Source organism: Trichosurus vulpecula, chromosome 1 (genome assembly GCF_011100635.1).
Source record: "Trichosurus vulpecula isolate mTriVul1 chromosome 1, mTriVul1.pri, whole genome shotgun sequence".
Taxonomy (NCBI): Eukaryota; Metazoa; Chordata; class Mammalia; order Diprotodontia; family Phalangeridae; genus Trichosurus; species Trichosurus vulpecula.
The window spans coordinates 244,848,540-244,920,628 of NC_050573.1; positions in this window are offsets into that span (position 1 = coordinate 244,848,540).

Consider the following 72,089-nt stretch of genomic DNA (forward strand, 5'->3'; position numbering starts at 1 on the left):
GGCATGCTCCAAGCAAAGTCCTCATTACACTTTAATCAGTGGAGCATATCTTCCAGTGTTACTTCCTCAACTTCTACTCACATTAGTGGCTCAGGTCCCCAGAGGGTAGCTGCCATTTCTCTACTTAGAGATTCTAGGGTAACCATGAAGGGTGGAGGATTTCTGTTATTCTCTTTCATGATACCCTACTGGTGTGTTCCTCATGATCAATTAACCAACTGAACTCCACTAGCTTTTTGAAAAGCTACTTACTAAGAAGCTATAGCAAAGATAGTAGTAAAAAAAAGTCCCAAGCCAAGGGCATACTTTCTCTTGCACACATGAGATCTCTGAGGAGGGAGGGATCAGATTTAACCACATGTGGCCAAACGGCAAAACACAGCTCCTGGTTATTGGAAGTCCCTTTTTTCTCTTTCGTGGAGTCCTAATGTAGCTTTCTACTGGTCTTAGATGTCTGATGTCCTTGTAAAGTCCTGAAGCTACTTTTTTCCAATGTGTCTAGTTTGTTCCGTGTGTCTCTATCATCAGACATTGCTGCTCCAAAAATGCTGCTGCTGGGACCATTGGTTCTTCTGACCTTTTGAAGTTTACAAGGCTTTAACTTGGTCAATTTCATCTCTGAGTATGCAATTGTCTTTTCTTAGGAGACTTTCTCTTTGCTCTCATACATCTCTTTCTTCTCCCAGCTGCTTGAGCTCTCTTCTATTCATCCTGTTTTTCTAGTAACATGGTCACTGGGGATGGAGGAGAAGAGAGAAGTATTCTCTCCTCACTCAAAGGAAAACCCTGAATTTCCATTCAGGGAATGGAATCCTCATCTTCTGAATTTGGAATCCTCTTGCATTTCACTGGGCTATTGGGAATTAAGTGAATTGCTGAAATTCCTCTGCTATTTAAGCACCTCAGTGGTGTGGTTAGCTTTTTGATTTAGTCATTTGATTATTCCTTGCTTTACCCAATCAAAGAGATCTATACTTCAAAAAGAAATCACAGGGTATAAAATATCTTAATCACACATGAAAAACTTCATCTTTATACTTGGCACTTAACTATTAATTGCGGTAAGAGAACTCTGCAATTAACTGGGATAAGACATGTACACAGATATTTATAAATTAGCATGTAATGGGTGCATTAAAATATTCAAAGAGAGGCATAGAAGAATTTGGAGATTCAGGGAGGAAGGGAAGGGATTATTTCTAAGAGCATTTCTAGAGCATAATGAAAAACTTTGAGAAATTGATACCTGATTTCAGTGGGGGGAGATGGAAAGAAAGGAGTTTTTCTGAACATGAGGGATGGGATGGGTAAATACATAGAGGCAAGAAGAATGAGACTGGTGTTCAGAGCGCATAGACTGACCTATACTAAAGTAAGGCTAAATCATCTAGCCCTGTGGATTCCTTTGTTTCCTTCTTCCCTTTCCTTTACTCTGCTTCTCTGCATTGATTCAGGTCATTGCTAAAAATTGAGATGGGAGGTTGTTTTCAAAGAAAAATGTTATTGATGAAATATTTAAACACAGAACCTCTAGAGTCAGATGGAGTTGAATTTTCAGGTTGATGACTGGCTGTCACATTTTGGCCCTAAACTCATATAAGGATAGGAAGAGATGGTGGTGAACCTCATTTTTAAATGAACTGCTTTAGTAAGTCATTAAGGAAAATGCCACCAAGTCAGGTCTTTGTGACTTTATAATTTGTTAGTGGTATCTAGTTTCCCAGGCTGGATTCTTTCCTCCCTTCCACCTCTTATCACCTTTCAATTATTTACCAAATTGTCTTTATTAAACCTCCTCTTTCTTGCGTATGTCTTCTTTTTTATTTCCACTACTGCTGTATTCATGTTCTTGATTACCTGTACAAATTTACCTGATCATTTTTCTGGCCATTTCTCAGAGGACTTCCCTCATGCCACTTCTGGTGTACAATCCATCTTTGGAATGTGTCACAGCCCACTCACTGCCACCATAACTCTTTATTGCCATTTAGCCAACTGGCAGCTTCAGTTCTTTGGAGACTATGATATTTAATGATGAAGTAAAACTACACAGTAAAGAGACACTAACAAATTAGCTGGAGATTATATCCAGGATAGAAAACTTCTCTATACTACTAAACTACTATGTAGCCTAGTTGGAAGAGAGATTCCTTATAGATGTTCCTCATATACATCATTCTGCCAGGTAGGTGGTACAGTGAATAAAGTGCTGGGCTTAGAGTCATGGCCTTCCATACACTCATGATGATAAGCAACACTATGTTGTTTGCACCAAGTCCATGAATATTGTAGAATTTCCTTAATGAGATCCAAAATCACCCAAAAAAGTTTGGTTTAACTATCCACATTGAAAAAACCAAATAGATGAAGAATACCTAATGTCTACTCTGATATGCCATTGGATAGATAATCCACAGAGCTCATCCATTTGGTTCATCTACACTGGATAGATTTTACAAATGGACAAAGAGCTAGGCCCAAAATTAAAGAGAAAGAAGAATGCAAAAGAGATTGAATTTGGGAAATTGCAGTTATTTTAATGATCCTAAGCTCACTGGAAAAAAAGCCTTACCTTTTGAACACCAATATTCTTCCAATGAGTCAAACATTACATGACCTAAAGAAAGGAAAACGGAAGAGAATCCCAGGGCACTAACTTTTGACACCACTGAATCACCAATGTGATCCCACTTGTCCATTTTATTGATTCAACTCTTATGTTCCCTACCATCTTATAAATTCTTCTCTGGAAAGGAATTTTGGGACTCACATGACTCCTCTTTCTATTCAATAACTCTCAAGATCATTTACCAGCTGGCCAATAGAGCATTAGGTTGGCTGAATCTCAACAGAAGAGACACATTTCCACCCCTTTCAGTCTGTATGAACAGTCCTAACAAGAGAGGAAGCATTTAATAAAGACTTGCAAGCACACAGACTTTTGAGGAAATTTCTTGCCCAATAAAGACATGTAAATCTATTAAAAATGATTTTAATCAATTGAGAATATAATTGTTAACAATCACCCTAATGACACAGAGAAGCATGCATTCATGGATGTAGGATAGATTAGAAATTAGTACTTCTCCTTAGAACCAATTTTTTTTTGGTTCACTTGATATGTTTGACAGTTGGGGTGTAGGGGAAAGGAAGAGTGAAAGTAAGAGACAGACAAAAGAGACAGACTCAAGCCTAATCAGGAGCTAGGTTTGTGTCATTAATTGGACGTGGCTCTGCCTTCTTTAAGGTGTAGCTTTATTACCAATAGAAGGCTGTTTGTTCAGTTCGTTCACATAGTCCAAATTTGCTTCCTCCTTTCCCAAGTCCTATTCTGACTATATCAAAGGGGAACGGGGCATATTATTATGTTCACCTTCCAAATAGCTAAATGTTAACAAGGTTCCAGTTCGTAATTACAGTATTAGGTTATTAGCAGCTTTTTAACAGCAAAGCTCATTCTTTCATTTGCAAAATGGGAATGAACACAATGATCTTCCTGACAGGTATGTAGAAAAGAGAAACTAGCAAAATGAAATGGAGATCATTTCCAAGATAGAAAGCTTTTCTTGTACTGCTAAATAATTATGTAGTTAGCTGAATAACACACAATTTTCCCTAGGTGCTGGATTATGAATAAATGTGAAATGAAATAAAAAAAAGATAATTGAAAACATGAAAAATAGAGTGTTTAGAAGAAATGCAATATAAGTGGACTTATCAAACACAATCTCTCTGGCTTTATTTTCAACCCCCCCCTCTCTCTCTGACTTTATTTTCCTCTCTCTCTCTCTCTCTCTCTCTCTCTCTCTCTCTCTCTCTCTCTCTCTCTCTCTCTCCCTCTCTCTCCCTCTCTATCTCTGTCTGTCTGTCTCTCTCTGTCTTCCTCTCTCTCTCCTCCTCTCTTCTCACCTTTCTCCTCTCTTGCCTCTTTTCTCTTCCATATATAAACACACACAAATACACACATTTATTTATATCTCACTGATACTTTCTTTCTGCAAGATCCTTTTCAGTTATCTCTTGGTAGAATAAATTAATATCGTCCCCTGAAACTCCAGAACATTTCTACTTCTGCATGTGACCATTGTGGGCCTAGTTCTCCCATTTATTTATTAGTGTTCTGCACTTAAATATTCTACTTCTATTTCTAGATGCACCACAAAGAGTCTTTGGAAAGGAATTTTGACAAAGCCCATGTAGAAATAATATTTGTGCCAGGAAAACGGATTGGATGGGAATGTGAAGCGGAGGAAAGAGAGGTGGGAAGAATGAACCAAGTTGAATACAGTTTGACTATTCCACAACTTGTGAATGCAATAGAAAGATATGGAGAGAGCCTGGGCTATGAAATGGCCTGCCTAAGGCTGTACACTGTTAAACTTTGGGTGTTACTCATTTTTCACGGTGGTTCGGTTGTATTCAAGGAGCTGAAAAATACCAAATATTACCATAAATGAAAAAAAAAAAACCAAGACAAACCCAAACCTGAAACATCCATGAGAGCATTTTTATCTCATCTTCCTTACTACTTTCTAGCTGGAATATTATATTTCATAAAGAATGACTAATGGGGCAAAGAAGAAAAAAAAGAGGTATGTAGTTAATGGGTATTTGCATTCATTTGTTCTGTTGTACTCCTCTTTCCCCTCACCACCCCCCAATCTTCCCTGGGAATATACGACTGGAAAGAGGCCGGTGCCCTCTGGAGCCTGCTATTGTGAATTTCTTTATATGGGGGATTTGGACTGGCTTTTTTCATTCTGCTTTCTATTAAGATGAGCTGCCAGTCTGTGTTATGTCAAGACAACCACCTTGTGGAAACCCAGAAAGAGCCGTAAAAGAGGAATGGGGCAATTTGCTTGAAGTGGCTTGTCAGGGCTCTCCAAGGTCAGTGGGGAGGTGCAGAACTCCACCGAGCTCCGGAGCTCTCGGTGGGTTTGTGAGAGTGTTTCTGTGCCTGCTCCCGCTTGTCTTCTCACACGCTTGGAAATCAAAAAAAGCCTTCATGTTTCCCGAAACCTACACATTGCCTTTCATCATGGGCTCCACAGTCCCACCACTCCCGGGGAACAAAGGACATGAAGATCAGTCCCGAAGGAGAAGAGTCCAGTTCCAGAAATGCGCCTTTGTCCTGGAACAGCTGCGTGGAATTCCAGGCTATCCAAGGGTGTAAAGATCACAGGATCTCTTTCTTTCATTGTCTGCTTGTTTGCCTGGGCACCACACTGTGCTTCTGCCATCACTAGAGCTGCCCGCCTGTGTCGAACCTTTTAGGCTACAGATTTCTTGTTGTAGCAGAGGCTCTAGTGTGCGGTTAACCCTTCCATCTTTCTGGGATGTCAAAGACGGTCTTTGTCTCTTTGGAAGCCTCAGTGAATATTCTCTATTCACACAGATGTGCATCTGTGATGATCTGGGTGATCCGAGGCGTAGGGCATGATGATGAGGAGGATACCAGTCTGGGAGAGTCTCCCACTTAGGCACCAAAGTTTTTAACATGGCGGAACACAAAAATGAAGGCACATACAGAGAATAAAAGCAGGTTTGATAACTGCATGAGTGCTGGCAGAGAAATTATTTTTAAATCCCCATTTCAAAGTAGGCATATGAAAATGGGGGGAAGAGGAAATGCTGACTCGAAAAGAGGGCTGGGAAGATTTGCCAGCAGACAAATTAGAGGCAGCTAGCTGGTGCAATGGATAGAGTGCTGGGCCTGGAGTCAGGAAGACCTGAGTTTAAATCTGACACTTACCAGCTGTGTGACCCTGGGCAAGTTATTTAACCTCGGTTTGCCTCAGTTTCCTTAGCTGTAAGAATGGAGATAATAACAGCCTCTACATCATAAGGTTGTTAGCACTTCGCACAGTGCCTGACATATAATAGTTACTATATTAATACTTATTTCCTTCCCATGAAGGAGAAGATATATTTTATCATCTGGTCTTTGGGGCATTTGTTAGTTTTTCAGTTACAGAGGTCATTTCCTTTTAGTGGTAGTTTCATCATCAGCATCGTCATTGTTACCATCATCATCTCTCCTTTTTCTTCCTCTACAGCAACGACAACTACTCCTCCTCCTCACTATTATTTATTTAGCAGTTTAAGGTTTTAAAACACTGTACAAATATTATCTCATTTAATCCTTACAACTCTGGGTAGGGAGGTGCTATTGTTATCCTCCCTTTACAGATGAGGAAACTGAGGCAAACAGGGTTAAGTGACTTACCCAGGTCACACAGCTAGTAAGTGCCTCAGGCAGGATTTGAATTCAGGTCTTTCTGACTCCATGTCTAGTGTTCTATCCCTTGGGAGTGGTTGAAGAGGGGACTGAAGGCCAGTTGCATCTTCTCAGCCCACCTGATGAAATTCCTCCTTGTAAATAAGGGGCTAAGCAACAGAAACAATGAGGTGTTAAGGTATTGCTAGTTGCTTCACATTGTAAAGGGTATGAAACCTTGAGTGGCTTATACTCTGGGTGATCTATTTGCATATTTCAAAGAGTTTAGGGATAGCTAGCTGGTGCAGTGGATAAAGTGCCAGGCCTGAACTTAGGGAGACTCATCTTCCTGGGTTAAATCTGGCCTCAGACACTTATTAGCTGTGTGATCCTGGGTAAGTCACTTAACCCTGTTTGCCTCGGTTTCTTCATCTGTAAAATGAGCTGCAAAACGAAATGGCAAACCAGTCCAGTATCTCTGCCAAGAAAACAACAAATGGGATCATGGACAGTCAGACACGACTAAATAACAACAAATGTTTTATTAGTATTATTCATGCTGTGTCATTTCAGTTGTAATAAGGAATGTAGTCCACGGAGTTGCACAAAGATCTGTTGCATGTTTCTAGTTGACCATATGTTTTGGCTTTGGGATGATTAAAATAATCACTTTATTTGTCCCTTACCATTGTTTATAATGGTGATAGGGGAGGGGATGAATCACTTTGAAAATTAGAGACAGTTCTTGACTTTTCTTCCTTTGACTCTCTTGCATGGCAAGTAGCTTGTCCCATCTAGACTTCCCGTAGGGGGATACAAGAAGGCTGGTACAATTTTCCCAACTCAGAAAGAAATATCAAATTTGTGAGCAAATGAAAACTCAAGTACACGTGTGAGCTTAAGTAAGCCTGATTTAGGGTTTGTGTCCCTGGATGCCTTTTCCTCTTTATATTTTGTTCCCTGCGCATAAGTGACTAAAAATAAATCCCTAAGTGAACTTGTCCATCTTGTGGGGAATTTTGTGAGCTCAAGAGATCTGGAGAATCTGAGTTCCTCATGCAGAATTGATGACCACTGACAGGGGGAGGAGCTTAATCCTTGACCTGGCTTGCTAGAAGACATAGAGCTGGAGGGAACTGTTTGGAAAATGCAGAACTGAGGTAAGATGTAAAATGCCTACTCAGCAATTTCACAAATTACACCATATCTTGATGTTTTAGTACCAACTTCCTAGGAGAATAAAATAGTAGTTATAAATGACCATTTCTTGTTTTTCTGTGAATGTGTACTTGTGTTGTTTGTATTAAAGATTTCTTTTTTAAGAGGAAATAAATAGCTGTCCAATACCTGATTCATATTGCACATTTATTAACTTGCTACCTTTTGGAGAGACCCTGGACAAGATCCAAACATTGACTTTAATTAATTTTTCCCTTGGACCCTGAGATGGGTATATAACCAGCCAAAGAGTGTGATAAAATGGACTTAATCCTTTACATTTGAAGATAGCCCCCTCTACTCCCCTCTGTTTACCCAAACACTGAACTTGGTAACCAAGTATATCAATTTAGAATAGAGAGGACTCTTCTAATGTAGGCAGACAGGGTGATGCACCCTGGACCCTTGGCTCCAGAAGTGGTTTTAATTGTTAGAGTCTTTTATTTGTTAATTGTTAGAGCCAATAAGAGCCTTTTTTGGGGGGAGCTAAAATGTATCAGCTAGCACATTTATTAATGATAATTAATGGGGGCTAGAAAGGTAGCTAGTAGAGTCTAGTGAGCTATAGTTTTAGAAGTATGGACACAGAATACTTTAAACCTAGGGAAGTCATCCCTTAAGAAACTGAACTTGTTAGTGTTAAATTGGCAGTCCAGTGGAGGTACTACATATATATTATATACTGCTTCTGCTAATTTCTTTCCATATCATTTAATACAAATTTCATATTTCTCAGAATTCCTAATATTTGTCACTTTTTTGTTACATGATAATATTTCATACATGTGTTCAGTTTTTTGGCTATTCCCAAATTGACAGGCACCCAGTTTATTTCCAGTTGTTTGTATTACCAAGAGTGCCTCTATTACTATTTTAGTAACATGTTGGATCTTTATTCTTGTCTTTGAATTCCTTGGGACATATACCTAATAATGGTATCACGGGGTCAGAAGATATGGACAGTTTGGTAATGTTTCTTGTATAATTCCAAATGGAAATTTTTGGCCTCATCTAAAGAGCTGAAAGTATTAAACAATATCAAGGCTAAAGCAGTGAATTTAATTCATTGTGGAGTTGTAACTCAGCTTGTACAGACATAGAGCTTGAAGAGACTTCTGAGGCCATCTGGTCCAACTCCTTAATTTAGAAATGAGGAAATCAAGATTAGCGTCTTGCCCAAGGTCATGTATCTAATAAGTGCCAGAGGCAGCATTTGAAACCAGGTCCTTTGACTTCAGATCCAGTGCTTTCCTTAGGGTTCCACACATCCTGCATCATTCAATGAGGATGGTTAACATGGTTAGAAGTGTTTGATCATACAAAATCTGGACCCTGCTACTTACGGTGTGACCTTGGGCAAGTCACTTAACCCTACTTCCTCATCTGCAAAACGAGCTGGAGAAGGAAATGGCAAGCCACTCTAGTGTCTTTGCCAGGAAAGCCCCAAATGGGGTCATGAAGAGTTAGATATGACCAAGCAACAACAATATCTGTTCTGGTTCTAAATCTTGGGTATGTATATACATGGCAACAATATATAATAAGTAGGACCATAGGATCATAGATTTTCTAGTTGCAAGGAACATTAGAGATAATCTGGTCTAACGCCCTCATTTTACACATAAGGAAATAGGCCTAGAGAGGGTGTGTGACTTGCTGGTCTCATTCGGAGAGTAACATCCTTTAATCATATGGATTCCAGTATGTTGTAAAAATTTTTTTCTATGGGTAATCATATCCATCCTGAATTTGAATCCTACCTCAAACACCTAAAACCCTGGGCATGTAATTTTACCTCTCTCAGCTTCAGTTTCCTTATTTGTAAAATAGGAACAATAGTGTGTATTAGATATATATGTATATACATATAAATGTATGTATATATATATATGTGTGTGTGTGTGTGTGTGTGTGTGTGTGTGTATGAAACTCAAGTACACGTGTGAGCTTAAGTAAACCTGAGTTAGGCTTTGTGTCCCTGGCTGCCTTTTCCTCTTTATATTTTCTATGTCTTTGCAGAACTCAAAGCACAGACTAATGCTGGCTATATGTAACCACAAGAAAAATATGTCGATACCTGTGTAATTATTCTGAAAAATCACATGAAAGACTGGCATATAATCTATATGTCTAATTATAGAACACAAGTCTGAAGGGACCTAAAAGATTTATATAGCCTAGCCTCTTTATTTTACAGACGGGGAAACTGAGTAACTCGACCCAGAGGCAGAGCCAAGACTCATTCCCTCATCTGTAAAATGAGGAGGTTGGGCTGGGTGATTTCCATGGTCCCTGCCTATTCTAAAGCTATTCCCTTGTGCTCTATTCCCTGTTCAGCGCTTCTCCTGTTAGATCACACTGCAAATGATGTTGTTTCCTGTGCAGCAGACTTAGTTGAAAGAGCAGCATCTGTGCTCCCACTGTGTGTGGTCAATATTCATATAATCAGTGCTTGCCACCAGGAAGGCTCTAGGCATTGTACACAGGACATGCTTCAGTTTCTGCTTGGTTTAACTTACTGTCTGAATGGGAGTTATCTGTTTAAGAGCTCAAGGCAGGGACAGGCTTGTAGTCTCCAGATAAGATTGTAACAAAGATGCAGATCATTAGACACATTCTAAACAATGCGAATCTATACTTGATTCCCTGAATGTGTTTTTCATGGGCTCATTCAGAAGGGAAGATGGCCCTTGACGTGTTGTTGATTTATCCCCAGGGAAAAACAGAGGGGAAAGACAGCTCTGCTCTATCGACTCAGATTGGCCACAGGATGTCACTGTTGCTTGAAAATGGACAGAGGAGGCTAGGTTAGCGTGTCTGGGAGGGCTCTTTGAAAATGAAGTTTAAGGAAAATACTTAAATGGTTTGACTCATTTGTTCAAATGTACGAATATTGTTTCTAGGAAACAAGTGGTCTTTGGGTCTTATGGCAGTTTTGGTACAGAAATCTGTCCAGAAATGTGTATTGCCATCAACATGCCAATAATACAGTATCTTGGAATTATTGAGTTTTAGAAAATTAAAGATGCTGCCTCTAACATGAAGTTTTCTCTGACTCCTCAGTCAGCACTGCAATCATTATCTCCGACTTAACAGAGCACTTTAGACCTCTCTTAAGCATGCCTCTATTTAATCTCTCTCTGTATATGTATATGTATACACATATATGTATATCTATATTTATATATCAGTCACACACATATATGTATGTATGTGTATATATACACATATACATACACACATATACACACACATATATACATATATATGTATATATGTGTGTGTGTATATATGTATATATGTGTGTGTATATATGTGTATATATATATGTGTGTGTGTATATATATATATATATATGTATATATATGTCATAGTCACTTGCTGTGAGCTCCATGAAGGAAGGGACTCTATCTTATTTAATTTATCTTCCCTAGTGACTTAACACTTGGTATGTAGTAGGTGCTTAATAATGTGGAATAGAGTTCAATTGAAGCACTTTTACATCTGTAGTCTCATATGGTTTCATTTTTTGTTAATTTAAATTATTTAATTGGGGTTAATAAATGAAATTAAATCACAGAAGAGCCTTTGGATATATTCACACCATTATATTTTCAACCAGGTTCATATTTCTTTACTTAATACTCTTTCCAGTTGGCTCATGCTTATCTTTTCTTTGAAACTGTTAAATTTTCCAAATCATTTCCAAATTCCAAAAAATAAAATAGTCTGACATGAAGCCCAGTCAGTCAGGAAGCATTTAAGGTTTACTATGTTTAGCACACAAGCAGTGCTAAGCTCTGGGGATTCCCAAAAGGCAAATACAGTATCCCTCTATACAAAGAGCTCACTTTTTAATGTGAAGACAATATACAAAGAACCATGTATATACGAGAATATGAGAGAAGGTAGTGTCAGAGAGAGGCTCGCTCTGCCAAAAGCGTTTGAACATATATTTCTTCATTCTTTTTCTATGCCACTTATTTTTGTTTTCCCTTGGACAGAACTGTAACATCTTTTTGACCTCAGTTATTTGAATTGTTCTTTCTGTTGTTGAATTTCTGCTTTCTTTTGTTTCATAGGCATCTTGTGATACTATATTCCTGTGTGTTAAGAAGGGGTAGATAATTATTTCCATTCAACAGGTGAAGAAGCTTTGGTGTAGAAATACTAAGTGACTTCCAGGAATTAGCAGTTCAAAGTCCTTTGTCATTCAAGACTTGCCATAATCTGATGATGACCAGCCTTTTCTGCTGTTGTATATTATTACTCTTCATATACTTTATTATCCAGCTAGACTGGTTTCTAACCCTCAATACATCCTGCTCTTTCTTACCGACATGTCTTTACTTCTACTGTACATCAGTGCTTCTCAAACTTTTTCTACAGTAGAACCCTTCAGTTTAAACAAAACTTTGGCTGAACCCTTGTAGTAAAATCCTCTCTCCATAATTTTTAGAGCCTATTAACAAACAACATATGGTTCATTAAAATACACACACACACACACACACACACACACGCACACACACAGAGCCTGGGTATTTCAGAGCTCATTGCAGCACAGTTTAAGAATTATTGTGTACACCTCCTCTTTGCATCTTGAATCATTATTTATGGCTTAAACCCCAACTAAAACACTACCTCTTTGAAGACAGAGGCAGTGTGATATCACCGAAAATCCTCTGGATTGTGAATCAGGTAAGCCAGATTTGGGACCTAGCTCTGTTACTACCAACTGACCTTTGATGAACCACTTCAGGAATCTGGGCTTTGTTTCTTCACGTAAAATAAAGTTGTTTGATTCAACCATAGGATAGATTTAGAGGTAGAAGTAATCAGGTCCATTCCCTGTTTTATAACAAAATTCTCTGGCATAGCAGTCTAAAACTTACATATATTACCTCATTGATCCTCACAGCAACTTTGTGAGACAGATAACACAAGTATGATTATCTCTTGTTACAGATGAGAAAATTGAGGCCCAGAGAGAAGTGACTTTTCTAAGTTTTGATCGCCAATGTCCTTTCCAGCTCTAGGTTCTGGGTTTTTCTTGGTTCCCATTAGTAATGATCTCCTCATTTTTCCTCCCACCTCTTGAATACATTTATTGGTTATTGTAGTTATGAGTGCATGTGTCTTCATAGAACTCAGAGGTAAAAGAGATCGTTATCTGACAGGAACCTGTTTATCATTATGGCAGCAGAAAATGGTGGGGAGGGCGCTGACTTAGCTTTCATATCCCCACCCTTTCACTTTTTTAAATCTTTGGTATAAGGAATCCAGCCTTTTAGATGGCTTACTGAGTAGGTTAGCGGGGAGGGATGTATTTGTTAAGTCAAGTCTACAAACGTTTATTAATACAAGCTGTTTGACCAGGGAGAAGTCATTCAATTTCAGTGACCCTCAGTTTCTATATCTGTAACAAGATACTTGTATTATTTATCTCACAAAGTTATTGTGAGGATCAAATGAGATAATAGATACAAACTGCAGAGTGCTATATAAGTGCGAGTTATTTTTATTATTCCTGCCAAGTGGTCAACCAGCGTCTGGATAACCTTATTACCCATTTTTACTCTAGCATAGGATTTCTCAAGTTACTGTGCTTGTCCCTGTGCTCGTAGTAATTGACGATGGAGAATAAGTGGGTTTAGGAGGATGTGCCAGGTGTGCTGGTATATCCCATAACACCAGTACCATTGGCACACCTGGCATACCTGGGATGCTCTTCCATGAAATGGAGCCTAGGATGGGAGAGATTGGTTTTTGGTAGTCATGATCTTCAAGATGGTATTTGTGGTAGATGCTCCAACTCCATGGAACCGATTGCTTTTGAATATGGTAATAGAAGCAGCATTTATTTGTATAGTGCCTTAGGGCTTAAAAACCCTTGCCTCATAACCTTTTGAGTTGGGTTGTTCAGGTCTTTTATTGCCATTTACAGGTGAGAAAACAGGTTCAGGGCAGTATAGCACCTTGTGCAAGTTCACGTAATCTGCTAATTGGTGGAGCTGGCACTCAAATCTAGATCGTTGGGCTCTTGGGTTCAGGGTTCTTTCCACTATGCTGCTCTTCTCCAACCTACCCCACCTCCCGCCAAAATTAGTCAGTCAGGGGAATGGATACAAACACTGTGGTAAATTAATGTAATGAAATTTTACTGCATTATAAAAAATGGGAAGACTTATACGAACTGAAAAAAAATCTGGAGTGAATAGGACCAGGAGAAAAATATATGTAATGAGTACAACAAAAAACTCAAAATGGAAAAAAATGGGGCAGCCAGGTGGCACAGTGGATAAAGTGTTAGGCCTCGAATCAAGGAAAAGTCATCTTCCTGAGTTCAAATCTGACCTAAGACACTTACTAGCTATGTGACCCTGGTCAAGTCACTTAGCCCTGTTTGCCTCAGTTTCCTAATCTGTAAAATGAGCTGGAGAAGGAAATGGCAAACCAAATGGGGTCATGAAGAGTCAGACACAACTGAAAAAATGACTGAACAATATTATAATAACCAAAGATGGCCCTGAAGAAGAGTTAAAACAAAACAAAAATGTATTCTCTTCGCCTTATTGAAGAGGCAGGAAACTATAGGTATGCAATACTGCCCATACTGTAAGATACGGTTGATATGTTGGTTAGTTTTGTTCAACTGCTTTCCACCCCCTTTTTAAAATCTTTTTTTCTTTTTAAATCTTTGGTATAAAGAATCCAGCCTTTTAGATGGCTTACTGAGTAGGTTAGTGTGGAGGGATGTATTTGTTAAGTCAAGTCTACAAGCATTTATTAAATGCTTACCATGTGCCAAGCACTGAGAATATAAAGAAAAATAAAAACAGTCCATTCTCATAAGGAGCTTATAGTCTGATGGAGGAAACAGATTAGGAATGAATATGATATAAAAATGAAAGGCACTAATAAAAATAAGATAATTTTAAAAAGTTCAGTTAATCAGCTCTGATTAGCTGGTTAGGGAGTCTTAACTTAAACAAGGAGGTAGGAGCCCTAAGTACTGTCTACAGCTTTATGACTAAGTAGCTATATGACTTTGGGTAATTCACAGCCACTGTGTGCTCAGTTTCCTCATTTACAAAATGAAAGGGTAGAATTGGATGATGCCTAAATTCCCTTTCAGTTCTCAATTTCTGTAATCCTGCTCGCCTTATCGGATCCTCTTCTGAGATTAGATTTTGATGGAGGTGAAAGATTGAGAAAGGGAAGGCAAGATGCCATCAGTAACAGAGAGGAAAGGGTGCAGAAACTGGAGGCCTAGGTTCTGAAGGCAAACTTTTAGGGTTGATCCTGTCAGTTGAGGGTTAGGAATAGAACCCTGGTTTTTTGCCCTCACTCTTGATGTTCTTTCCTATTATCCATAGCATCAAATTATTCAAAATTAAGGAGTCAGATTTTTTTCCTCTAACTTAACCAAATGAGTTAACCTAGAAGCAGCATGGGGAGAAATAATCCAATTATTGACCCTTTGGTGTTCCTATTTCAAGTGATATTCTCTTACATCTCTATTCTAAAAAGCAAGAAGCTCACCAGAATAGAAAAAAAAATGAAAGAACAGCCAGATTTGGTTACTGCTGGAGCCACATGATTCAGAGATATCCTTGTTAATGACAGTTGCACAGCTGGATAATTAATCAAAGTATGAAGAGAATATAGAGCACTCTAATGCACACAGCTCCATCCAGTCTCCACGGGATAAGGCAATCATCTGTTTATTCTCCTTTGGAATGGCTTGAGATTATTCAATTATTCAATAGCTCCCCTCCTTGCTGTGATGGGCTGTATGGTTTTTAATTGGCACTGGGGCCTTTCAGTTCCTGTGAACTTTGCTAGTCACTCTTGTGATTCTAGTCCCTGGAAGCCTGCATGTTTGTCTTTATCTAGAGCTGGGCCCAAACAATGAACCATGACATACCTATCCACTTTGAAAGATGCAACTAACTGCCAAGTGATGGGCATCAGAAATAGGAGGAAATGTGACTGCTGGGCTTTCATTCTTTCCTCCAACCATTTTGCACTTGCCATAGGGGAAAAAAAGAAATCTCTTCCTTTGGCAACAGTCATCCCTGTCTTTAATGGTTAATGTGATAAACGCAGTCATTTCCCTGGCAGCAATTTAGGTATTAAGTCAATGAGTGTATAAATACTTACCCAGCATGACATTTCTTTGAAGTGATTTCTGGAAAGGCAAGCCACTGTCTAATGCATAAATATGATGTGTTAGATATTTCAGAAAAAGATTATTGCAACTGTTTGTTCAGAGACATGTATAAATTGAGATACACAGGATTTCCACCTAGTTTACGGGCCTCAACCTAAAATGGCAGTCAAAGAGCATTACATGTACTCTCTTTGTTGCCTTTAACTTTCTGAAGAGTTGTTATATTTAACTCAATATTTCTTTATTTCTCTGTGTACCTAAGACACTTCCCTCCTCCGATCTTCTGTACTACTTGACTTAAAACGTTTTCTTTCTTTCACTTGTTCCTCTATATTGCTGCCAGACTAATCTTGCTAAAATGGAGGTTGGTTAAGAACATGATTCTTCTTCCCTGCCTCTACCCCCCTACCCCGTGTGAGAACTTGTAGTGGCTCCATATAGCCTACCACAGCAAATCAAAACTTCTCTGCATGACTTTCAAGGCCTTCCATGATCTGGCCCATCTCTATCAAACTAACGTGACTTAACTGTTGCTCTCCAACACACTCATTTACTCAGGCTAATGCCCTAATCCTCTATGGTGCCACACCTATACAAATCTTGATTAAATATTTGTTGCTACCCTCCTTCTCCTCAATGGAAATTGCCCTCCCCATTCCCTCTTTCTTTCCACTCATCAAAATCATATCTATTCTTGAAAGCTCTGTCCCAGTCCTACCTTTTCAATCAGCCTCGTCATATAGAAGCAAGCAGATATGATCCCCCTGTTTAATCAATCTGGTTTATTCATTAAGATGTTTATTATCATAAAGATATCAGATAAAGCAAAAGTTATGGGAAACAGATAAAAATGTGCCATATTGGTCTAAGTATGGGCCATACTCTCCCCATATAAGATCTCATTCGATGTAAGAAAAAAAATTCATCCGCTGCATCCTGGGCCATTCCCACCAGTTGTCTTGACTTTTGTCCTGCCACTGGATTTCAATGGCTCTGTAAGAGAGAATCAAACTGACAACTTTGTGTAACTGTGTAGCTCTGCCTCATTTAAACCCATTTCATGCACATGTCAGGACATCACACTCAGGATGTCTTTGGTCTTCTTTGAAAATGAAGGACAAACAATTAGAAAAAAATACACAGAAGTAAAATAATGGTTATGTCTTATACGTAAAATATGGTATACCCCCTCTTACATGTGGGCTACTAGAAAGCTTGCCTAGGCTTAAGGAACTTTCTGGGTTAGTTCCTTCTCAGGACCATAGGTCACGATCTCCCAACTATGTGTTTATTTTTCCAAGTGCAACTGAGGACACATTAGTTCAAAACAAAAGACATTTATCCAAAAAGGATAATGAAGTACATAAAATAATGAGAAATGATCTGAGCCCATTTATATGGACTTGCTATGCTCTCCCACAAGTTACCTTGTGGCCAGTGAGGGAAAGCATGCAAATAGTCTATTTGATCAGAAAACATGCATGAAGAACACACACAGAACATATGTGGGCATAACACATAAGTAGTCAGGGAAACTCACCCTCTGATGCTAGAAAATCTTATCTGGAGAAATCACCACAGGGTACCATAATGCTTTTCTCTGCTGGGCTTAGCATTTCTGCTTTCCACTGGGAACATTGGACATTTCTGATTTGTTGTCTGTTACTGTCTACTTGGCTCAGCCCTCAATGGCCATTTACTGTCTTTCTGTTCTCATTTACTAAATCACAGGAGCCAGAAAGCCTCTCCATAATTTCAAGAAGGATGAGCCACTACCCTTACCTAAAGGAGGCTAACAAAAGCCAATCAGTGTTCCTCCAGGCAAACCACGTTTATTTTTTTGACTGCCAGTGGCTGGTGTTGATTCAAAGTTCATAGTTCCAGAGAACTAGCTAACTCAATTAACTAGTTAAAAATTACTTGTAAATACGTTTTAACTCCTTATTGGGATCCTGTGCCCCTAAAACATTTTTGAGAACTCTGCCGAAAAAAAATCCTCAGGAATTTTATAGAGGTTGGGGCTGCAAAGCTATTTTGCTTCCCAAATTCTCTCTGATTGGCATACAAGAGAACTTAATCAAAAAGGAAGCCTAAGAGAAGACATTGCTCATATTGTAACCTTTATTAAACATATCTGTCAGTAACAATTAAAAAATACCTCTCAATTCTCACTTGTGCATTGATTTCTGGCTTCTACCTGCATAAAGGTATATTTTTTTAAAAAAATATGTGGACTATATTTGATTCAACACAGCATTTGTCTCACTCCTGAGTTTTTGAAAAGGAAAATATTCCATTTCATTAAAAAAAAACCCAAGGAAACAAACAAGAGTAACGATCTGAGATCTTTGGATTCACAATCATCATTAACCACAGAGCCACACAGAAAGTCAAAGCTTTCAGACTTGCCAAGTGGCATACTCTGCATGAGAGAAATTGCAAAAAATCTGGAAAAAAGAAAAATCCTTAATGAAGTTCAAATGGCGTGGAAATAATTTCTAAGTACGTTACCCATTCTTTGTGGTTAAGTTGAAGTTGATATGCCTGTGGGATATTTAGATGGAGACATCCAGCAGGCAGTGGGAGTCTGGAGCACAGAAAAAATTGGAGTTGAATATATACATAAATATACACATATATGTGCATATACACACACACACACACGCAAATATATACATATTATTTAAATATACATATATATGTATATATTTAGGAGTTATCCCCATATAAGTTATAATTAAAACCATGGGAGTAGAAGAGATGACAAAGGGCACATGTGTGTGTGTGTGTGTGTGTGTGAGAGAGAGAGAGAGAGAGAGAGAGAGAGAGATGATGATGATGATGATGATGATGATGATGATGATGATGATGATGTTATATAGGACATTCCTGTTTAGAAACACTTGGGGCTAGATCAGGGTGTACTAGTAAATGTTTAACGACCAGCTCAAAAAAAATTACACAGGACACTTTTAAGTTTAATCTAGATCATTAACATTTTCCCCTATCACTTTCTTAAGTCTAGACAACCAACAAAACATTGTCAAACCCTGATTTTGCAACATTTGCTGACTTCCCAGACGTAAAACACTCACACTGAAAATTTAACAATAGGCTCATCAGTTAGAGCTGATTCCAGTACACCCCTGAACTACTGATCTCCAAAGTGCTTTCCAACTCTGAGATTCCATCATCCTATATACATGGTGTTCCAACAGTCTTTGTGTGCAATTTCAAGCTTTATTTGCTTGAATAGATTGGATACTCTGTACGATTGGTGTGCAGCCAAGATCGCTGTCTTTATGATATGAGTTTTCTTGGGCAAGGTCTAATTATTTTGGCACCCTGATGACAAATTTGCACTGTTCATGGGCCTTTGCACCCCAACCATCACCCTCATTACAATAGTGGTTACAAAGGATATGAATCAAATGACTTATTTCTTCTGCCACATGTTTAGGTCTTCACAAGAGAATGCTGGCCTGAAGTCTTTACCCTAAATATTTAGAACTGTCAAATGTGGCAGACTACCTAGGAGCAGGCAAGAAAAGATGGAGTAATTGAAATTTCTGAGATCAGTAGAATATTATTATAGGGATATTATAGGAATGTGCAGTACTAACGGTGCTGAAATAATCACTAATAAACCATTCTAGACAATTACAATAGCAAAACTTGCACTTCTAATATAGCTTTTCAAGGAGGTGTTAAGTTCAAAGCATATGTTCTCTTGACTTTCTTTAATGAAGAAAAAAATGCACCCTAGGAAGAAATTCAAAGTGTTAAGATTTAAGTATGAGATATGGAAAACATAGAAGTTAATTTCCTCATTGGCTAATGAGAGTTCGTATTTAACTTTTATAACTAACGAGTTGAGTTGGTGGGCTAAGGACCTCAACTCTTGCCACCACACCTGATAGCTTTGGATCTCAAAGGGCTTTACAAATATTTCATTAATGTGATTTTATGGTTGTTTTGAGATGTGGTGAAGGATTTATAGGTCTGGGGAGCCCAGTTGGGGGGAGAAGGAGGTTTGGCTTCAGTCTCTTAAATTTATGTTTTGTTTTTTTCTTGGTTTGAAATGTGTCCTGATAGGCACAGGGCTGGAGAAAGTGACTTTTAGTATATGAGTGAATGTATTTGTTAGTTATTATATCACATTACATTAACATCTTGTATTTAAGATTTTAAAGAACTGTGAGTACAGCTGTTTTACAATTTTAACTCTTAGAAAAACAGCTTATTATTATGGAAAGAGCACAGACCTGCATGGGATAAGATCTGGGTTCTGGTCCTAGCTCCAACACTAACTAAATGTGTGATCTTGGGCAATTTACTCAACCCCATTGTAGTTTGGTTTTGGTTTCTTCTTCTGAAATATAGGGATAACAAGGAGTAAGACAAGATAAGATGTGTCAGATCCTTTGTAAAGTGTGCAGCATTTTATAATTACCAGATATTAGTGTTCTAAGATGCAACCTTCTGCCATAGAGAAATGAGACTGGAAAGACTTCAAGGCATCTGTAATTAGAAATGGAAAATGACCATCTGAATACAGGTTTAGAGAATGGCATTTTGATTTTAAGCAAGGAGGGAAACTTTGCTAGAATGAAACAAGCTAGCTGAGTAACTGTCTGCTGTCTCCCCTGGGCACTAGCAGCTTCTATCCCAATGGTTTGGCATATAGAGCAATAGTCCTTCCCACTCTATACATCCCTTCCTATCACACCTGCACAATGCACTTGGTGGATAAAACTGAGCAAACTACTTTATTATGCTGCAAAAGAAAGTCAGGGTGGAATACCTACCTACCTACATATATATATATATTATATATATACACATATATATGTGTATATATATTATATATATACACATATATATGTGATATATATAATATATATACACATATATATGTGTATATATATTATATATATACACATATATATGTGTATATATATATACACACACACATACACACATATATTTATGCATATAGTGTATATTCATATATATGATATTAGTACGTAGGTATATATGTATATATATACACGTATATATGTGCATGCATGTGTGTGCACATGCACATGTGTGTGTATTGTATATAGAGCCAATGTTGAAGTCAGGAAGACCTAGCTTAAAATCTTATCTCTGAGACATATAACCCAGGTGTGATCCTCAACCCTTCTCTCTCACCCTCCATGTCTAATTTGTTACCAAGTCCTGTCAATTTTACCTTCATAACATCTTACCTATATCTTTCCAGCTGCCTATTGGCTATCTTGAACTGGATACCCTGTACACATCTTAAACTCAACATGTCCAAAACTTAATTCATTATCTTTCCTGCCAATGTCACACTCTTTCCAAACTTCTCTATTACTGTTTAGGGCAGTATCATCCTTCTTTTCATCCAGGCTGGTGATCTAGGCACAGTTGACTCCTCCCTCTCCCACTTGTCATATCCAATCTGTTTCTAAGGTTTGTCAATTTTAACATCTGATAACATCACTAGCATATGTCTCTTTTTCTCCTTTCACACTGACACTATTCTGCTGTAGGATCTCATCTACTCATGCCCAGACTATTGTGATACTGTTGTAATGATTTCCTTGCCACAAGTCTCTCCCTATTCCCAAATAGCTTCTGTTCAGCCACCAAAATGATCTTCCTAAAATATAGATCTGACTATGTCACTCCCCTGTTCCATAAATTCCAGTGGCTTCCTATCACCTCCGGGATTCATGGAGCTTAGGACTCAGATGGGAATCTCAAAAGGCCTCTGAGCTCCGGTTAAATGAGTGTTGGACTCAGCTGGTAGCACAGGCTCAGGGTGGGCTTATAACTCAGGGTTCAGAAATATTCAGTGGAACTAGGGATTCAGGACTATTCTTTGTATTATTTCATCAAAGTAATTGGTTAAAAGGCTTTTTATGGACTTGCCTATGCACCTAATCATCCAACAGAAGCAATTGTGATGTGGTAGAAAGCAATGTTGACTTTTCTTAAAAGAACTGGATTCAAATTTCAGCTTTGCTTTTTGCTACTTGTGTGATCTTGGACAAGTGACAGCTTCTCTGGGCCCCAGTTTCCTCATATTTAAAATGAGCTGGGTTGATGAGATGGTTTTAAAGGTCCTTTCTAGGCCTAAACAGTTCTACAAACTGACGTTGTTTCTATGGGAAAACACTGTTTCAAATAATCTTCTGGGTATAAGCTGTTTGGAGATTGGGGGCTACCTGTATAGACTATGTAAGTTCTAGGCATATCTCATATCACTTGATTTAGTTTGACACACTCTCACTTATGTCAAACTTTTATACTGGCTTTGGGTTTTCTTGACTTGGACTCTCTAGTCCAAGGTCAGACTGCTCTTCTCAGCAGTCTGATTATTGGGAAAACCTGATCATTTCTCCTGTGGTTCCTGAGCCCCACCTCTTAGTCTCAAGGTAGAGCTACTCTCCTGGGATAAGCCCAAACCTGGGTTTCATTGATTCCAGCAGCAAATTACCGAGAACTAGGTTGCCCTTTTCTGAACACTTTCTTCATCCCAACCTCTGTTTCAAGGTCAGCCTCCATGAGCAAGGTGCTTCCCCTTTAACTACTTTCTCCTGCTATAAATAATTTTTCTTGGTGGCCAAGAATTGGAAATTGAGGAGATGCCCATCAATTGGGAATGACTGAACAAGTTGTGGTATATGAATGTAATGGAATACTATTGGGCTATAAGAAATGATGAGCAGGCAGACTTCAGAAAAATCTGGAAAGGCTTATATGAATTGTTGCTGAGTGAAATGAGCAGAAGAAAGAAAACACTGTACACAGTAACAGCCACATTGTGTGATGACTAACTTTGATAGTTCTTCTCAGCAATGCAAGGATCTAAGACAACTCTGAAAGACTCATGATGGAAAATTCTATCCATATCCAGAGAAAGAACTATGGAGTCTGAATGCAGATCGAAGCATACTATTTGCTTTCTCGTTTTGTTTTGTTTTTTTTTTTCTTTCTTGTGGTTTCTCCCACTCATTCTAATTCTTCTTTATGACACGACTAATGTGAAAATCTCTTTAATAAGAATGTATATGTAGAGCCTTTATCAGATTTCATGCCATCTTGGGGAAGGGAGAGGGAAGGGAGGTGGGGAAAATTTAAAACTCAAAAGCTAATGGAAGTGAATGTCGAAAACTAAAATTAAATAATTTAACTTAAAGGAAAAATATAAAATAAATATAATAAATGAATATAAAATAATCTTTCTTTCTGCTGCCCCTCCCCTCCTTTGTGACAGGATAACAATAATTATTTTGTCATTATTAAATAGTAATATCATTTTATATACTTAACTATTTAATGATATAGATGGGAGTGGCTAAGTGGTGCAGTGGATAGAGCACTGGGTTCGGAGTCAGGAAGACCTGAGTTCAAATCTAGCCTCAGACACTTACTAGCTATATGACCCTGGGCACATTGTTTGACCTTTGTGTGCCTCAGTTTCCTCATATGTAAAATGGGGATAATAGTAGCATCTACCTTCCAAGGTTGTTGTGAGGATCAAATGATACAATAATTGTAAAGTGCTTGGCACATAGTAAGTACTTTATAAATGTTAATTTTAAGGAATATTTAATTATTATTATTTTAGATTAAAATTTACTTTATATTTTATATATTCATATTATATTAAATATTATTTAATAATATTTAATTAAATAATTTATGGATGACTTTAAGCTTTGTCCTCACAATAACCCTGGGAAGTAGGTGGTATTACTATTCCCATTCCCATTCCTGGATTCTACAGATGAAGAAGCTAGAGCAGACAACAATTAACTGACATACCCACAGAGGCTAGATTTGAACTTAGGACTTTCAGACTTCAAGTCTAGCGTTCCATCCACTGAACCATCTAGATGTCCTACAGCATAACTGTGTCCTGGCACTGCAATAAAAACAATTAGATAATCTGTAGTATGCAGAATTGGCATAGCAAGTGTAAAAATATTTTGTTGAAGAGAAACGAAATTCTCACCAAATGGAGAATATATTTCAATATCCACATTTGGCATCTCTTCTATTGTCCTTAACTGTTTCTTTAATCTTTTACTATTTCATCTTTCATCTGCATGTATCTTATCTCCTGTAAGATCCTTGTAGGGACAGCTAAGTAGTGGAATGGGTAGAGTGATGGTCGTTGGGACAGGAAGACCTGAGTTCAAATTCAGTCTCAGGTGCTTATTGGTTATGCAACTCTAGGCTAGACACTTAGCTCCTGTTTGCCTAAAAGGTTCTTCTGGGATCACTGCCTAGCAGTAGCAGAGGGGCTGGTGAAGTTCAATGAAGCTATCAACTATACCTTGCAGTCTTACCCAAGACATTATAATGGATATTTCTGACAAAAGGTGATCCATTGGGGAAGTAAATGGCAAACTACTCCAGTATCTTTGTTAAGAAACCCCATGAAAAAAAGTCCATAGCATTATGAAGAGTCAGACAAGACTGAATGCCTGAAAAACAAGATCCTTGAAGGCAGGGAGAGTATCTTATATTTCTTTTTTATATACTGTAGCAACTAGCTTAGTGTTTTGCAATATGGCTCCTATAATAAGCAATGAATAAATGTTGATTCAACTTGGTCTGAAATATAGCAGTGGTATCCTGCTTGCATTAGGGCATGACCAACAAGAGCCTAATTAGGAAGACCCCTGGGGTTGGGGGAATGATTAGTGCTAGCCTGGACCAGAGGAGACAGAGTTTGAGTTGGGAGAACCTGCATAAAATAAATTATGCAGGTTTGGTTGTCAAAAGTATTTGCAGAACTGAGACCAGAGGCTGAATCAGTTGTAGATCAGAAAATTGAGACTTGAAGGAGTCCGTTGGAATTTAGGAAGCTAAAATTCAGAGAGTACCAGGGAGGTTAATGCCTTGTTCAACACAATATAATTTTCCAAAGCTTAGGTTGTATTATCATTACAGTGTTTTGTATGTTCCACCCCAGTTTGATGTTGACAAGCCTGCAGGGTTGGGGGGTGGGAGGAGGTTAATGTGAAAGAAGGTGTCTGCCACCATGCCTCCTAATTTGCCCACCCCTATTAACCATGGGCCATATAAGTTGACAGTTTAGGGAAGTTCTTTAATTTCGGTTAACAAAAAGCCTCTAAATTCACCATTCCTTTTTATATTGTACTCTTCCTCCAAATTTTTTTAACCAGTTCTTTCCATACTTAACATCTGAGTAAAGAGACCATTAATAACCTGTAGAGTTGCCATGAATATAATTTTCAACCCCAATTAAAATTCTTACTCCTTCCACTCAATAAGTCTAGGGACAGAGTTTATAACTTATTAAGGCAATGGCAGGCATACAGGTTTGTTCCAACTGCCCATTATATGAGAGGGAATGCTATATATTTTGAGCCTACATCTGCTCATTTCTTTTTTCTTTGAAGTTAATAGAGCTTTTCTTCCAGTTCTTTCCTCCCCTCAAATCTTTCATGCCTAGAAAAAAGCTAATGAGACATGAGCACAATGCTCATCCCCCAATTCTGCTAAAGCTGACTTTTGGATCCTGTTTGGCCTTTAAAGCCATTCGTACCCAGGACTCTTGCTCCCTTTCCAATCTTTTTACACCTTCCTCCCCCCATGTACTTGATGCTCCAGAAAATATTGCCTTTCTTGCTGTTCTTTGTACAATCTACTTCATGCCTTTTCACTGGCTGTTTCCCCAAGCCTGGAATGTTCTTTTTTCTAACTTTCACCTACTGGCTTCTCTGGCTTCCTTCAAAATTCAGCTGAAATCCTCCCTTCTGTAAGAGGACTTTCGTGGACTTCTCTCCCACTTAACGTGTCAACAGGGTGTCCCAAAAGTTTTGAAGAGTTTCAAGATTTAAATTTTAAATGTGTATCATTTTAAAAAATACATATCTCATATGCATGTGACTGTTTGTTATCTCTCTCATTAGATTGTGAGCTCCATGAGGACCTTGTTTTTGCCTTTCATTGTATCTCTAACATTCAGGAGAGGGCTTGGCGCAATAGTGTTTGGAGACTGAACTAATCTGTTTTGGGAATTTGTCAGTATTGGGCTGTACTTGGTTGAGGACAGGGGTGGGGAGGTATTTATTAAGGAATGAGATTCTCTCTAATGGTCTCAGTAAAAACCTGGTATCTGATCATCGATAGTTGAAGTTTTAGGCTAATTTATTTTTGAAAAATAGAAAAAAAACTTGGCAACACAGTTCTCTGTATATATCAAGTATCAAAAAATATTCATTTACTGGTTGGATTCTTCCTGGAAAAAGATGGGGCGTATTACACTTTTTTAGACTAAATCTTAGAATTTCAAGGTACCTTGGAGATTTTGAAATCTAACTTTCTTTTGTAAATGGGGAAATTAAGACCCAGAAAAGCTAAGGGACATACTTGCAGCAGTAGTCAGGACTAGAATCCAGGTTTCTAGGTAATTTCTGTTACATCGTAATCTTCTAGTCCTTCCAGAATAAGTATTCTTAACAAAAACATTGACTATTTTGGGGGGGGCCTTGATCTTCTTTGTCAGTATAGTGAAGCCTACAGATCCTTTGATGTTTTTTTAAATCCATAATTGAAAGAAATGTTAAATTTCAGTAAAAGGTTAGTGAACATAAAGATGTAATTTTTCTCCCCATCCAAGCTCACAGACCCCCTGAAATCTATCAGTGGATCCCTTGGGAGTCCCTGGACCCCAGGTTAAGAACCCCTATTCCAGAGGGGTTTTAAAATAGACAATAGCTAAGTTTCTTTTTAAAAATATCTTTTCCTCTCATTTTTTAGAAAATGAATCTGTGATTTCATTGGTGCCAGTATGCTATGTGCTAATACAAACATCAACCTTTTCACATCTTCCTGTCCTGTATTTTTCTTGCCCTTGTCAAACACACATGTACACACATACATATATATACATATACACATGTATGTCTGTGTATACACAGCATATATACATTTATGTTATATAATATCTGGTGTGTACTCTCCCAATCCCAACTCCACTACAGATTGGGTTCCCAGATCTAGGTTATATGTCGCAGGTTACATTCCAGGGCTAACTCCAGCAGGACTGAGGGTGTTCTAATACTATAGTTCTAAGCCTCCATTCCAGTGCGTTTTTCCAGTCTTGGTCACCAGTCATTAATTTGCCAGAATTTATGTCTCTCTATTGTCCTCCATGGATAAATAATTAACATTAATTAGTTTTTAAAAAGGGATATTTACTTAAAAGATATAGCAAGAACAGAAGCACAAACATAATCCTGGAACTGGAGGGTAGACTTTCTTCTCTACCACCTTAGTCCCTGGAGAAAGCGGGTTCAAGCTTAAAGTGACTGCTACAAAAATTCCTTCCATCAAGTTCATCTTTGAATGCATCAGTCAATGGATAAGTCCCGTCTAGATTCCATGATATAGTCTCTTAGCGGCTGAATTCATTCACTGCTGGGAAGGGTCACATGGGCTACTCCTTGGGGCTGTACTGGCTGTGAAAATCTCTGCTCTAGACTCCTTTCATGGAATCTCTAGCTATTCTCCTGACTTTTTGAAACTCATAAGACCATTCTATCTCCAATATTCCTTCATCTAAACTTAGGGAAGAATAAATGCCACAGGGACAGAAGAAACTGCAGTACTATAAATTCATAGGCCACATGGCAGCTTGGGTGGGAGATGAGGCAGTTGTAATAGAACCTGTTGCTTACTCTGATGCCTCCTCTCTCCTCACTGAAAGTCCATAGCATTTCTTTCTTTTCATGAAAAATAAAAGAGGGGAGAGAGAGAGACAGAGACAGAGAGAGAGAGAGAGAGAGAGACAGAGAGACAGAGAGAGAGAGACAGAGAGAGAGAGAGAGAGCGAGACAGAGACAGAGAGACAGAGAGAGATACACACACACACACAGAGAAAGAGAGAGAGAGAGAGAGGAAGACAGAGAAAAAGACTGAGAGATGGAGAAAGAGGGAGACAGAGATAGAGAGAGACAGAGGGAGTGACAGAGACATAAATTCAGAGACAGACACTTAGAGATAGAAACAGAGAGAGACAGACAAAAACATAGAGACAAAGAGATATAGAAACATAGAGAGACAGAAACATAGAAAGACAGAGATGGAGAGATAGAAACAGAGACAGATGGAGAAAGACAGACGGAGACAGGCAATGAAAAAGACAGAGAGGTACAGGAGACGGACAGTGACAGAGACAGAGGGAGACAGAGAAAAAGAGAGAGAGACAGAGAGGGATTGAGACAGAGAAATGGATAAAGATATAGAGAGACACACATAGAGAGATAGACAGAGACAGAGAGACACAGAGAAAGAGAAATAGAGTTTGCAGTCTTTTGTGTGCATCCTCAGTTCAGGCTCAGTAGCCAATTAAAAGGCTTTGCTTTACCATGCAGTGGCATGCGTAAAAAGTTACAGAGCTCATGCTCTAAATTGAGGACAGCTCCCTCCATTACTTGTCATCATGAATTTCTAGAAGCAGCCTCACCAAATCCCTGACATTGACTGGTAACAGGCAAAGCATACTGTGTGTGCTATGAAAACTGGCCTTCATTGGCCACTCTCTTGCTGTACTTGTTACCCAAAAAATTCTCCATAGAGGATGTACTTAACATACTGGAGGTCTTCCTTCCTTCCTTCCTTTCTTCCTTTTATGATTATTTTTGGAGGAGTGCCAGTGTACCACTTGTACTGTCCATCTGCTATCTCTTATTCTCATTCTTTGACTAGCCCACTTCTTTTTCCAGTCATACATAATCTTGGATATTCTCTAGAAGGCAAAATGTTTCTACTCAGCTGATACCATTTGATGAAACAACACTGGACTAGATCTAATTTCAGTTTCTTCATCCCTCCTAGCACAGGCACTGGCACAGCATGAGTCATGAATCTGGACCAATCCAGACATCCACAAGTGGCACCATACTCTACGTTGACAACATAAGAGAACGACAGACGATCAGACATAAGACATAGAACACTCAGGCACTGCTCCTGTGCTAGGCATCTCCATTCTAGTTTTACCTAGTCACTTGTCTGTTTGCACTCCAGAGCCTCTCACCACAATGCTAATCATCTCTCACCAAATGTTCTTGATTTCCATGTTCTTTCATACCCACAATTAGCCACTTTCTACCACCAAATTTCTATATACCAGACCCCTTTCTATTTTCTGTCATCTGGCTTAGTTTTTGAGCTTGGTGCTATAACTAATAAGCTATCAGAGTCTTTATATAGTGGTGAACAAATTAACTAGGACAAAGTAAAATAATTAAATTTATTGACTTACACACTAAACCTTACCCCTTCTACATTTGTAGAAAACTTTTAATAAGCCATATGTTCTTCTTTTGTCACTGCTTTAATAGGATTTGGCCTTAAATTTAAGACATTTTAACGCGTACTCCTTAATTCTCTATTATGGAACCACACTTTAATCACCTTAGATATTATGTGTGCCTTTGAAGAAAAGTCAATTTTTCAAAGTCTATGCCTGATCATAGACCATAGATTTTCAAGAGAGTTTAAATCAGATGAATTTCCAAGCCACTGAAACATGTTTATCATCATTTCTTGGATACTTTTCTTAATGTTTCCTGATATGCGTCATGATTCAAGGTCATGTTGCAGTGTTCCACCATGCTTCAGGAATTTTTGTAATTATGAAACAATTATGCTTCACAGTTTATCAACACTTTGATCAGAGTTCATCCCCAAGTTAGGGACAAGATTTTCAGATTGACTGAAAGCAAAAGAATTCATTGAACTTTTCTCTCTCTCTGTGTGTGTGTGTGTGTGTGTGTGTGTGTGTGTGTGTGTGTGTGTGTGTGGTTTTTAGAGTCTGATGAAATGCCCAGATCTTACAAGCTCACTGGGTTTTTGCTATAGTCCGGAGTAAAAAAGGGAGTTTCATCTGTGGAACTTACCTTTTTATAGTCTTTAGTATTTCAGTCTTTGTGTTGCTGTGCCCATGACAACCATTTTTCATTATAACAATGATTAGCAGTTATTTATTCATTTTTATTGGTTTTTTTGCTGTTCTTCCAACTTTAAGAAGCCTATGCTGAACTGAAGAAGAATTGATAACACCCCCAGCTGCTAGTTTCCTTGTTTATTTTCTGTCTATTAATTGAGTTGTTTTGCAGAAATGATTTGTCAGTTCTTGGAGTTGTTTTTAATTTTTGATCATACTTTCCTTAGTGTTTAATGTGATGGATCCTGTTTCATTGTGGGCTTGAATTATTCTTGAAATGCTTGACTTCCTCACACCAACAGGTGCTGAAATTTCTCTACTGTGATTTAGTGTGCTTTTTAAGAACTATAATTTTTGCATGTTTCTTTGGAATAAAATCTATTACCAAAAACCAGATTTAAAAATACCACAAAAGAGAGCAAAGAAGCAAGTATATGGCACAAAGTCCAACCCTGAACTTACAGAGAACTTACAGAAAAAAGTGAGGAAATCACCCTAATATGGTTTAATCTGGTCAAGATCAGATGCTCTGAGTTATTTTCATATCAGTAGAAGAAAACATATGTGACAACTGTTGTCACAAAAATGTATATGTATATATATATGTACATATATGAGTTATTGCTTGTCACAAGTAATTTCCACATCACACAAATCAGGAGAAAGCATGGAGAAAATTGGAGTCTTTCTGGTCCTTATGTGATTCCCATGGTTTGGGTGGTACACTGATGCTTAAGGAGCTGCTGTTGTCTTCTGGGCCTTCCTTGTTTGGCTACTTATTCATCAGTGCTCATCAATCACAACCTTTCGCTTTTGCTTTATTCCAATATGTCAAGTAGGCAAAAAAGTGCAGCAATTTCATCGTGGTCCTCTTGTTCCCAGAATCAGGCTGCTCCATCTTTCCCTCAGGGTTCCAGGGAGTAACCCTGTGGGGTTTGGGTGTATTTACTCTTCTGCCTTAGGCTTGAGCCCCCACTGGATGTGTTCTATTTATCAGTTAGAGACCAATGACTAGTTCTCCAGTTCTATTTAACTACTTAATGTTATGTTGTTTTTACAAAAAGATTTTGACTTCAAATGTACAGCAAGGAAAACAAAAGATTTCCTTCCAATACCTCAGAGGTATATTCTCCTCTATTCTGTCTCACTCCCTAGGGAAAGTAGGCTCAACTTGTTTCCATTCCTACATAACATTAATCCCACCAAATAGATGTCCAGATGTTATGTTATGACTACCAGATGAGTCCTTATTGCAGCTTGCACTGAATGTGGTTCCAAAGTTCATTCCTGAAGGTGACTCCTTGCTCTGAAAGGCATCCATGCTGCACTGGGTCAATAACTAGAGTCTAGAATGTTGGGATACTGATCTTTCAAAACTCACAAGTTGGTTTAGGCTCCACTTCCTCCATCCATAGTAAAAAAGAACAAAATGGCTCATGCTTACAGGCCTTTTTGAGTGTCTCTATAGCCAATTAATAAGCTTCCTCATCAAAAATTGGTTAGCCAACGAAAACCAGTTACAGAATGTTCACAGATGCTCTACAGTTTCTCCCTGGCACTCCTCTTCCAAGTCATTCTGACTGTCTTAAAAACAGGCTTTTTAGTTGCAGAGACTTCAAATTAGCCAAGCAAGCTGATGGGGAATGTGCATACACTAACCCACAGTTACACAGGTCTCCTTTTTTCTATAGGTCATCTGAGTGTCTGGAGGATTAGCAAGGTAATGTTTTGGAGCCTCTTCCAGAAGCAGCTAGTAATGAATTGAATGTTATGATATAGTTTGAATGACAAGATTCTTTACTCCCCAAACAGCATCCAGACTCCTCCCTTACAATTTTTGAATGTCATTCTCACTCCATTAAGACAGTACCATGTGAGGTGATACGTGAATATGGGGGGGCCTCCTGTAGAGCTATAGTTAATCCTGACCTCATCTTCCAGTGGTCAGTGATGATAAACAAGGATAAGGGGTTTCCAAGGGGGAGGGCATTAATAGGGTAAGATTTCAAAATTAATTTTTCAAGTTAATTAAAATGTCCAAAAGCACAATAAAACTGTGCAAAATCTGGCAAGGGAATGGCAGCAAGGCTGATTAATGCAAGTCAACTGTCTTTGGAGGGTAATAGTAATAATGATGAGATTATGGATATGGAAGAATCTGCTAAAGAGAAATGTGATGCATGTGGAATACAAACTGTGTCCCAGTTACTATTTTATGGTGCACAATGGATCTTATTAAGGAGGAATAGCTCCAAGAATTACCACCGAATTGCTCAATAAAAGTATTGTGTAATTAACAGTGCTACAGCGGCAGCTGGAGCAATGCCTCCTATTGATATTGCACAACCTCCATTTACTTCTAGTTTACTAAGGGGTAGGTTTGAGTAGGCTGCAGAGTAATGAAGAGCTCTGCATGAGGAATGGCATAAAAATATCATCAAAGAGATGGGGGAGCAGAAAAGGAGGTGGGTTGGTCATGTAATGAGACTATGGTATAACCAGTAGATAACCAGAATACTTTATTTGTATTCCTCTGTATTATGGGTGGACCTCATGTCAAAAGTTTAGAGTAACAACTCTCCTAGTTTTAAATGGGGATTTAATGTATGTGCATATGCATTAAAGGCGCGTGTTCTCCACCATGCTATTGGAAAGCTTGTTCCCCAGGTCCTGACTCCATTCTAACATGAGAAAAGATGTCTTAAAAAAATCTTGATTTCCTATGGTCTAGCCTCTGGTGGGAGTCCCAATCAGAGGATGTTTATGAAATAAGAGAAGCTGGGATACAATATGGTGCTTCTTAGGCATGCATAGAATATCCTTCTGAGTACCATGAAAGGGAAACACTATATCATCTTTGTACAATTTGTACCAAGAATAGAGACCAAAAGTTGGATCAGGTTTTTTCCTTGAAGTTTGTAGATTGATGTATGCGTACTGGGAGGAGCACATCCATGATGTCTCTAACCCAGAATTCTGCTTTACAAGGCACCCACAAGGTCATTTCCAGTTCTCTCTCCCCCAGCACCGGTGAAGGTGATTCCCGTGTCTTTCTCTCTCCCTCTGGTTGGACATGTTTCCACAACCCGGGAGCCTTTTCTCCTGGCAGAAATAATGGGCACAGAAGCTGCTTGAGCATGCATGGAAGCCAGTTGACTTTCCAGATTTGCAATGAAAGCAAATTGTGAAACTGGAGGTGAAGAATTGCCAAGCAGCTTCTGTCCAGGAGTGAGAGCGGTCTGCAGGCTATAGAATGCCAGACCGGGCTCATCACTTGCTTTGGCCCCTTCATCACCTTTGCCTGCAATGTTTGATCCATCTCTGGGTTTTGCTATTTCTTCCTTTGTAGTATTTCTTCATGGGGTGCATTTAATGACCTCAAGCTTCTCCCTGAAACCAGTATCCATTTTTAAACATCAATATTTTTCTAATAATCCTGTAGTGCTGTGAGACATGGGATACCGATATCTCTGAGGAACTACATGTACATGTTCATGTTACCCAAAAGACAATGAAAAAATGCACAGTTAAAATGAATAGGGTGTAACATTTCCATGAGCAGTTATATAGGAGAAGCAACATAAAGGATGCCAAAGGAGAGATGGATGACCAGAAAGGAAGCAATGCCAGTCCATGGGATAGTCAATGGACAACTTGGATGCATCATTGAGATAAATAGGATGTCTAGAGAGCAAGAGGAAAGGCCACAGCATGAGTGGAGGATTTATAGGAGGACCCTGACAGAATTACAGAGGGTGAGAAAGTATGGATCAATTATGATGTATGGCATAGATTCTATGCTATTGGAAAGAGTGCCCATATTGTTGAGGTCGCAGATCCACAGAAAAATTGGCATATATTTCTTAGGGCTGCCTCTGTCTCTCTCTGGTTCTGATCCAGATCATATAGGTGCTTAGTGTAGTGCCTGGCACATAGTAGGCACTTAATATGTGTTGCTGATATATTGATCACATGGGTATTCTGGCAATGGTCTCTGAACTGACTCTAACAACTTCTGTTTTCCCTGCTCCAAACTGTCTTACATATGGTGGCACCAATTATTTTCAATCTGGTAACCTTCTCAGAGGGCAAAAATATTTTCAAAGGCCTTCATAAAAAACAAACTAAATCCTAATCCTGGACTCCCCTCAAAAAACCTCTTCAGTTGCCTTTATTTCCTGATGTGTTTCAGCTCATACCCTTTGTTCTAGTTGAGTAAACATATTTACTATTCCCTGAGCTTAATTTATCTTCTATTGCCTCTGAGATGTATCCCATGCTGGTCTTTCTACCAAGAAAGCCCTTTCTTTTCTCCTCTCTCATTTGGTGTTCCTTTCCTCCTTTAAAATACTAGCTCCTCCAGGAGCTCTTCTTCATTGACTTTCATCATGTGAGTGACCATGCAGCATTGCTAATAGTCTGCCTATGTAGACCCAAATATAGGAGCATATTGACCCCTCCTTACATTCCTACTGTTTGGAGTGCTGTCATGAAGGTCTTACTTAATATTAGTGTCAGTGCTTCCATTCATGCTCCTGCCCTTGGGCTCCTGCTGTCCTAATTAGTGAGTGCCTCACCTGACCCATTATTTCAGGAGAGCCCCTAGTCTTGCTTCCTTCCTTTGGCAACTTCTGGGCAGATGTTTTGTTTCCATGCAGGTACCCTCTGCCTTCAACTCATTTTTAGTTCTGGAATCATAATATAATAAAATCAGTATTGCCACCAATTATGAGAAGGCATGACAATCTATTCCCTTATAACTTCACTTATCACGCCTGTAACTTTCCACAACAAAATACTTCTCCCTGGCCAGCACTCTTTATGTGTCTCTGGATGTCCCTTGCAACTAGAATAATGCTCTCTTCTGCTCTGACTAGTGACCTCCCTAGCTTCCTTTAAATTCCAATTAAAATTTCACCTTCTACAGGAAAACTTCCCCAACTTCTCTTAATTCTGGTGCCCTCCCTTTGTTAATTATTTCCTAGTTATTCTGTATATAGCTTGCTTTGTCCATATTTGTTTGCGTGTTGTCTCCCCCACTAGATTGTAAGCTCCTTGAGGACAAGGACTCTCTTTTGCCTCTTTTTGTATCCTCAGTGCTTGGCATAGTGCCTGGAACATGGTAGGCACTTAATAAATGTTTATTGATTGACTGTTGTCTCTTCCTAGTAGAATGTTAGCTTCTTGAAGTCAAGGACTCTCTTGCTTTTTGTATTTGTATCTCCAGCATTTAGCAGTGAATGGCACATACTGAGTGCTTAATAAATGCTTTTTTCATTCATTCATTCATTCAATTTCTTGCAGAACTAAAAGGTTGGGAAAGGAGAGAGACACTTTTAGGAGGGTGATTGAATCAGAGAGATGGGACAGGTCATTCCTCACCTCCTTGACTAAAGTATACCCCAATATCTGGTCCAAATATAGCAATGAGCTTGGAGTGTAGAGGATATAATATAATTTCAACCTCAAGCTTCCAGACATCATTTACAGAGGCAGATCACAGCCCATAGGTGATATAGTTAGAAAGAGAACATGGCTTTGTCACAAGCACTCAACATCTGGAGTACAACCCAGGTTATGTCCTGGATGCAGGCATACATGTATTCATTGGAGAAGTACCGTCTGCTTCCTGTCTTTCTTTCAGACTGTGACCCAGGCGGTCTCATTTCTTTGCTCCCAATCTCCCTTTTACTTCTTACAAATAGTAGCCCTAGCTTTTTCATTCTCTTTCCTTTGGGACGTTCCATGGGAGAGCAGCTGCAGATTCAGGCTACTCTGACCTGGTCCCTTTTACCCTGTGCCTCTATGTTCTTCTTCCTGAGCTGGAGCTTGGGTTGTCATGAATGATCTTTCTCTGCCTCTTCCTCTCTCTGCCATGGGCCAGAATTTCTAGGCCTGATATCGGATGCTGGGTGTATACTAACTACTCCCAAATTGTCTGTGTGCATATGCATATGGCTGGATTTGTAAGGATTGTATACAAGCTCACTTCAACTAGGGACCTCAGAGTTTAGCTAGTCCAATGTCTCATTTGAAAGATGAGGAAACTGAGGCCCAGGAAATTGAAGTAATTTGCCCAAGTTCACATGGATAAATGTCAGAGGCAGTGTTAGAAACCATTTTATTGCAGCTTTCCAGGGTAAGCAAGTATCTGGAAGAGGGTCCTAGCTTGGAGACTTAGAGTCCTTTCCCCCAACTCTGATAAATGGACCCTTGATGATCTGCATGATTTGTCCCAGTTTGGTTCGACCTCTGACATGACCCAGGGCTTCTGACTCTAGAGCCAGTTCACCTTCCATTATAGAAAGCATATCCCCCATCTGTATAAGCTCTTTTGTCATGTTCCATTGTATTTTAAAATCCTGGGATGTTCTCCTTGTCTTTCTTTTTATACTTTTTTTTGAGACAATTAGGGTTAAGTGACTTGCCTAGGGTCACACAGGCTGGATTTGAACACATGCCTTCCTAACTCCAGGTCTGCTTCTCTATCCACTGCTCCACCTAGCTGCCCCCTTCTCCTTGTCTTTCAAAGTGCTTAGCACTTCATTAGCAAAAAAAAAATAATTATTTAAAATTGGAAGCATTTAAAATAATTTATATTTTGTATAATTAGATAGTTATATAAAATAATCGAAATAATTCTTTAAAATCTTCCCAGATAATATCCTCCTATTCTCCTACCTTTCACTCCCCATCCTAGCAGACTTCTCAGAAGTATCATCCTGGTATCCTAGGTCTCTCTCTCCCCACAACGGGGACATGTTCCTGGATCTCTCCAACTACATTTGTTTTTATTTTATTTTTATTTTTGGAGGTAATTAGGTTAAGTGACTTGCCCAGGGTTACACAGCTAGTAAAAGTCTGAGGTCAGATTTGAACTCAAGTCCTCCTGATTCTAGGCCCAGCTCTCTATCCATTGCTCCACTTAGCTGCCCCAGTTCTACTTGTTTTTAAAAAGTTGTTGAATGTTTTGCTCTGGACACAAAAATTACTCTGCCAGAGGAAGATGAGAAGGGAGGAGCAGAGTCCTATAGAGTAAAATATCAACCTTATTGTGAACTTGAATGCCTTACAGGTAGAGTATGGCCAATTTCCTGTGACCTGCTCAGTTCAAATTTGTGCTGGCGCTCCTCCCATTCAGAAAGAGAGAAACTGAGAATTACTTTACTTTATCCTTTGGATAACTCTGCTCATTCAGCATGGAATTTCAGAGGAAAGACTGAAATAAGTATGTGTAATTCATGTAAGGGATTTCAAGGGAATCCAGTGACAGTCTTTATAAATATTGGAGGGGCTTAAATACCAAGAAGGAAGAAGAATCCTCCACGGTGGCACAGTGAGGTGTGAATGGAATAAATGGGTAGGTTTCAGAGAAAGAAAATTTGGGCTGTACGTGGCAGATAATTTTTCTGATAGAACTCTCGGAGAGCGAGATGGAAATCTTTTGATTGAAGGATTAGGCACTTCGGCAGCCCTGGCAGGGAACATACAATGGAGGGAATATTTGTGAACTTGTAGAGGGTAGAGAAGTCTTTCAGCTGAATATTTTTCTTTAACTCAATATAATACTCATAAAGTGGCACTGATGAGGTTTAAGGTGAACTGTCTCATCATCCAGAGGAATCCAGGACCACTCCAGTGGAGAGGGGAACAATTGCAAGCAAGAACAATTTAAAACTATTTGAGGTTCCTTTAAAGAGCTAATTAGTCCCTCTTTTTCTCAACTTATCTTTTTTCATAAAAAGGAACAGTATCTCTTATATTTCCACCCATAAATATGTTTATCACGAAGTCTGTGGCATAAGTTAGCACTTCTCCATTTATTAAGAGGAATGTGGCTATACTTGAGACAGCGTCAAGCTGGCCTCTGACCTTGAATGGACCAATTGGAAACACATAAATGAGGGGTAAGATAAAGGCCAAAATGACACCTTCTACTTCACACGGTGCATTGCACAAAGCAGGTTCTTAATAAAATTTCCATCGACTAAATGTTAGGGTTAGCATACCCAGTTAAGTTTGAAGAGCCTGAATGGGCTAGTGTAAATTAGCACTGAGGAAAATTGTAGGAAAAATTTGGTAAGAGATATAAAGCACAGACTAGTAAGTGAATAGACATGTGTCCTTGTCAGTCTCAATGACAGCCCTCAGACTGTACCATGGTCTGCATAGAACTTTCAGAGTCTCTCAAGGGAGATGGTTCTGGGGCCCTCCTGCTTTCTAGTTGCTTTGACTTCCAGGCTGTGCTTTGAAGAGTTAAAATTATAATCATCATCACCATCACCCATTCAAAGTCCATACCAGGAGGAAGCAAACTAAGGGAATGAAGCCAGAGTGATGTGAGGTAGAGACTTTGGGGGCTATATGACTGTTGAAGTAGTTGTGAAGGTCTGGAAAGAACACTGTTGTTGTTCATTCAATCATTCAGTCATGTTTGAATCTTCGGGATCCTATGTACCACAGCACACCAGGCCCTTCTATACTATCTCTCTAAAACTGTCCAAGTTCATGTTTGTTGTTCCCATGACACTGGTAAACTGGTGAATGCAAACCACCAAATGGGTTAGTTTACTAGTCAGCAACTGCTTCTAAAAGTCAAAGAAACAGATGAATTAAAGGCTGGATGTATCCAAACGTGTTGTGATGATCAGCTTGGTACCAAAGACAGTGGAGAGGGCAATGCTCCTTTATATTTTGGAACCACAAAAAGACCAGACAATTCAGGGCAAATTGGAAACACCAAGGCTTCATTTCCTGAAAATGCTCTCGTATTAGAGGGGCTGATCCCTAATGTAGACAAACCTGAGACTGAAGTGGACCGAAGACACGAATACTTTCATTATGCACCAGTGCTGTGTCATAACAAACTTGGGAACAACTCTCACCACTTATAGCCAAGGGCTTCCTATTTGTCAGCACTACTTTGTGTTACAAGTCACACAATAGATTGACAATGAGCACAAGGCAATAGCAAGACATAACTTTGTCCCTACCCCTAGATTAGATGAAATGAAAGATGGAATCAAGGAAAACCTAAAGAGGAAGGATAATCATTCAGGATTAGGTCATCACCAGAAGAAAATACAGAAGTCTCATCCTGAAAAACTATTCAGACAGTCCAGACAGTGATGAATACAAGGAATTGTTGGAACACAGAATCTTAGGCCACAAACATTTAGCACCTACTGAATACCTAGCAAGACATGACCATGAATTATACACCAGAAGTTTATTATTTCTTGTGGACAGATAACAAATCAATTCTTCTACTACAAATATGAGCCTTAAATTTTTTTGGGAAATTGATCAATACAGGATAATGGAATTATAACACGATCGCAGACAGAACTCTTGTTTCAAATTAACCTGATATAACACTGAACCATAAAAACTTTAGAACAATTCTTTTAATCGATGTCGCCTTACCAATACTCACAATCTTAAAGTAATGAGAAATGAAAAGTCTTCAAAATGTAGAGTCCGAGCAAAGGAGATTAAAACCACGTAAGTACATAAGGATATCTATGTCTATTACTACATCTCTATATTTATTTAAGGGTGGCTAGCTGGTGCAGTGCATAGAGTGCTGGGCCTGAAGTCAGGAAGACTCATCTTCCTGAGTTCAAATCTGGCCTTAGACACTTATAAGCTGTGCGACCTTGGGCAAGTCACTTAACCCTGTTTACCTCAGTTTTCTCATCTGTAAAATGAGCTGAAGAAGGAAATGGCAAGCCACTCTGCCAAGAAAACCCCAAATGGGGTCACAAAGGGTTGAACAAAATTAAAACAACTGAGCAATAAAAACAACACTGTATTTATATACACGTATACATGCCACCATCCTTAGTAGAGTTGTTCTGTACTGAGGATGTTTACAGTGAGTCTATAGAAGATAACCATAGATAATATTTTTATTCAATTAGTGTCACTTTATCCACCTGTGCAATAGTTTAGAATATTAAATATGAAAGAATAATAGTCTGATAGTGACTTGTTCCTGGACCGTCTCTGGACTCCATTGAACAAGAAGAGGAGGCTGAAATAGTACCATACTGTTGCTAATAATAAATTGGCATTTCCATAGTACTTTAAAGTTTGTGAAATGCTTTACCTACATTACCTCATTTCGAATTCACGACAACCCTGTTAGGTAGATATTATAGACCAAGATCTGTTTTCCCTTCTAACCTATGGCCTTCCTTGGTTTTGATGCTCCATCTTGGCCACTATTTAGTCCCTGCTCCCAGGTTTGTTCTGTCTCTTTCTCTCTTTTTCTTCCTTCTATTGGCTTGGGGAAGCTATAACCACATGGCTATGACAGGTGGCACAGACTTGAGAAGGAGAGAACAGCCTGAAGGACCACTTTCTATTACATAAATATCCCGATGAAGGTTAATTTTGAAAAGCTGAAGTGGGGCCGACCTTGGAAACAGAGCTTGGCTTCTCAATTCTGGGACATCTGGCGACCTCAGATCGAGCTCAGCAAATGCTCCCTCTGGCCTTTTTTGGGGTTGGGCATGGGAATGGGGCATGGGATACAACAGGCAGTTAAAAAAACACACCCACTTATGCTTCACCAAACTGGCTTGGATTTCTTCTTTTTATGAGATATTACTCAAATGGCAAAGTATCTCCACTCAAAGTTTTGTGGGTTTTGGTCACGGGTTCATTTCCTTCTTTTAAGTGGGAAAGGAGAGGACCAGGGTAGTTAATTCTTACTTTTAAGGAGCTCACCCTTCTTCCAGGAGAAATAACTTAGCTCTTGACACACTTGCATTTATTTATTTATTTATCCATTCATCCATGTATTTCTTTCTTTCTTTATTTGTTGTATAAGGTAATAGCTTATGCTACTTACAGAGAGCCAGCTGTTTGCAGGATGCCAAGAGCAGGTGGTCTGGGAGGCCTCTGATGAATTGCAAAAGACACTCACCAGCTGCCGTCACTGTGTGTAATGAGCAAACCTGCAAAAATCTTTATTTTCAATTGGATTGTACCTTTAAGTAAGCAAGGGAGACAGCCAGTATAACTACAGACCATGACCAACAACCCACATAAACAGTGTGCAAACACAAGTGATTAATGTACCAGTATTTCAAAACATCTAAAGCTAATGAGTCAGATTTACTAGGTTGCACAAGAGATGGGGAGAGAGATGTGGGGGAGGAGGGAACAGCTTAATGGGCCTTAATGGCCTTTATCCTATGCCTAAGAATTCTCATGCCTTCATTCCATCGTGCCATCAGAACTGGTAAACAAATACCCTGTTGGCCTATCAATGACATTTTGTTTCTGGCCATTCCATGGGGCGTTCCAGTTTCAGGGTAGCATTAGGGGAGTGAGCCAGTGACCACTACATCCTCCAGTGATCACTGATGATATGCGGGGATAATGGGTTACAAAGACAGACATTAATAAGGTAAGATAAGAGGGGGGAGGTTTATTAATTTTTCAAGTAAGTTAGGATGCCCCAGGGCATGGTAAAACTGTAAAGAATCTGGTGAGGGATGAGGGGCTTGGCTGATTAATGCAAGTCAGCTGTCCTCAGAGGGCGATAGCAATAATGATGAGATTATGGAAGAACCTACTGAAGACAAATGAGATGCATGTGGAATAAAAACTAAGTGTCCTAGTTACTCTTTTGGAGTGCATGGTGGATTTTTATTAAGGAGGAACAGGGATATGAATGACTGTCAGAGGAGATACCAGGATTGCAAAACGGACTTTGCTTCATTCAAGTGCTCTTCTCTAAAGTCTTGTCAGATTTCCAGGGGGCCTATCTACCTCCCCCCCCCCCACCTCCAAGAGGTTCTCAACAACAGGTTTGTTGTTCTGGGAACCCTTTCCCCAAAGCCAGATGAAACACAGGACCTGATTCCTCCCCTTTGTACTTAAATATTCCATCTTCTTTTTCTGCTCTCTCTCCCTCCCCCTTTCTCCTTCTGCCATTTCCTCGGGGATGTGGGGGGATTTGGGCTGGCTCCATTGTTCATTCATTTCCTCCTTTGGCACTTTTGATCCATGAGCTCTTAGTTCAAAGGAAAAGAGCTTTTAAACCTTTTTGTTTTTCTTTTTCTTAAATTTCTTGCCCTTTTTTTTTGTTCTTATCCATTGTCCTTTTTATGCAGGTATTTTTACCTCTTGGCATGGACATTTCCTTTATTCTCCCCTGTGTTGCCTCCGTGTTTCTTTTCCTTTCTTTCCTTTTTTAAAATTCAGTCTTGACTGTGGTGGAAACAACACCATCCTGGGAATCAGAAATCCCAGATTCTGGTCTTGGCTCGGCCATAAGCCATATGATGGAACCCAGGAAAAACACTTTACTTCTCAAAGGCTCAGTTTCCTCACCTGAAAAATGGTGGAGGGGAAGGAATTTGGACTTGTTAAAAGGCTCCTGATATTATAATGATTTCTTTTTACCCTCTAGCTATTTTAAGGATATGTGTGCATAAAATACACATCCCTCCCCATAGACACACGCATATATGTATTTACATATACACATACATATACATGTACATATTCCTAGATTTAGCCAAAATAGCCTTAGGAAGCAGCACTTGGTTTGGTGGTGTGAGTGGAAATAGACAAGAGGGATCAAAAGAACTAGAAATTGCAGGGATGCCCATCAACTGGGGAATGGCTGGACAAGGTATGGTATGTGATGGTGTTGGAATACTACTGTGCGATATTGAAAAGATATTTCTGAGGTAAAATTGATAGGATTAGGTAACCTATGGGATAAGAGGTGAGGATTAGGAAAGTCAAAGATAACTACCTGGGGAGAGCAAGCTGGGATGGAGACGTGAGTGGGGAAAGAAGGAGAAGCCAGGTAACAGGATGAGAGTATTTAAGTTTACTCATTTCTGACCCTTAGGGTTCCTATATTCCTTCTGGACTCAAGTCAAGTACTACCTTCTGCATAACGGCTTTCCTGGGCCCAACAGCCACTAGTCTAATGTCTACCTTATATTTACTTTTGCATATAGAGTCTTGATTTGAGGGCAGGAGATGGATGCTGAACCAGCAAAGGAAACTGAGGAATGGTCAGGAATATATAGAGATAGCTAGGAGAGAATGATGTCATGGAAGCTGCTGGAGGTGAGAATATTTGGGAGAAGGAAGTGGTCATCAGTGTTAGGAGGGGCAGAGAAGTGGAGAATAAAGGGAAGGGGAGACAAGGGAAGGGAGAAAGCGCTTATTAAGTGTCCACTATATGTCAGACACTGTGCCAATAATTTTATAAATGTTATCTCATTTGATCCTTACAACAATCTTAGGAGATAGGTGCTATTAAGAAGCTCATTTTACAGCTGTGGAAACTGAGGCAGGCAGAGGTTAGGTGACTTGTCCAGGGTCACACAACAAGGACATGTTTAAGGCTGGATTTGAACCCAATCTTCCTGACTCTAGACCCTGTGCTTGATCCGCTGCACATTCTAGTTGCCTAGAATGAGGACCTAGGTAAGGTATATGAAAGCACTTTATATTCATTATGTGACTGTATCTGTATCTGTATTAAGATAGCAAACCCTACCCCCTCACTTTGGGATTTAACTTGTAGTTGCAGCTTAGGTCTTCCAGACGGATGACATGCTCCTTCCCACCCTCAGGTACTCATGAGCTCTTGCTGGTGCATTTGGCTTTAATAGTCAGACAGAGGACATCAATAAGAAGATACTATAAGAAAAATAGTGCAAAAATATTTTCTCCATAAACCCAGGATGAAGGCTTCCATAATTACACAGAACCAATGGGAAGACTAGGCACACACAATAGAGTACAGTAGTAGAAAGGGGCACATGTAGGGAACAGATCCACTAACACCTCTAGCATTGAAGTCTTCTGCCTGATTGTTGTATCCTCAAGTTGCTTCCTTTGGGCACAGCATCTCACCAAGGCTCTCTGGGTTTATTCCCCTCTGTAGCTTAATTCCTAACAATGACCAGATCTGGCTCTCTTCTCAACTCACAGAGTTGTTTACTGCTTAGACTTCTGGGTCTCCTCCCTGTTGAGTGTGGTGTCTCCAACTACTGGTCAAATAGATACACTGAAGAAAGAGATTGATGATTGGGGGTAAGGAGAAAGAGAGCACCCCAAACCCTCTTTCCCATTGAGAATTGAGGAACAACCCCTCTTCAAGGTCTGGGTTCTTCTTCCATAGCTGGCACTCTTCTGAATTGCCAGAGCTCCTACATGGCTCACTCCCTAGAGGGTACATCTTATTTTTAAAGGGTCAACATGGGAATGGTCAATCCTTTGACTAGCCAATGGTAGAGGCTTTTTAATTCCATCAAATCTGGTTGAAGAATTTCTTTATAATCTCATAATGAGGTAACTGAGTATAAGAACTTTTATATTTAAGACCTCTATATATCTTGTCTCTGTTACCTGACCCTTACATTCTGTAATTTTATCAACAGGGCTAAAATAAATTCATTAGGGATCCCTGGATTGATCCTTATGCTACCACTTTATCTTTATACTGGAAAGAAAAAGCCCCTCTAGGCATGGACAATGAGTCGAGAAGGGCAAGAGGCAGAAGTATATGATGAAAGGAGTGTTTTTCTGAGACAAGCACTCTGTAAACCTTAAAGTGTGTTAGTATTTTTTTCTTAATGAAAATGAAAATCATAGAAAAGATTAAACTTAGAGTAAATGGAAATATACTGTGAACTTTTGACAGGCTGTGAGAGGAGAAAAAGGAAGGGAAATAGAAGGATAAAAAGAGTAAGAATTCATAGAGGAGAGTAGAAGGAGCTGGATAATATTGAAATACCATCATTGAAGTAATCTATGAAGTGTGCACTGGCAGTCTATGTTTGATTTGATTTCCCTGCTTAGGAAGTAGCTATTCCGATGACTCTGCCTTGGCGATCCATTGAGGCCCTTTCATGCATTGGCACTTCACACAGGTGTAAGCTCTGCTGCTTCCATCCTTATTGCTTCCACCCTCTCTGCTCTCTGTGGTCTCTTGCCTCTTCTCAGACTCTCTTCTACCTTTCCCCCTCAAGGCCTAACCATCCAAGGAGAACAAACTTTGATTTTTCTTAGATTCACACTCTGCATACTAAGCCCCTCTTAACACTCCACTGGCTTCTCTCCACTTCCAAACACCCCCTTATCTCTATGGTAACCAGAGGTACAGCCATCACCCTGGTTGCTGCTAGGAGAATGGATCTGTTCCTGCAACCCCTTCTTGAAGCATCCGTTAGTGAAGCTGAGATGCAAGAGGGGAATAGCTTCCTCAGACAGAATGGCCTCCAGATGTGGGGCATTTGGCAAGTCTGGGCTGAATTGCTCCATGAAAATATTGTGTAATTAACAATGCCTCGGCAGCTGGAACAATTCAGTGCCTCACATTGATTTTCCATGTCTCCTACTTACTTTCAGTTCATTCACTGTCTGCAATGACAGGAAATCAAAGAAGTATAACTGTCCACTAGTGCCACTGTGCTGGACCAGCACTTCGGAGAGAAGCCCTATCTTTAATGAGTTTTCTGTAACTCAATCATCCCCCTTTACTCCTAGATTAAGCCTACCCAAAAAGGAGGATAACAGACGACAATTTATTTCTGCATAGTTTAAAGAAAGATCAATTAGACCATTAAAATTCTAGGAGCATTAAAAAACCTCTCAACATCCATCCAATGAGATATGTTAGTTCTTTTAAAGAACCACGTTTTACCTTCAGGCCTCAAAATGACATTTAGCTGGTCTGGATGCTTTCTAATCAGTTTTGCCACATTCCCTCTTGGCCACTTACTTCCTGTATGATTTTGAGCATTGCTTAACTTCTCTGGGCCTCAGTTTCCTTACCTGTAAAACGATCGGGGTTTGGCTAGATGACATCTAAGCTTCCTTTCAACTCTAGAACAATATCCTATCATTCTCTGTAGAAGCACTGTTTCCATTCGCTTAATAATAATGATAACAATTGGCATTTACATAGCTCATTATGGGTTGCAAAGAACTTTACATAGCTTCTCATTTATCTTCACAATAACTTCCCCTTCTGTTGCTCCTCTCCCCCACTACAAATATTAATATCTCCATTGCACAGATGAAGAAACTGAGTCTCAGAGCTTAGGTGACTGATGTTTCTTTAAACATTAATCTTGTAAAGTCATATGCACTAGAACAGTATAGCAATGAATCATACGTTGAACACATAAAGCCAATAAGTTGGGTATGTAATTAGTAGCAATGTAAGAATTCATTCATATTCCTATCATTGGTATAGACCTGAATAGCAGCACCCAAATCAATACAAGTGGTACAATGCATAGTACCAGTGTAGTAGTTGTTGATTGTGAGATTCCTGATCAATTAGTTTTCCTTAGGCTAGTGAGTGAAACGTAAGGGAGCAGGTAACAGAATATATTTATATATAATATAAATAAATAAAAGGATATAAGGGGCAAGTAACAGAAACAATGAGGCAGGTCACTGGGGATAATCATGCTTGAGTATATAACAATAAATAGAGGTACAAATACAGGGTTTTTGTGATAATCAAATGAAATAGTATATATAAAATACTCTGTAGGTCTTAAAGTATTATATAAATGTTTAAGAGAAAACAACCAACCAACAGTTTTTTAAAAATGAAGTGCTAAGGTCTTAAATTCAGAGAAGTGTCTATACGTGGTCATCTTTTATAAGGTGTGAAGTTCTTCAGTCAAGCTTGATGGAATTAGATGGTGGCTGGCTTAAGGATTGATCAAAGCCTCTGGTGGCCATTTAAAAATCAAGACACTGTAAGAAGCAAGCTGAGTCTAGAGATAGCTCTGAGCAGCGTGGCCCTCTGTGTCTTATAGGTATATTCTTAGCATAATATACATACTCATTGTATTATTAGCAACATTAGCAGTTGACTTTTCTACTTACATTTGTGACATAAATGCAGCAGATTGATTGTGTGAGAGAGAAATGCTCATGGGAGACAAGAATGAATCCAGAACAAAAATAGGCAAAAAATTGGAAACAAGAATTCAGAAAGGACATGCCTTTCTTTCTTTTTTTAAAAGATGTTTTTATTTTATTTTTCTTAATTCTATGTAAAAATAATTTTAACATTCATTTTTAAAAATAATTTTTAAGTTCCAATTCCATCCCTCTTTACCCTCTCCCCTCCTTGAGAAGGCAAGCATTTTAATATAGATTGTACATGTGCAGTCTTGCAAAACATATTTTTATATTAGCCGTGTTGTAAAACAGAACACAGGTTAAAAAAAAAGAAAGAAAGCAAGAAAAGTAAAGTAAGTTTAAAAAGTATGTTTCAATCTACATTTGGACTCCATCAGTTCTTTTTCTGGAGACGGGCAGCATTTTTCATCATAACTCCTTTGGAATTGTCTTAGATCACTGTATTGCTGAGTCATTCAGCATACAATATTGCTGTTACTGTGTACAAAATTCTCCCGGTTCTGCTCGCTTCACTTTGCAATAGTTCATGTAAATCTTCCCAGGTTTTTCTGAAAACATTCTTTTCATCATTTCTTATAGCATAGTAGTATTCTATCACAATCATATATAACAACTTGTTCAGGAATTCCCCAATTAATGGGCATCCCTTCAATTTCCAATTCTTTGACACCACAAAAAGAGCTGCTATAAATATTTTGTACATAAACGACCTTTTCCTTTTTCTTTGATCTCTTTAGGATACAGACCTAGTAGTAATATTGCTGGGTCAAAGGGTATATTATGATTTTATAGTCCTTTTGGCATGGTTCCAAATGGCTCTCCAAAAATGGTTGGATCAGTTCACAACTCCACCAGCAGTGCATTAGTGTTCAAATATCTCCAATACTCTCCAACATTTATCCTTCTCTGTTACATTAACCAATTTGATAAGTGTGAGGTGGTACCTCAAAGCTGTTTTAATTTGCATTTATCAGATCAATAGTGATTTAGAACTTTTTTCATATGATTATAGATAGCTTTCATTGCTTCATTTGAAAATTGCCTGCTTATATCATTTGACCATTTACCAATTGGAGAATGACTCATAGTCTTATAAATTTGACGCAGCTCCCCGTATATTTGAGAAATGAGGCCTTTATTAGAAAAACTTGCTATACATTCCTCTATCCCCCCCCCGCCCCCCCCCTCCGCCAGTTTTCTGTTTTATTTCTAGTCTTGGTTGCATTGGTTGTTCAAAACCTTTTAAATTTAATGTAACCAAAATTATCCATTATATATCCCATAATGTTCTCTGTCTCTTGTTTGCTCAACTCTTCCCTTATCCATAGATCTTACAGGTAAAGTATTCCATGCTCCCCTAATTTGCTTATGATTTTACCCTTTATTTCTAAATCATGTGCCCATTTCTATCTTGCTATATGGTGTGAGATGTTTGTCTATATCTTGTTTCTGTCAAACTACTTTCCAGTTTTCCCAGAGATTTTTCTCAAATAGTGAATTCTTTTTTTTCCAAAGCTTGAATCGTTGTGTTTATCAAACATAATATAACTATGGTCATATACTACTATTTGTGATTTTATTTCAAACCTAACATACAGATTGTGATGGATGTTATTGTGCTACAAGAAATGATGAGCAGGATACTCTCAGAAAAACCTGGAAAGACTTATATGAGCTGATGCAAAGTGAAATGAGCAGAACCAGGAGAACACTATACACAGAAATAGCAGTACTGTATGATAATCAACTGGGAATGACTTAGCTATTCTCATCAAGACAGTGATCTAAGACAATTTTTAAGGACTTATGATGAAAAATTCTATCCATCTCAAGAGAAAAAACTGATGAAGTCTGAATGAAGATTGAAGTATACTTTTTCCTCTACTTTATTTTTCTTTGTGTTTCCTTTCACAATATAATTAACATGAAAATATGTTTTGCATGACTGACATGTATAAGCTATATCAAATTGCTTGCCTTCTCAATGACTGGGGGAGTGAAGGGAGAAAATTCAGAAGCCAAAAAATTTAAAAAATGAATGTTAAAATTGTTTTTACATGTAATTGGGGAAAAAATATCAAATTAAAACAAAACAAACCTAATATACAAAAATGGGTATTCCATCACACTTCTTTGCTGAACTACCTCCAGGGTTCATCTTTCATGTCCCGGGAGAATAGGAGCCTGAAGATTGCATTTCCCCCCTCTAATTCACAGAAACAAGGAGCTCAAAAACATGGCTCATTTTTAAGTGAAAAAATATAGATTGAGGTCTTGGAGGGGGATGAGACCCTTGAGGGAAATGAATCCTATGAGAATAATGAAGCCTGTGAGGACAGAGAGGAAAATGAACTATTGTGGGGACAGGTTAGATTGGTAAGGTTCTGTAGGGCAGTGAGGGTGGAATGGGAAAAAGAGAAGTGAAGCATGAGAACGCATGTGAATGTGAATGAGGGTGTTAACGTTTGTGAAGAAAAAACCTAGTCTAAGAATGAGGAATTTAAAAAACCATCCTTAAACTCCACAAAAAGAAATTGAGAGAACAAACATTAATGAAACAAGAAAATTATTACTGTATATAGATGATACATCATGGTTTACCAGGAGAACCCTAGAGATTCAGCTAAATTTAATTGACACAATAATTTCAGTAAAATAGCAGGATCTAAAATAAACCCTAGAGAACCACCAGTCCTTCTGTGTGAGAGACAGTATACCAAGGAGAGAGGGAGAATTTGAAGAACAGAATGAGGATATTTCACTCCCCCCAACCTTAACTGGGTGAAACAAATGAAGAAATGACATTTCATATCTACCCAAGTCTAGGACACATGCCAACTCCCTTACAAGGAATCTATACTCCCCACCACCCTCACCTAGGGAAGTGCCAGTGGGAAGGATCAAGGATGCCCAAGGTGCTAGAAAGACAGAGACATCACTGGAACTAATCTGCTACACTGACCCAAAGGAGAGGTAGCTGGTGGTGCAGTGGATAGAGCACTGGGCTTGGAGTCAGGAAGACCTGAGTTCAAATCTGTCCTCAGACACATACTAGTTGTGTGACCTTGGACAAGTCACTTAACTCTTGCCTGCATAAAAATGGGAGAAAGAAATGGTAAAGCACTCCAGTATCTTTGCCAAGAAAATCCCATGGACAATTGGCCCATGGGGTCATTCATGAACTATCATACACGACTGAAGTGACTGAAAAACAACAACAACCAGGGGAAGGAGTCAAGAAGATCCAAGGGGTGGTGGAATGACACCACTTGTCCTTTCTATAATACCCCTCTGCGTCTCCAGGTGTCTCTGGAGCCAAGCAGGATATTCCCTGTGTACAAATGCTATAGTCAGGTTCATTTGCACCTTCTTCTCCTCCCAGGTCTCTTTCAGTTTCCGGGTCTCAGTCTGGGCTGCTGTCTGGCTGAGGGTCTGAGAATGGAAGATGAGGAAGACCTGTCCATTGTAGCTACATGGCCAGAAGCCCTTAGTAGTGCTGTCTTCCTGTAGCTCCCAGCCCAGCCCGACCTGGAGTGGGTGAAGCTCTGAGCTCTCATTCCTACCAGGCACCAATACTTTGCTCCTGGTTCTTCCCATGGACCTTATTCCAGGGCTGTACTTGGTCTTCTTCTGTCTGTATAGATCCATGATCTTCTGAAGGATCACTCTAAGCTTCCTGCTTGGCTCCTCAGGAACCAGGTCTCTTTAGACCTCTTCGGAATTCCTGTAGCTGCCCTTTGCGACTTCTGGTATCATAGCACAAGAAGATCTTGTCTTCTCTTAAAGGCAGTGTGGTGTAGAGAGCACTGGGCCTGGAATCAGGAAGACCTGAGGTCAAATCCAGCCTCAAATACGTTCTCACTGGGTGACCTTGGAAAAATCACTTAACTGCAGCCTGCTTCAGTTTCCTCAATTATAAAATGAAGATAATAGTAGCCACTATCTCACAGAGCATGTCTTGAGGACCATGTGAGATGACATTTGTAAAGCGCTTGGCCTGGAGTATAGCGGGTGCATAGCTAAGGGCTTAGTGGAGGGTTAGTTGGAGCAGGAATAGGATACGTATCCTGCGGGAAGTGAAACAGAGGGGATCCTGGGAGAAAAGGAAACATTCTTGTCCTGTCAGACCCAGACCCAGCCCTCCTTCCCTCTCAGCTTCAGCTCCTGCACCAGGCACACTTTCATGATCCGATCCTTCCTTCTTGCCCTTTCATACCCATTCCAGATCACCCAGAATCTCCCCTATTTAGCCCATTCTGTCTTTCTCTCAATCTAAATTATGTGCTTTGTTCTGAGGCAGATTTTCCCAGACAGACTTCCCTCATTCACACAAGCCAGCCAGCTTTGGCTACTTTGGCTATTCAGGGCTAGAGAAATGACCGTCTCTGCACGGTGTGTGCACAGTGGGAAAGGCGTGAGAGGTCTGGGGTGAGGAAGACATAGCTTGAGTTTTTTTTAAAGAAAGCAGATGAATTTTGCAAGACATAGTTCAGTAAAATTGACTTTAATTTCTTGCAGACTTAAAAAAGCTGGCTAGTGAATGGTTAGAAAGGCAAGCAATGAATGCAAAGAGCCAATTTGGCTTCATGAAGAACAGTTCACGCTGGATCAACCTTACTAAATTTTTGACAGGAAGACCAGACTGATGCCTAAGGAGAATATCACAGATAGGGTTTGCCCAGATGTTATCGAAGTGTTTGACAGAGTTTCTCATACTATAATGGAAAAAGCAGAGAGACGTGGGCTGGTTAGTGGCAAAATTAGATGGATTTTGAGTCTTGTTGAACAGCTGAGTGCAAAGACTAGTCATGAGTAGCCAAGGTCATCTTGGAAGGAAGTCTACAGTGGAGTGTCTTCGACATCTGTGCTCTGTCCCATGCTATTTAACAGAGGTGTCAAAGAAGTGGCAGGACCACAATGCTCCTGAGCATGGTCAGAACCAGATTAAAACGTAATTGGTAAATATTAACAAACTAAATAAAAATACAATAAAACATAGAAAATATTACATTTTAAAACTATGTTAATATGCAACCAGCAGGGATCTTTATGTACAGGTTAGTGGCCTTTGTTTTTATTTGCATTTGATACCATGGTTGTTTAATGATTTTATTAGTGTCTTGGATAAAGACACATATAACATACATAACATTTTTATAAAACATTCTTATATGTACATATATATGGAAAACATAGAAAACATTCTTATAAAATTTTATGATAATTCAAAGGTGGAAGGGATAGCTAACATGCGAGGTAACCAAAAGGATCCCAAAAGATTTTGGCTAGAAAATTGGAGCAAAGCATAATAAGATTAAATTTAGTAGGAATAAATGTAGAATATTTCACTTAGGTTATAAAATTTAACTTCGCAGGTACAAGGGGTATGGTTAGAATGTAATTTATCTGGAAGAGATCTGGAGAGAAACCCAGGGAAATGAGAGTTCAATATGAATCAAATGTGTTAAATAGCAAGCAAAATCAGCTAGTGTGATCTTTGGCTGCATTAACAGAAGTAGATTGTTCAGAGATCAGAAGGTCCACCGCACTCTGTTTTGGTCAAACCTTGCTTGGAATATTGTGTTCACTTCTGACTGCCATATTTTAGGAAGGATGTTGAGAATAAGCTGGAGAATGAACTGAGAAGGTCAACTAAGCCAAGTCCTACAATCATATTTCTAAAGCCAGAAGGGACCTCAGGGGCCATTGAGTCAAACTCCCTCCTTTTTACTTGTGAAGAAACTGAGGTCCAGGGATTTTAAATGGATTGCTCAAGATCCTACATTTAGTAAGCATTCAAGAGGATTTGAACCTAGGTTTTCTGGCACCAGGGCCAGCATTCTCTACTCTATCCATGATGATTCTTCTTAAACTTGTTTTTATTATCCTTAGCTTTCTTCCTCAGCCTGAGCTCATTCTAAGTTTTAGCACTTCATCACTAGATCAATTGTGGAAAAATGTTTTTTTTTAAATTTTATCTTTTTTTTTTTTGGTATTTGGTTCTAGAGGGAAGTTGTAGAGGGTATGGTTGAAAACGTTGGGAAACTCCCCAAAACACTCCAGTTCACTCTCTTCCTCCCGTTAAGTTCTGGGTTAAGTTCACTGTCCATCCTCAGTGTCTGTCTAAGACCTAGGTATGGATGAAACAGCTCCCTGTCCAAACAACTGTATATTTGTTGTTTAGTCATTTTTCAGTCATGTCTAACTCTTTATGACTCCATTTTGGGGTTTTCTTGGCAAAGATACTGGAGTTGTTCGCCCTTTCCTTTTCCAGCTCATTTTATAGATGAGAAACCTAGGCGAACAGGGTTAAGTGACTTGCCCAGGGTCACACAGCTAGTAAGTATCTGAGGCCAGATTTGAATTCAGGTAGATGAGTCTTCTTGACTCCAGGCCCAGCACTCTGTGTACTATGGCACCACCTACCTGCCTATTGCTGCATGTTACATGCTCCATAATATCTGTTCTTCATCCACTTGGTTTTTTCCTGAGTGGATAGTGAGGCTGGGCTCTTTTGAGAGACTCTGGATTTCATTTAGGAGGCTCTGGAATACTCTGGGACTTGACAACCATGATAATAAGAGCTCATATTTACATAGTACAAAGATTGGGGAACATTTGTACCATTTAAAACTATTTCCAGGCTTGAGAGAATGAAAAAGAAAGGCTGAAATATGGAGTGTTGTAATGAGGAAGAATGTCTGCACATGAAATCTCTGTTAGGTCTAGTCATGGTTTTAGGAGATCTGCTCAGGATTATTTCAATTTTTTTCTAGCTGATGTGGCTGGCAGAATTTATGCATTGGATCTATGCAGCAAGGATTTAGGTTTTAAAGGGATATTTTTATCCCTCAGTAAATATTCAGTGCTGTGAGCACTTATGTTCACATAGTTTGGCAGATAACCAAGAGACTAACATCCTGGAATTGAAAAGGCATCCCAAAGCTCACTTAATCAACATTCCACAGACTTTATTCTACATAGATTTCTACACATACAGTAAAGTTGGAATTCCTTGCCAGTCTTTAATGTTCTACCACATCAACTCTCATAGAGTTAATTTGGGTCAAACCTACACATCTCTCTTCCTTCACTCTCTCCCTGCACACATTTTGAGGATGGCATGGATTTGTCTCCCATGTTACATAGGATTTGGTGTCTATTCCCCTGCAAGGAATAACACCTTTTGAAAAATAATAAAATACAGAGAGGAAAGAAAATACATTTTGGGGAGGGAGGTGAGAGGGGGAAAGAATAAGAACCCAATGAGATCAAGTGAGAATTGTACCACAGAGTCCCAACAGCAGATGTTTTGAGTGTTGAAACTCCCATCAGAACAGCTGCAGAAATGTAGAATCACATCTGGGTTTGTGACGCGGCTGCATCATTACCTACAGACAGCAAAGCTGCCAGATGCTTCCAATTCATTTTAAGGACCAAGCTTTGGGTCTGAACCTGTGAATGTCCCCTCTCCTCCAACAACGACTTATCAATTTCTGCCACAGTTCATGAAAAAACAGCAGTGTGGATACCTTGGGGGAGTAACCTCACTTCTAGCAGGTATGGGGAACAGCAGCTGAAACTCATCAAAATCCATTGCAGCTGCGTTCTTGCTGTCTGGTTAAAGAGGGAAGCAAGGCAGGCGAGAAGGTTCCACGTAAGGGTCTGCTCAAGGTACTCTTTTTGTGTGGCTTGGTGGAGGGAGTGATGGACTTGGACTCAGGTAGATCACCATTTGGATCCTGCCCATGTGACATTAACTATCGCAGGCAAAGCTCAGATCTGGGGCAAGTAAGCTTTCAGATTCCAGGCAGGCAAACAAGTGGTTGCTTTACTGACATATAAAGGAGATATATATATATATATATATATATATATATATATATATACATATATATATGTGTGTATACATACGTACACATATATGTACACAGACATACATATATATGTGTATACACACACACACACACACACACACACACATATATATATATGTATATGTATATATTCCAAATAACTGTAAGGAATATGTACTGGCTGTGGTTTCCTGTTCCTGTTCTATTGAGATGACCTATTTGGTGATCCCAGGTTACAGGTTCCAATTGGAACCAGTGAAATGTAAGGTCCATTCTTGGGCCTAAGGAAATTCATCTGGGGGAAGCTCCTTATTGGTTCCTGTCATTCATGCCAGGTTTACTGTCCAACTGTACCAAAGCCTACCATACTAACTGCATGACCAAGGGAAAGTCACTTAGCCCCTTGAGCCTAAATTTCCTTATCTGGAAAATGGAGATGGAGGCACATTCTGGCATAATTGATAGAGAGCTGGATTTAGAGTTTACATCTCTGATATATAACGGGCCATGGTGACTCTGGGAAAATTAATCTCTCTGTACTAGGCAACTCTCAGATAATGAATTTCAGAGGAGTTGCAAAATGCATTGATAAGAGTTTTCAGAGTGGGTGTTCCTACTTCAATGAACTCCTAAGTCCTGGGGATAATAATACCTGCTATTTTCCACCTGGGTCATAGGAGATAATCTATGTAAATTGCTTTGGAAACCTTAAAGCATTATACATGCATCAGCTAATATGATTTCCCATTATGGATAACTGCTCCTGCTTTGTTCTCCAAACTCTCCAATCTATGACTTCTCTTTCCTGACAAACTAAATAAATGACTGAATTGTTATTGTAGTAATGAGTAGCACTCATGGTGCCATGGAAAGAATGGTAACTTCAGAGAAAAGACCTGGGTTCACATTCTGTCTCTGCTGCTTATTGCCTGGGCCTTGGATGAGTCACTTAATGCCTTGTTTTCCTCCTTCGTAAGATGTTGGGCTAAGCCAGGTTGAGGGTAACTGACAGACCTCAAACTCCTTGATGAGTTAGGGGGATGTCTACTACAAGTAGGTCAAGAATATCCCCAGGGGAATGAGTGCATGAGAACTGTTTGTTCCAGCAGCCATGAAGGCAGCAGAAGCAGGCACAGTGGGGCAATGAGAACTTGGTCAGACTTCCAAGATGCCAAGGTCAGCTACTGTATCCTGAGCCATCATTAGTCATCTTGACTTTTGCCCTGCTACTGGACATTGATGACTCAGGAAGAGACAGGCTGCCTCACTTAAATCCAATTCACAAGCAAGCCAAGACATCACCTGTGCTGTCATTGGTCCTCATCAAAAGTGAAGGACAGACAGCACTCTGACTGCTCCCTTCCTTCACAGACTCTCTTTGGAAGAGATGGCATTCTCCTGTTTAGCTCTTATACTCCATCCATGCATATTGAATATCCTTCATGCAGCAGAAAGAACACTGGTTTGGGAGTCTGAGGACCTGGGTTCAAATCCTACCTCTGATATTTACCCCCTGTATGATTATAGGTGAGTCACTTAATCTTCCTGTGACTCAATTTCCTCACCTGTAAGATAAGGGTGCTGAGCCATATCTCCTCTGAGATCCCTTTCAGTTCTGGAACAGTGATCCTATGAGTCTTAGCAGATTGCTTCATGAACTATTTGTGGCCCCTAATTTTTATCATCCGGGGCCAAACCTCAGGTGATGGACCTACCTTTCTCACCCTGGAGATAGTCTGGTCCATTCAACATGCTGACAGTCTCTTCATGTTGGGAGGGGCTATCAGAGCTGGCACTCCACTGGCGTAGTCCTGAAGGACCCAGGGTCATCTCCATGCCATGATCAGAAGTTGGAGGAGGATGTTAGTGGAGAACATGTAATCTAAATTAGGGAATGGAATCAGTTTTAGATTTTTTTTAATGAAAAGCAAAACAAGAGAGAAAGATCAGGTTTTTCTTTTCTTTTTTTCTTTTTTCTTTTTTTTGCTTCACAAAGAAGGCATAAGGGAGATAAGGTTCCAAGCTTTTTCAAGTACAGTGACCCACTTCTCCAAAGAAACACTTGCACTCATTTCCCTGGAGAAACATTAAATTTATTATAGGAAGTACTTTTTCCCTCTAAACGTTGGCATCAAAATGCTTTATGGATAGATTCCCAAAGAGGGAAGGATAAAGAGGTTGTCTTCTCTTCCTGATTTCTATTAGCAGCCAAATCTATGCTTTAAATTCCCAGTCCATTAGAGCACCCCACAAACAGGAAGAGTTGGAAAACATCCTAGTGGAAGGAGAAAGGAAGAAATGTCACTGAGGATGTGTCCCAGGAAGTGAGATGAGAATTGGGATAGGGGTAAGTCCTAGAAACTCTAAGCTGTGGAGTGATGAAGAAACAGAGAGGGTGATCAAGAAAAGGAGATCCTCTGCTATGACCACGTCCCTACCAAAGTCAAGGAGAGGAAGGCTGAAACTGAAATGGGGTCATTTGTTCAGCAAAGCTAATTACAGAGGGGGAGGGGGCAAGACAGGACATTGTTCATAGATTGTCTTTGGAAAGTGTGACTCTCTCTTTCTGAGACAGCCAACATTTTATAACGAAATCAAACCTAAATCAAGTCAACAGGTCGTTGTTGTAAGCCTAAAACATTCTTTCTGTACTAGGTGCTTTAGGAAAAGAAGTTCAAGACACAGTCCCTACACCTAAGGAAGCTGCGATTTGTTCCCCAACCTAGATTATAGCTATGTGAGAAATTAAATGATAATAAGAGATTTCAATAACAATTTGAGGAAACAACGTAAAATATCACAAGTGTGTATGCTTCACTGGCTAAACAGTTATGTAAAAATAATTGCTATATACAAGAAAGTAAGGGGAAAGGGGATGGGGGAGTGGGGTGACAGAAGGGAGGGCTGACTGGGGAACAGGGCAATCAGAATGTATGCCATCTTGGAGTGGGGGGAGGGTAGAAATGGGGAGAAAATTTGTAATTCAAAATCTTGTGGAAATCAATGTTGAAAACTAAAATATTAAATAAATAATAAAATAATTAAAAAAATAATTGCTATAGGTTTTCAGAGGAATGAATGGTTAGAGAGCACTTCAGAGTGATGGTGGGGACAAAGATGTGAATTTGTGCTGGGTCAAAGCATGAGTAAGTTCCCAGAAGTCTGGATGGTATTCCAAGTGGGTGAACATGAATACAGAAGTGGAAAAAGGCAGTGTGTTGGATTAGAACAGAAATCTAGTAAATGCGTTGAAAGAAGCCAAAGAAACTAGGTGAGGAAGAAGAATACTAGGCTTGGGGGTTAGCCAATGAAAAGTCATGGAGATGAGAAATGGAGTGTCCTGTATTTCTAAATTGTAGTATAGTGGACCAAGTTGTGAAGAGCTTTAAATGCCCAAGCAGAGGACTTTATATTTAATCTTGCAGTACTACCTACAGGCAATATTAATTAACTACAGGGAGCCACTGGAAGTTTATTGAGTAGTGGGGAGAGGCATATAGTCAGACCTGCATTTTAGGAAAATCACTTTCTTAGCTGCATGGAGGATGAATTAGCATGCCGAGAACTTGAAGCGGGGAGACTATTGAGAAGACATTGCAATATTCTGGCGAAAGTTGATGAGGGCCTTTCCTAGGGTGGTGGCTATGTGAATGGAGAGGATATTCAAGAAATTTTATGAAGGTAGAAACATCAAGATTTGACAGTTGATTGGATATAGGGAATGGGTGAGGGTGAAGAATGATGTCATTGGGTGACTGGGAGGATGGAGATGTCTTTGACTCAATAGGGAAGTATAAAAGGGAGAAGCGTTTTGGAAAAAAATATAACGGGTTCTGTTGTTGAGTTTGAGATATCTAGGGGGATGTCCATTTTGAAACATCTGAGGGGCAGCTAGATGGTGCAGTGGAGAGAGCACTAGCCCTCGAGTCAGGAGGGCCTGAATTCAAATCCGGACTCAGACACTTTTACTAGCTGTGTGACCCTGGGCAAGTCACTTAACCCTGATTGGGTCCCCCAAAAAACAAAACAAAAAAGATGTTTGAAAAGGCAGGTGGCAATGTGGGACTATAGTTTAGGTGAAAAAATGGATGTATAGACCTGGAATCATCTTTATAGAGCTACTCATTGAACCCATGAGAACTGATGAAGTTCCCCAGCAAGACTGCATGGAGTGTTGGGGGTCACTCATTGTTTTGGAGTGTGACATGGATGAGAAACCAGCAAAGGGGACAGAAAAGGAAGTCAGATAGATAGGAGGAGGACCAAGAGAGCAGCATCACCCATCGGGAGAGCATACGGAGGAGGAAATGACGATCAACATTGTTAAACGGAGCAGAGAGGCCAAGAAGGAAAATGGAAAAAGGCCATTAGATTTGGTCATTAGGAGCTCCTTGGTAACTTCGTGGGAGTAGTTTTATTGAATCAAATTTGGGTTTGATTTGAGGGCATAAGCCAAACTGAAGAGGATCTAGAGGGAAGTGAGGGGAGAGGAAGCAGAGATCTCTGGTGCAGGATGTTTTTTCAAGGAGTTTAGCTATAGAAGGGAGGAGAAATATAAGATGATAGTTAGCAGGGATGGTCAGATCAAGTGAGGATTTTTAAGCGTGGGCCAAGACATGGGTATATTTTTAGACATTAGGGAAGATTTTATATATGTATCTGTGTATATATATATATATATATATATACACACATATATATATAATGTATACACAGATACATATATATATGCATATATATGTACACACACATGGATATTGAAGTTAAGAGTCAAAGTGTGGATGATAATGGGAGGAAATCTGCTAGAGCAGATGGGAGGGGATCAAATCAAGCATATACAGATAGGGATTAACCTTAGCTAGGAGAAGAGCCATTTCTTCATCTGAGACCATAGAGGAAGAGGAGATAGTGAGGGAAGATGTCTGGATGATGTGAGATGGGGATGTGGGGAGGAGGGGAGGAGGGAGAGCCCCTGGGGGACGGTCTTTTTGTGTGTGTATGAAGTATGAGGTGAGGTCTTCAGCTGCAGAAAGGGGGAAAGGGGTCCTGTGGGAAGTTTGAGGAAAGATGAGAAGGTCTTGGACAGCCATTGGCCAAATTGATTAGAGAGGAATAGAATGATTGCCTTGGTACAGTTAGGGCCAAATTGAGATTAGATACATATATTTATAGTGGACCCAGTCAGTACAGTTTCATGATTCCATCCAGCTCTATTCAATAGCACAGTAAATAGGAATAAAAGGGACATGTGGTGGAAGTAATCCAGGGCTGGGATTTGGCAAGGCAGAATCAGCAATTATAAAAGGGGATGAGGGATTGTAAAATAGCAAAATATAGTGTATGGATTGAGTTGGTTCACATAGGTTCAAGGTAGGAAAGGGAGGAAAGCATGGCCGATTCAGTGGTGACACTTGGAAAAAGAATGAGGGATGGAGAGATTGGAGTTCACAGTGAGGCTGAAGAACAGAATTAGGGATTGCAAGGCATAAGGAAATAAGAAATTCAATTCAGTAGAAGATAATTCAGTTCAGTTCAAGAAACATTTATTCAATTTAATCAGTCAGTTAAGAAGCATTTAATAAGTGCCTACTATATGCAAGGCAATTGAGTTACAAAGATAAATAGAATGCGGGTTCTGCTCTCAGGGAGGGAAATTTAGTTGAGAGATGAAGTCCTATTGGGTGGCACCCACAATACCATTGGGACCCAGAAGAAATCAATTTATCAGAGTCCTTTGGCTTCTTGTGCAAGGAGCCATCGAGATGGTTAAGAGTCCCTTCCCTTTAAGCAATTTCTGCAATAAATATTAAATAACAAGAATAAAAAAGGAGAAAATGTCTTACGGGGAACCTAAAACACAGCCACCCACATCCACACATGCACAGAGATGACTCAATAATATTCCTTAAATATGAGGGAAGAGTATGCTCACAAGTGATTGTATTTCAAGCTCTTTTAAAGATTTATTTGGAATTGACTTTCTGCTGTAGTCCCATTTTTTTTCTCTTCGAGGTTCATTAAATGTCATTGTCACCTTGTGAAGATTGTTATAGCATTACAGAGAAATTGAAAATAGAGACTAAGGGCCCTTTTCTTTTTCCCCAGAGGCAAAGTTTTCCAGAAAATGAAGTTTTTTTTCTAAGAGGGCAAAGAATTAGAATTCATAGAATTCCTCACTAACCAAGACCTCTGCCCTACACAGTTTGTTTTGGAGTTTGGAGGAAGAATCTGCCCAAATGGCAGAGATCTGAGACCATGAATAGCTTTAGGTAGAGAATAGGTGAAAATCAGATCAGAGATGTGGAAAAGACCTTGGCAGAGTTATCTTGATGTCAATCAATCATTCATAGGATATAGAGCTGAAAGAGACCTTGCAGATTGTACACTTCCACAGGTGAAGAAATTGATGCCCAGAAGGGGTTATTAAGTGATTCACTCAAGGTTTTTCAGTTAATACATAGCATAGCTAGTGTTTGAACACAGGTCTTCTGACTCCAAATTCAGTACTTTCCCCTTTATGATTATCAGAGATTTCCTTCTCTCTCTCTCTCTCTCTCTCTCTCTCTCTCTCTCTCTCTCTCTCTCTCTCTCTCTTTCTTCCTTCCTCTTTCTTCCTTCCTCTTCCTTCCTTCCTTCCTCTTCTTCCCTCCCTCCCTCCCTTCCTTCCTCCTCCCCTCTTTCCTTCCTTCCTCCTCCCCTCTTTCCTTCCTCCCTCCCTCCCTCCTTCCCTCCCTTCCTTCCTTCCTCTTTCCTTCCTTCCTTCCTTCTTCCTTTTCAAGGTATTGGGTGGGGGGAAGAATGTGTATATAAAGCTGATGTGCCCAATAGGGAGGATGTCAAGGAAATTAAAGTTTAAAGTCATAGAATCAAAATGCAAGAGCTGGAAGAGGCCCAAGAGATCATCTAGTACAACTTCCTTATTTTAGAACTGAGGAACCTCAGGACCAGACAAATGATGTGATTTGCCCAAACTCACAGTGCGTACTAGTGACAGAACTCAGACTAGCCCCAACAGTGTTCTGGTAAATGTTTAACAATTAGATCTCCAGAAAAAAAAACAAAAACGTATGCAAACATAGTTTAAAGTTTAATCTACACTATTAATATTTTCCTACAACTTTCTTAAATCTAAAAATCAGCTAAATAAGAAATCAAGCCATGATTTGTAGGATTTATCAATTTCTGCAATGTAGATGCTCACACTGTACATTTAACAGTTGACTCCCTTGAGCTTGTATAAGCTGGCTCCAGCTCACCTTGACAAGCACTACCTCTTTCAAATGTCTTGTGTCTAAGTAGACCGAATGAAAGACTTACTCTCCTTGTCTGTTATTTCCTGTGTATCCACACTGTACGTGATGTCATACTAAACATAAAGGCATTTACACGTTTTTGGTTAGGTCATGTCTCTACTTTCAAAGAACTTGGGGAGTTAAATCTGAGGTGTCTGTCTGGTGACATTCTATTCATTCCATTCGTTGATACTTTGCCTTCTGCTTCCAACACTATGGGGCATTTTTTTCTTTTATGATTTTCTGAGATACGGTATTTGGATATCTTTGTTTCATTTTTTCTTGGAGACTAATTCCAGGGAAGACCATGTGTACACATGAAGCTCCAAGCACATAAAGCAGATGGACTGGATCAATTCCAGAAGTGTAGAGAATGAATCATGGGGCAGCTAGATGGTGCACTGGGTAGAGTGCTGGGCTTGGAGTCAGGAACACTCATCTTCCTGAGTTAAAATCTGACCTCAGACATTTATTAGCTGTATGACCCTGGGCAAGTCACTTAACCCTGTTTGCCTCAATTTCCTCATCTGTAAAATGAGCTGGAGAAGGAAATGGCAAACCACTCCAGTATCTTTGACCAGAAAACCCCAAATGTGTTCACGAAGAGTTGGACACAGCTGAAAAACAGTAAGACCAACAAGAGAATGCATCATTCCAACCTACCTTTCTAGGTTATACTCCCATTACTCCCCTTGATGCATTCTACATGCTCTCCAAACAGGCCTTCTTGCTTCTCACATGTAGTCCTCTGTCTTCCACCTCTGCATCTCTCGACTGGCTGAAATCCCATGCCTGGAATGCACTCCTTAGCCTCCACCTAATCTTAGAAACCCTAGTTTCCTAAATTCCACCTTCTAAAGCAACTTTTCTTGCCTTGAATCACTATTCTCATCACTGGAGCACGGTGTGGCTACTTGTACTCATCTAGAAAAGGTTAGCCTGGATCTTACTTACTTAGCATAGAACCTTGTACATATTAGGCATCCAAATATCCAAATAAAAAAGAAAGGCAGGAAGAAAAAGACCAACAAGGAAAAAAACATTATACTGTTCATAGTAGAAAGGGAAAATGGTGAATCAGAAGCTCTGGGCTGGACTCCCAGCTAGGCTCCTATTTATCACCTGTATGACCTTGGACAAGTCACTTTAGCTTTTGGGGCCTCAGTTTCTTCATCTGTAAAGTGAGAGAAATGAATGATGACCTATTAGATCCTTTATAGCTATAAATCTGTGATCCATGAGAACCTACTGGGATCTTGACCCATTCCAGACTTTTCTCCAGTTTGAACATCCTAATGGAAGAAAACCTGTGAATGTTTTCCAGTACAGTCTGGTTTAAAACAGACGCCCTGTAAAGCCCCTGAAGTGGAACATAAAGAATGGGAAGACTGAGTTAACCTTTTTAATTTTCAGTTAAATAGGTGGAATATGCCTGAGATTCAGTCATGGGAAACGGATGCCTAATTCAGGCAGAAGAATCAAATGAAGAACTTAAATCTGGGGGAGGTGAATGAGGCTAGGGGCAGGGAACATTTAATCTTCATAAATGGGTCTTTATTGTGAGAGTGCCGTTTTTTCTACAATGCTTGTTAAATACCGCATTTATGCTGCGTATTTGTATACAGAGGGATTAAGGGACTGAGTTGAATTACTGATGATGACTGCTTGAAGGGGTGTTTGACTAGGAGATTTACACAGCGTTCTTAATAATCTTTTTTATTTATTTATAGAATGTTATAATTCCAAACGTACAGTGCAGCTCTCCCTTAGGAAAGATGCTTTCTATTTGAAAACCTCCAGCTCTGAATGTTGATTTGAAAAGAGATAAAAGAGCATCTGGCCACTATGGTAAAAAGCCGCACAATCTCTCCTTCTTCATTATGCAAAGAGCTGATGCAATTTTTGCTTCTTTGCTATTTATACAAATAAAGAGAACGATTTGGGAAATATGTCATGCTGGCATTAAACATCACTACCCTTGCTGGGTTGAAATGTACACGTTCCATTAACAACAATTATATTGTATAATTAAGGTTTCAGTCCCTCATGTCTGGCTCTGAAGCCTCCTCAAATACCAAAGGGTTTATCTTAGACTTGTTAAAATAAACAGCCCCCTCCCCTCTTTTTCCCTTCCCTCCCCTCCCCCAAAGTGCATGACTAGCAACAGTGACAGTGCCTCTGTCTACAAGAAGTATGGTGTGAAAGTGCCCTCTAGTGTAAGATGGGGTTGAGATTAATATGGAGAAAGACATATCTTTAAAAGGCAGAAGCCCAAGGGCAGCGTCTTCATTATAGAATGGCCTCATGTCGACCGCAGAAGGACACAAAAAAGCCAGTGTGCCAGGCGTTAGAGGGACTTGGCTGACTAGAAATGGTTTAAGGATGGGTCTGTCTTGGGGCTGAAGAAGGTAGGAAGCCCAGGCACAGAAACCCCAGATATCTCTTCTCCATGATATTCCCAGGCATCAGCCTCTGGATGCTCACTTTTCCCCAGGAAGATCTTTCAGGTAATAATCAGATTCCCGTGATGCCAAGGAGTTAGATTGGCCCTTTGCTGAACTGTATCTGCAGATGCTTGTTCATCCTCAATACTTTAGCCATGTCCCACTTACACTGGAGGTTGGGACTTATAGAATGAATACTTCAGTACCTCAGAGCCTTCCTACAATGCTTCCCTTCCCTTAGGATTAAGAGAAGGGCAATGGATTCAGCACAGGGCTTGGCATAGTGCCTGGTATACCATAGGCACTTGATAAATGTTGACTGATGAATTGATAGAGAGATGCATTCATAAATAGTAGTTCTCTTTACCATCAGGTTTCTCTACTCTTTCTTAAGGTGAGTGAGTAAGAGACAGTCCAAAGGGACATATAACTCATCTAGGGATGAGTCCAAGGTGAACTTGGTCAAGGTTAACAAGATTAAAAGATGAGGGCTTTGTTTTTGGTATTGATGATATGTTGTTAATAGGGCATCAACTCTCTTTGTTATGAGTACAGCCTTATTTACCACATATTAGGATTAATTAGTTCTTACTCTTCTCCTGACCAGCAGGCTACATCCTTTTAAGGGGTGGAGCTGCAGAAATGGAGAAAACCAGAGATGAGCTATGCAGGTAGAAGAGTGGCTACACAGAAACTCAGACCTGATTCCCTCAAAGTACCTTGCAAATGCATAGACTTACCCTCAAAAAAGCCATGTATTTCTGGAGATAGCAGTGGATAGAGGCAAATGTAGAATTAGCGAGAAATTATTATACGAGTATAAGAAACTATTGTACAAGTATAAGGAACCAAGTCTCCTAGGCACAGAGAAAGATTTCCTGGTCAACCTCAAGTTCTAAAACCAATCAGGATCCTAAAGCTAAGGAGCAGCAAGGGAGAAGGTCACAATTTGAAGGAAAAAACCCTAATCTTTCCTCCATTAGTATTGAGTCATGGAGAGTAGATTGGGAGGCCTACCCACGAGGTAGATAGGAGGTAGATGGTGAGTCCTATAGCCTCTTAGATAGGATAATCATCATCCTGGATACTCACTCATCTTATCAACTCATCCTTGTAGTGCCCTCCATCTTGTACAAATCCCTAAGTTATCCCTTCCACGTCATGGGGGTTAGGGGTACAGTGCCCCTGCCATCTGGGAAGTTTGCATAAAAATTTTGGCCCTCCCTTTGTACCAGAGAAGAAGTCTTCTGGCTTTGTGGATTTCATTCTCTTTTTTCTTGATACTACACATTTATTTATGCATTTCTGAGTTTCTAAACTTTTTCTGTGTCATCTGCAGCTTCTGCAAAACTCCCCCCAAATTCCCATTTGATTTCTTATGCTGACCCATAATATGTTGAAATTGCTATGGGGAGAGTCAGGATGTGGAAGCGATAACCATATATCCCCTGAATCCTTGTGCAAGTCTGTTTATGCTAGATGGGAAAGAAGAATCCAGCTGATCTTAGTCTTACTGTCTAGTGATTACAACTAGTGCATCCGCAGAATCTAGGGTGCTTGAAATTGCAGCAAGGTCAAGTGCTTTCTCCTTGTTTCAGCCTTACTCCTTGACCTTAGAAAAGATAGACAGTCATCGGAGAGGAAAAGAGGGTTGTCTTTAAGACTACAGGGCTTTAAAGTTTGCAAAGCGCTTTACAAATATTATCTTATTTTATCCCCACCACAACTCTGGTAGGTAGGAATTTTTTATAGAGTTAAATAAAACCTGTCTTTGATGCATTGTTAGCCTGAGTCCTTGTCTGAGAATTGAGTGCCTTTTTTCCCTTTTCTTTAGAGTCCTAAACACAAACCAAATTCTGACATTCCTAGTAAAAACCCTGGGTGGGGACAAAATGAGCTAAATTCCGATGTTCCCAGGGGAGGAAGCTCTGGGTGGGGCATGAGTCAAGATTGTGCTCAGATTGGACTATCTAAACAGAGAATTTTATTAAGACAGAAAACAATAGACACACTTTGGAGTTTGCCCAAGGTGGAGGGTGCTAGAAGGATAAAACACTGTTGTTTTTGCTATTTTTTTTACTATTACATATCTTTTATAAATTAAATCCTCTATATCGAGCCCAGCCATCAGCTTTAAACCACGTCATCTCCACTCTGGTGATCATCTCTGTTTTCTCTTCCCTATAGGAACCTTGGGATCAACCCCTGGTGTCCCCCTTTTTTCAATTAAATAAACATTAAATGCCTATTATGTTTTTATAGATTTTTAAAAAATTATTTAATTTTTAATTCACGTAACAAAACAACCATTTTCATAACACAGTACAAAAAATGATTACACATGAAACTGCAAATCTACCATGTACAACCTTCTATTCCCTCCAAATATACAACAAAGTTATCATGTAAATGTCTTTTTTCCCTTTTTTCTTCCCTTCCCTCCTTGCCTCCCTCCCTTGGCTACCATTAGATACAAATAGGTATATATGTAAAATTACTCTATACATATTTCTATTTATCAGTTCTTTCTCTGGATGCAGATAGCTTCCTTCTTCATATGTCCTTTATTTTTATTTGGGTATTTATAATAGTTAAAATGACTTAGTCACTCACAGTCATTCTTGAAACAACATGGTTGTCACTATATACAATATTCTCTTGGTTCTGTTCACCTCACTTTTCATCATTTTGTGCCAAATTTTTCCATGCCTTTCTAAGATCACTGGGCTCATCATTTCTTATCCCCTGGTGTCCCCTTTCGACTTGTCTTCCCAGTAGACTTTCATTTCACTTTCTTGTTACCATCTCTAAACCTTCCTGTGCATAGATACTTCTTGCTCTTTACATGCTGAATTCTTCCATTAAAGTGTAAACACCTTGAGGGAAGGGACTGTCTCTGCAAGCTTATGTTTATATCCCCAGCACAGTTACTGGCACAAAGTAAGTGCTTAATAAATGCTGTATCTATCCAGTCATTTTGCACAGGATAGTTTTCCCAGAATAAATTTATAAGATCCCCCTTGATAGCTTTTCCTTTGTGATTATCTCCAATTTATCTTGTGTATCATCGTGTTTGAACATAATTATCTGCACGTTGTCTCCCCCCTTTGAAACTGTGAGCTCCTTGAGAACAAGGACTGTCGTTGACCTTTCTTCACATCCCAGCTCTTAGCGCAGTGCCTGGCACATAGTAGGTGCCGAAGGAAAGCTTGTTGACTGATCAGTGTAGAGGGTTGGTCAGAATCACAAACACCCTTCACTCCTGTTTCTCTGTCTCTTGTCCATCTACGTACGCATGTCTTTTGTCCTGCTCCCACCTAGGACATCCTCACGTCTCAGTCACACACAAGGATCCCTACTCGTTGTTTTACTATTAATTCACTTGACTGCAGGGCAGATTATAGTGTCTCTACTTCATTCCCTTTCTATATAATGAGGTTATCTTTTTGCACAAAGGAATATGCCTGGGCAAATAGCGTTAAACAAACCAAAATAAACCACAGAGCTTGTGTATTTGTTAATGGGCTTGGTTATTTTTGTCCTTCTTTCCATCCCATGTCCATTTCTTAAGGTCTAGTCCTCTATGTCAATAACAAAAATAATAATAATGATAATAGCTTAACATCTATTTAACACTTTAAGGTCGGCAAAGTGCTTTATAAATATTACTTCATTTGATCACTACAACCCTGAAAGAAAGACGCTATTATTGTCAGCATTTTACAGACAAGGAGATCGAGGCAGACAGAGGTAAAATGGCTAGCTCACAGCTAGTAAACATCCGAGGCTGGATTTGGACTCAGTTCTCCCTGACCCCGGGTCCAGGGCTCATTCCATTATGCTACCTCGCTGTCTAAACCACTTTGTAGGCTGCTTCTTATACATGAATAGTTTTGGAAGGATATCGATAACCATGTAATGTGGCTCTCACTACTTGATTGAAGAGTTCTCCATTTAAGAAAAAGGACTATATTTAATGTGCTGTGTATCGTCAGGAGACACAGCGGGGTGCCAGATGGGGATCGAGGAGACCCAAACTTTGGTTGAGCAACCTCAGGAAAGTCACTTGACCTCAGTTTCCTCCTGAATAAAATGAGAGGCTTGGACTAGATGATTTCTTAAGTTCATATTCACCTAATATGAAATTTTGTGCTCCTAAGGTACAGGATGATGATGAAATGCGGACTTTGAAACTGAGACTACGGCATAGTGGATAGCACGCTGGACTTGTATTCGTGAAGACCTGTGTTCAATACTAGCCTCAGACACTTAACTAGCTTGGTGATTCTGGCCTTGTCACCTAGCCTCTGTTTGCCTCAGTTTCCTCAACTGTAAAACCGGGATAATAATAGCACCTACCTCTCAGATTTGCTGTGAAGATGCAACGAAGTAATATTTTAAGGTGCTTTGCAAATTTTAAAGAACTATATAAACACTGGTTATTATTCTTTTATTTTTACTTGTTGACCTTGCAGAATGGTTCCTTCTTAGTCTTTCTGTAAAAGGTTTTTCTGATCTTTGTCTGGTCACTACCATAGCAGTGACAGCACACTATGATAGTACATAGAGCAGTCACTCGAATGTCAATGGCTTCTGCTGTAGATGAAAGGGAATTTTAGGGATAGAGACTGGACTTGCAACATCATTGATACAGCACCGTGCCTGATACATAGTAAGTCCTTAATACATACTTGCTGTCGTTCAGTCTTTTTTCAGTTGTGTTTGACTTTTCATGACCTCATTTGGGGTTTTTTTTTTAGGCAGAGATACTGGAGTGGTTCACCATTTCCTTCTCCAGCTCATTTTACAGATGAGGAAACAGAGGCAAACAGGGTTAAGTGATTTGCACGGGTCACAAAGCTAATGTGTCCAATGTCGGATTTGAACTCAAGAAGATGAGTCTTCCTGATTCCAGGCCCAGCACTCTTTCCATTTCGCCACCTTGTTGCCCCAAATACTTGTTGAATGACCAATTTAGGGAACTTCCAGATGTAGAAACTCCCTCCATCAGTGCAGGGTGGTACAGTTGCTTAGGATACAGAGAAGTTAAATTGACTCATCCTAGTGTCTGAGCTTTGTTAAATGTTTCCCAATTACATTTTAATTTGATCCAGACCACGTTCAAGAATGTTGTGGGCCTGCCGCTACAGCTCACTCGACACGTGCTTGACCCTTCTCACTGCTCTACAGGTGCCTCCTTGAGAGAAACTGGCTTGTGACCCAGAGGTGAAGCAGCAGTTGGACAGCTACTGTCAGAGGCCAGGTTTGAGCTCAAGGCTTTCTGGCTCCAGGTCCACCATTCTGTCTACTCTGGCATGCTGCCTCTCATAAATGATGGATTATAGTACTCCATCACATCAGTGTTTTAAACTTTGATGAATTCTTGATTATCAATAATGTTTCAGAAGCTAAATATGACTTTTGTACTCGTTGAAAATGCTGTAGAGGAGCCATAGATCCCTGCCAGGAGAATGTGCTGACCCAGGCCTAAGACATACGAGGGAGAGGAATTTAGTGAGAATAATCAGTGGGCCTCATGGGAAAGTGAATATATTGCTCCTTTCTTTTTTAATTTCCTTTGCTTTTTTGCTGTCATTGGGTCCAAAGGTAAACTAAGTACTTGTGGAGAAGCTCTGATTGCATTTGCTGGAGTCAGATTTTGTTATACTACTGATTTGGGAAGAAGGTGAAGTAGGTGGTGCCAGGTTGACCAATTTGGTGATGGATGTGCTGAATAAAATTTTGGTGGATCCTTGTTCCTTTTCTCAAGGACAGATGAGATGTGGGTATGCTGGGGCTGTTTTTCCACTGTGAGATGGAGGCCAGGTTGTTGTTTTTTTTTTTTTCCTTCCCATAAGGTTGGAAGTTTGGAAGATGTAGTTCTAAGTTGTCACCACAAGTGGAGTAAGGACTGTACACAATGGTTTCCAAACATCTCTAGGAGAAAGGCAGCTCAGCTTTGGCATGGGAATCTGTTTAGGAATCCAGGAGATGGTCAAGTGTGGCATGGGGGGGGGATATCTGGAAGATCATAGCATCATGGAATCTCAAAGGTGAAAGGATCCTTAGATGTCACCTACTATAGGCATAGTACCATAGAGTGAGGGAATGACAAGGATGAATGGGCCTAATTAAAAGGCATGAGGGTCCACCCATGCAGAAGGCTAATACTTAGTAAATATGTGAATTTGGGCTGTTTCAAGCAAAGGAAAACTGCTTTTGTCTGCTTGACTTGGGTTCCTCTACAATTCTTTTGTGGAAAATAGCCATGAGTTGGCTTAAAGGAGATTCTGTACCTTTATGAGGACTTTCATTGTGTTAAAATACTAAATGAGTTTGTGATCTTGTTAAAGACTATCTATTTGAGCCACTAATTATATCTGACAGTAGGAATAAGTATAAAGTGATCCTAATTGATCTATTAGCTAAAAATTGATCCCCATTTCAAGGTATTAGTACGAATTGAGTTTTCTAGCCAAGGTATATGTATGTACCCTATAAGGTAAAAACGGTAGAATAAATAATATGTACTCCATGACCCAGTGGATCTGTGATCTCAAAGATGTGGCTATTTCTACCTTGTGGGGGCAGCTAGGTGGCTCAGTGCACAGAGCATCATCAGGCCTGGAGTCAGGAAGATCTGAAGTCAAATCCAGCCTCAGACAATCACTAGCTGTGTGACCTGGGCAAATCATTTAATCTTTGTCTCAGTTTTCTCCTCTGCAATATGGGGTTAATAATAGCACCTGCCCTCTAGGGTTGTTGTGAGAAGCAAATGAAATAATAATTGTAAAGTGCTTAACACAGCGCCTGGCACAAAGTATTATATAAATGTTAGCTACTACCATTACTAGTAGTCATGATGCAGACAGAAATCCACACATACTAGTCTTTCCTGTGTGACTCTTTTCCTTTTTCTGATGCAGTTTAGCAAATATAAGTATATATTATACAAATACGTATGAACATACATATGTATATATGCATATATTCTATATTTGCTGAATTTTATCTTGAAAATAAAAAGTAAGGAAATGTAGAGAAATTTTTAAGGAGAATTCTAGTTATATAGAAACACTAATATATATACACGTACATATGTATACATGCATACATACATATATACACATACACATATATATGGCTATATGTATGCATGTGTGTATATATATTATAATTGTATATTATAACGGAGCTGTAACTAGTGTGGGGCAAATGAAGCTTTATCCCAATATGTCAACATCCCATGGGTGAGGGAGTACTTCCTTCTCATGGCAACAGCTGTTTCTGTGCCAGCGTGTGGTACACATGTACCTGGGCCACCCCATACCCTCCGGGGATCTAGTACTCCTCTCTTGGGACTTTCCACTTCAACTCATGTGGCAATGAAAGCCTGATTCCCCACCCTGCCTCCTTTTCTAGCATGATTGTACCCATAGTCAGACTGCTTTCTGTTGTGCTATCACCACACTCCTCCCTGATGGTCATCTGTACCACTCTTCCTCCCCCCCCCTCCCCCGCCCAGCCTCATTCAGCCATTTTTATCCTCAGTGAAAAAAATCCCTACTTATAGCTCATATTGCACTGACATGTAAGAGTACACATTATTACCACTTAAGTACGTTCCCTTTTAAAAATTTATACCTATGCTAAATGAGTACCATACTATGAAGACTGAGCAAATATGAATGGTATGGTATCATAATCAAATAAAACTTAAAGTTCATCTTGTTCATATTTATGCCTCTCTCTATATATATATGTACTTACACACACACACACACACACACACACACACACACACATATATATATATATATATATATATAATTATTGTACTATACTATGGGTCTGAGGTGGTTTGTTTACTATTGATGCTCTGGAATATTGGAGTGAGCATAGTCTGCTTCTCTGGTGATTGACCCTAGGTTGACCGGGACTTGGAAAAGGGC